Source organism: Schistocerca americana, chromosome 10 (assembly GCF_021461395.2).
Source record: "Schistocerca americana isolate TAMUIC-IGC-003095 chromosome 10, iqSchAmer2.1, whole genome shotgun sequence".
Classification (NCBI taxonomy): Eukaryota; Metazoa; Arthropoda; class Insecta; order Orthoptera; family Acrididae; genus Schistocerca; species Schistocerca americana.
The window spans coordinates 182333085-182405173 of record NC_060128.1 but is presented as its reverse complement, the minus strand read 5'-3'; the positions used below and the strand labels follow the sequence as shown (position 1 = coordinate 182405173).

The window sequence follows — 72089 nt, the reverse complement described above, 5'->3', positions numbered from 1 at the left end:
TCGCCGGATAACGCGTATATATCTGCTCCTATAAGAAATTTTTCTGGCGCAGCTTGTAATGTTGTTGCATTAATTTGTTATGAAAGCGGTGCTGATAGACAATAAAAGCGGTTTAAAAGCTGTGAGCTGTCTGGGGAAGTTAACCTTGCATTACTGCGCAACTGTTTCACCAGGTATCCAGTCTAGCTTACCAAATTCCCAACCAGACTAACATTAATTATAGCCTTTTAATAGTCATCTTACGACAACCGGTGATTATATAATAAAAAGAAATAAATCAGTTTATATTTGGACATTTATTTTAACATTGATCATTGTTCCATTAAAATTTCAGCATATTAAACTTGATCCATAACTAAACTGGTTTCGTTGAATGGTTTTGCACGCTGACACTTATTGATGACCCAGAACAGAAATCTGTAGCAGTTTTCGGAAGGGCTCCACTTCTCACTTTGAACGATTCTCTTCAGTCGTCGTTGGCCGCGTTCTTTCAGGATCTTCCGGTCGCAGCGATCTTGAAGATTTGGATTTCTGATATTCACGGCACGCTCGTGAAATGGTTGTACGGGAAAATCCCCACTTCATCGCTACCTGGGACTGCAACACCACGTTCAAACTCACTCAAAATCTTGATAATCTGCCGTTGTAGCAGCAGTAACCGATCCAACAACTGCGCCAGACACTTGTCGACTGCAGCGTTGTTCAAAAAATGGTTCAAATGGCTCTGAGCACTATGGGACTTAACATCTGAGGTCATCACTCGCATAGAACTTAGAACTACTTAAACCTAACTAACCAAAGTACATCACACACATCCATGCCCGAGGCAGGCTTCGAACCTGCGACCGTAGCGGTCGCGCGGTTCCAGACTGAAGCGCCTAGAACCGCTCGGCCACATCGGCCGGCTGCAGCGTTGTATTCTGCATGTTTACATATCTATTTGGATACGCATGCCTAGTAGTTTCTTTGGCGCTTCAGTGTAAGAGGGAGTGCAGTGACTGAGATGGCTATACAGGAAACACATAGCATGGAAGTCTCTATACATTTCGACACGTAGCCGATATTTCGCAAGCTAGGTAGGGAAAAAAGTTCAAAACAATCAATCTTGTGGCATATGTGACTCAGCAAACGAATGACCTCCTTGCCATTAGGGGCGCTAGTGCATATGTCAGATGGTAGCAGCTTTCACAGCAGTGGGTGTCGTGATTACAGTAAATAGCGAGGTACTGCCGGCAGCTGTTTTGCTAATGAGACAACACAAGGGCGGAGAAAAGCTTCGGCCAAAAACAGCGCCAATTAGAGGAGAGTGGGAGGTGGTTGGAGGTTAGGTTTTGACTACTAGCTGCAGTGAGCCAGACACAAGCCTCATCTCGCCTAATTAAAACAGGCTCCTGGGCACAATCTGCCGAACCCGTGTTTTACAGACCTGGCGACTACTTTGTTTACAAACATGCACAACATCTAAGCACACCGGACACAGGATTCAAAGCCACGTGTTCACTTCAGGCCACATCTAGAATGCAGCCCGGGGGGGGGGGGGGGGGTGGGGGGGGGGAATTAAAATAGAAGAAAAGGTCTTCATGTATCTTACGACAGTGGTGCATCAAAGCTCGTAAATATTTGGAAAACGTCATCCGCCGGCACGAGCTGCTGGTAAAATTATATCATACAAAAAATAGCACCAATTGGTGTTTTCTGTGACTTGTCACAATAATTCTCTAGATAACCTGAGGTTCCGTTTGATTATAGCACCTATGCCTGCGTTTATTCAGAATTCTCCATTCTGCTTATTGCTGAGGTGCTGTTCCTGTACAGTTGCTGTTCCAATTGAGGGGGATTACAGTGGAATGAGGTGTGAGTAGGAGTTTGGACTGAGGAAGGAGGTATGCTAGGATAGCCCGTGCAGTTGTGCAAAACTACTGCGCCAGGAGGGCGTAGTGGTTGTGTGTCTACCTAGTGAGCCGGAGAGCCGGGTTCGAATCCTGTCCTCGGTACAGATTTTCATTCTTCGCTTCAGTCTGCATATACAGGGTGATTTTTTTTTCCTGTCTAAAAACCCTAGGAACTGATCGATGAGAGGATATGGAACAAAAAGTTCTACTGAACTTGTAAGGTGGCTATAATTTCGCACCTTACAAGCACTCATCTACATGCTTTTCTATGATTTACATCTGGAATTAGGTGTCATTTGACAGGTTGTCCATCGTATATATGAATATTTAAAGAAGACTGACATGGCCATGTACACCTTGTAAATAGTTGTTAATGCGTATTGCATGAAAGGTGAATCATTGTCTTTATTATCAAAACGGCGTAATGAATGATTGCCTATACTAGCAGAGGTTGGAACGCCAGTGGAAATGAAACGGCAGGCGTAACTCAGGCCCTGGGTGGAAAAGCACGCACAAGTGTGTCGGTCCAGCTTAACACAGGAAGTAGCCCAAGACGTACGGTCGGTTGTAGCGAAGCCGGAAGGATAACCGGATAATACTTCGGCAACGCTGAAAATCTTAAACGCGACAGAGAGGAACGAGAAAGCGTTACCTCGGAAATCGCGCAGTCTGGGTTATTTCCGAGGATTTTTAGATATTTACTCTGAGAAGCCTACCATTGTATGAATTCCTGATTAACGGCGATCGGTATTTCCTCGCAAAGTTTCCGTGCTGGACAACCAAAAGACTAAAATATGGTTATAATTACATCTAGACGTTTCGCTGCCTACAGGAGTCATAAATATCAACGGGGACAGTTGAAAAATGTGTGCCTCAACCGTAACTCGAAACCAGGACCTCCTGCTTGCATGGCAGACGCTCTATCCGACTGAGCCGCCGAGGACGCAGAAGATATTGCGACTGCAGGGACTTACCTCTAGCACGCTTCCCGTGAGACACACTCTTTCCAACTTACTGCCCGCACACTACATTTGTAGTGCCTCTGCCCACCATACTCATTACTAGGGGCATTCAATCTACCGATTCCCGTAAGAGTCCGGGCTATTTGAGCGCATCATGTAAGTTTTATTTCCACTGAGGTTGCACACCACTGTAGATCAGTGTTTGCTACGTCGATTATGTCAGTCATCTCGTGTTATTTATATTAGATCACGTAGCCATAAAAAGGGGCAGATTTGGGCAATTGATCAGTAATATTAGTTACGAAATTCATTTGTATGTCTTTATGTCCATTGGACATTGATATATAAACACTTGTAATATATGAAGGCGTTTTAATCTACAATAAATGTATAAGCAGAGGCCGGAAGGTGCGGCCGTGCAGTTCTAGGCGTTTCAGTCTGGAACCGCGTGACCGCTACAGTCGCAGGTTCGAATCCTGCTTCGGGCATGGATGTGTGTGATGTCTTTAGATTAGTTAGGTTTAAGTAGTTCTAAGTTTTAGGGGACTCATGACCTCAGAAGTTAAGTCCCACAGTGCTCAGAGCCATTTGAACCATTTGTATAAGCAGAAACATTTATCATTTTGTAGTTACTGGTTCTCTTAATCATTCATATGTTTATGTTGTAATTTATCTTAAAAAGCATGGAGGAGGAAATATCAACATTAAGAGATCCTGAGATGTGCTTCAGGGGGTAGACACAGGGCCAAATCTTCATTCACGTGCTTCATTTTTGTACGCACGTGGAGTAGCATCTTAGAAACTTATGTCTGAAAATGCATAGTTTCCATACTAGAGACCATTTACCTAATCATACTTTGTTTGAGACTACAGTCTAATACACGCTGTACCATGCAGCCACAATTACAGTATGCATGGTTTCCTCCTATAGGGTTGCACTGATCCTCATACTTCATGCCCTCTCCTGCCATTGTCATTGGTAATATTGTGTCCGATTCACTTCTCTTGCTGACTCACGTTCTGGTGGATGTGATACAGCGTTGTACACACTGATTCCGTATCCGTATCGAAAGCTTGCCGACATGGTGTTTGCTTACGTTAAGGCACATGGCAACGGGCGGCAGGCTGCAAGGTTCTATCAGGACACCTATCCAGACCGACAGCAACCACAGCATTCAATGTTTGTAATGGTGTTTCGCCGTTTCTCCCAGAAAAGGTCGCTGGAAGCAGGAAATAAAGGACGTACCCGAAATGTTCAGGCTTGGAGCAAAATGTGATCAGCACTGTGGAAGGCGATCGCCATGTCAGTACAGCGTAAACCAGACAATCGTGTGGAACATTCTTCATGACAATTGTTACTAACCTCATCGCTTACAGTGTGTGCAGCGACAGTTTTTCCATGTCGATAGCAGCTTTGTCACTGGTTTCTTCACCATGTATCTACAATTCCGGTGTTTGTGTCTATTCACAGATATGAGGCCACCTTTACATGGACTGGTATTTTCAGATTTCGTAACAGTTGTAAGATGGCAAGAACTATGTCCCTTACATGAATTCATTAAACATCACCTAACTCACGTTGAGCGAACAGTGGGGCTGAACAAAAATGACTGACAAGGCACAATGCATCTTGTAGAGGTTATAGTATGGATGTATTGGAATAATGAATGTTGGGTGATGGTTTTAAAGTAATTCACACGACATGAAAACTTTGTGGAAACGCGTCGATTTACTGGAGGCTAGTTTATCCCAGGGAAGTATTCGAATTGACCGTGGCCAGTTGGGGAGTGGTGAAGGGAAGCGACAACAGCCAGCTTAGGGTGGCTCAAGCTCTGAGAAAGCAGTAATGGGGCGTGACCTCCAGCTGCCTTAAGATGAGTGACAGTGAGTGGGTGGTTGACTCCATGTTAGTGTACCGGTAAGCAGACTGAGAACTTGTACGCCTGTTGATAAATGTCCATCATCCCGTTTTCAGTGAAACATGCGAGAAAGCCACGCAAAGCTATGGTGGAGCGGTCAACAGAGGCCAAAATATGCCTGATCGTGACTATAGCAACTTCACGATGAATAGCCAGTCCGCAGAGTTTGAAGCAAATCAGGTGAAGAGCGACAGAATGAAATATGCTGGCCTCCGATGGGAACGTAGGACCAAGGAATTTTAAGTACTCTCCTGGGAGTCAGAATTCCAGAAACTTGGTGTTTGTGCAGATGCTAACCTTGATGGGTGGCCTGGGAGGAGCTAAATAGCAGAAGTTGAGAGCAAGGGAAATTTTGTGGGAATTTGTTCACTTCCCAGAGCAGGTATTGGTCGGCGCTGGGAAGTGTCGCATAATTAACGCGAGTTGCACTGCAATTGGCATAAGTGAGTTTGCTGGAGGGGAAACCGAGGTGAAGAGAAGATTGGGAGAAGTCTCCGTAGTGGTCTTCTGTTCCCAGCTTGCCTAGAGTGCAGACGTGGCATTCTTTACTCAGCTTGCCTGAGAGAGAGTGAGCATCTCTGCAGTTTAGGACTTAGCAAACGGAAGTGTTGAGTTTGGAGATAGAAAGTTATCGCTCATCTAGGTACTGAGCAAGATAGCTAGGAGTGAATAGACGTGCGCAGCCTTGCAGCACCACGAGGTCGACCGACGTCCGCACAACGACGACGCACCGCCACGCTGAATTCGGTGACATTGCGCCCACTCCGGCCACTGATTAATTTGTTGGATCACGTTGGCAAAGTTTCCACGAGGGTTTCATGTGCCGTGTATTGTAGAATTCTTCTCGCACTTCGCATTATGCCTGGGTCATTCGATAGGAATTACTTTTGATTTATCGCGCTTTACTCTACACAAACGCAATTTATTACCACTGCCTGTTAGGAGAGTCATGTAATGTGATGATTGAAGGTCGTGAGTTAAAATAAATCTGTGCTAATCGACTGCATCTGTTTTCAATCAAGTAGTTGAAATCCCAAGTCACTTTCTTAATTAAATTTTATGATCAACATTTGCATCTGGTGTTCAATAGCTGAATATAACATCAATGTGCACCCCTTTTTAATTAAAAGGGATCAATTCTGAATCAATTAATGTCAACAATGCCGCTGCAGTTCAATTAGGAGTCACAGGGCCTTATTACTTTCTGTGCGTTATCCGACATTGTGGCACTTTTTCACTCTGTTAGTCAATTACCTGGGGTGAACACACACCAAAACCAGGTAAGTGACAGGTGAGGTGTTACACAGTAATCTGTGGGATAGTATCGAGAATCCCCAGGGTCACTGATGCATTAGGAATGTGTGGACCGGGATAATTGGCGACCGTATTTTGGAACCAGTCTTCCTTCCATGTCGCCTAACAGGGCGGAACTATCGGCGTTTCTTGAGGGTGACTTTGCCTCTCCTGCAGGAAGAAGTGCCACTGATGATTCGATGATTATGTGGCTGCTGCACTATGGTGTTCCAGTCTACTTCGCCGATACCATCCGGACGCATCTCAATCGTGCCTTCCCCGGTCGATGGATTGGACGAGGGGGTCCAGTTGTATGGCCTGCTCGTTCACCGGGTCTCAACCCATGTGATTTCTGGTTATGGGGCCATCTCAGAAGTATCGTGTATGCAGACAACATTCGAGATGTGGAAACACTGGAGCAGTGTATTCGTGTTGCCTTTGACACTGTTCGGATGCACCCTGGTAAACATGAATGTGTGCGTTGAGGAACATGGAAACCATTCTCAACACCCACTGTAACTGTGCCTGCATGGTAGAGTGAGTATTAGACAACAGTCTCTGTAACAATATAAGATGGAATAAATTGTCTCTACTACGGAAACGATGCATTTTCGGACATAAGTTCATTAGGGTTTTTTAGTCCCGTATCTTCTCATCGATCAGTTCCCAGAATTTGTACAAGGTGGAAAAAATCACACTGTATACAAACAGAAGTTTTATGGAATTAACAGTACAGCCAACCAATGGATAACGTCATATCGGACAAAAAAAAAACAGCAAGCTAATAATTAAGCCGATGTAAGCAAGCGAGATTCCTGTAAATGTGGGTTTCCATTAGAACTTAGGGTCATTATTCTTTCTCATACACTACTGGCCATTAAAATTGCTACACCAAGAAGAAATGCAGATGATAAACGGGTATCCATTGGACAAATATATTATACTAGAACTGACATGTCATCACCTTTTCACGCAATTTGGGTGCATAGATACTGAGAATCAGTACCCAGAATAACCACCTCTGGCCATAATAACGTCCTTGATACGCCTGAGCATTGAGTCAAACAGTGCTTGGATGGCGAGTACAGGTACAGCTGGCCATACAGCTTGAACACAGTGCCACAGTTCATCAACAGTAGTGACTGTCGTATTGTGACAAGCCAGTTGCTCGGCCACCATTGACCAGACGTTTTCAATTGGTGAGAGATCTGGATAAGGTGCTGAACAGGGCAGCAGTTGAACATTTTCTGTACCCAGAAAGGCCCGTAGAGGTCCTGCAACATGCGGTCGTGCATTATCCTGCTGAAATGTAGATAGTGTCGGAAGTTCCATGCGGCTTTTCGCGGATGATGCTGTAGTATACAGAGAAGTTGCAGCATTAGAAAATTGTAGCGAAATGCAGGAAGATCTGCAGCGGATAGGTACTTGGTGCAGGGAGTGGCAACTGACCCTTAACATAGACAAATGTAATGTATTGCGAATACATAGAAAGAAGGATCCTTTACTGTATGATTATATGATAGCGGAACAAACACTGGTAGCAGTTACTTCTGTAAAATATCTGGGAGTATGCGTGCGGAACGATTTGAAGTGGAATGATCATATAAAATTAATTGTTGGTAAGGCGGGTACCAGGTTGAGATTCATTGGGAGAGTGCTTAGAAAATGTAGTCCATCAACAAAGGAGGTGGCTTACAAAACACTCGTTCCACCTATACTTGAGTATTGCTCATCAGTGTGGGATCCGTACCAGGTCGGGTTGACGGAGGAGACAGAGAAGATCCAAAGAGCGGTGCGTTTCGTCACAGGGTTATTTGGTAAGCGTGATAGCTTCACAAAGATGTTTAGCAAACTCAAGTGGCAGACTCTGCAAGAGAGGCGCTCTGCATCGCGGTGTAGCTTGCTGTCCAGGTTTCGAGAGGGTGCGTTTCTGGATGAGGTATCGAATATATTGCTTCCCCCTACTTATACCTCCCGAGGAGATCACGAATGTAAAATTAGAGAGATTAGAGCGCGCACGGAGGCTTTCAGACAGTCGTTCTTCCCGCGAACCATACGCGACTGGAACAGGAAAGGGAGGTAATGACAGTGGCACGTAAAGTGCCGTCCGCCACACACCGTTGGGTGGCTTGCGGAGTATCAATGTAGATGTCGATGTCGGGTTTCGCAGGGATCGAATGAAGGGTAGAGTCACGGGTCGTAACACATCTGAAATGTAACGTCCACTGTTCAAAGTGTCATCAATGCGAACAAGAGGTGACAGAGACGTGTAACCAATGCCACCTCATACAATCACGCCGGGTGATACACCAGTATGGCGATGACGAATACACACTTCCAATGTGTGTTCACCGAGATGTCCTCACACGGATGCGACCATCATGATGCAGTAAACAGAACCTGGATTCATCCGAAAAAATGACGTTTTCCCAATCGTGCAACCAGGTTCGTCGTCGAGTACACCATCGCAGGCGCTCCTGTTTGTGATGCAGCGTCAAGGGTAACCGCATCCACGGTCTCCGAGCTGATAGTCCATGCTGCTGCAAACGTCGTTCAACTGTTCGTGCAGATGGTTGTTGTCTTGCAAACGTCCCCATCTGTTGACTCAGTGCTCGAGACGTGGCTTCACGATCCGTTACAGCGATACTGATAAGATGCCTGTCATCTCGACTGCTAGTGATACGAGGCCGTTGGGATCCAGCACGGCGTTCCTTATTACCCTCCTGAACCCACCGATTCCATATTTTGCTAACAGTCATTGGATCTCGACCAACGCGAGCAGCAATGTCGCGCCGGCCGCGGTGGTCTCGCGGTTCTAGGCGCGCAGTCCGGAACCGTGCGACTGCTACGGTCGCAGGTTCGAATCCTGCCTCGGGCATGGATGTGTGTGATGTCCTTAGGTTAGTTAGGTTTAAGTAGTTCTAAGTTCTAGGGGACTGATGACCACAGCAGATGAGTCCCATAGTGCTCAGAGCCATTTGAACCATTTTTGAATTTGAGCACTGTCGCGATACGATAAACCGCAATCGCGGTAGGCTACAATCTGACCTTTATCAAACTCTGAGACGTCATGGTACGCATTTCTCCTCCTTACACGAGGCATCAGAACAACGTTTCACCAGGCAACGCCGGTCATCTGCTGTTTGTGTGTGAGAAATCGGTTGGAAACTTTTCTAGTGTCAGCAACTTGTAAGTGTCGCCACCGGCGCCAACCTTATGTGAATGCTCTGAAAAGCTAATCATTTGCATATCACAGCATCTTCTTCCTGTCGGCTAAATTTCGAAATTTTAATGGCCAGTAGTATATATGTTAACGTAGTATCGTCTAATATTCAACAATCAGAATTAGTTCGTTTTATGGATGACGCTAGTATCGTTAACCAATCTAGACATTATTTCTGCCAGATAAAAACTGGATGGCGAAGCAGGATTCGAACCTGGAACCCTTGCCTGTTAAAGGCAAGTGCTCTGCTGGCTGAGCTATCCAAACACAACTTCAGTTCTGCCCGTACCTCATTCCCTACCTTCCACGAAACACACCAGTGTCGAGTAGAAATTCAATCTAGAATGCGAACATAAACGCAGAACAGAATAAGTGGTAAATAATTTTCTTAAAAGTGTTACTGAGTGGTTTCCTGCAAATGATCTCACGTCTGTTTCAAGAAGTTACAACGCATTCAGTTCTGCATATTTAGTGATGCTACATCAATGGTAAGGGTAACACACTCTTAGAAACTTAAAAATTTTTAGTTGTTCGTATTGATGAGGAAATATTTAGGAACTCCTAAAACGAGTTAGTTCAGCCACATTGCACTTAGACTCACTGCAAATTTCGGGGACAATCAAATCATATTTTCATTCAATAATGTCGAATGAAATAATGTTGTGGGTAACTCATCTTTGAGAAAGAAAGCCATCATTACTTAAAAACATGCTGTAACAATAAAATGTAGTGCTCAACCGCAGTCAACTCGTAGACAGCTGTTTAACATGATAGGAACTCCGACCACTGTTTCATAATTTTTTTCCCTCATGATGTTTGTGATGTAAATGATCCGCTGCAGCTCAAAAGGAGCAATGATACATGCAACTAAGAGTACACCACCAGAAGAAAAAAAATTACGTTCATTGCTCTAAACGGACGCACACTGCTGCCAGCAGGATTTATGACCTACCTAAGGGTGTAAAATGTCTGACAGAGAGCGAAGTTAAATCTGAAAACCAACCGAAAAAGTTTGGTTCAAATGGCTCTGACCACTGTGGGACTTGACGTCTGAGGTGGTCAGTCCCCTAGAACTTAACTACATAAACCTAACAAACCTAAGGACATCATACACATCCATGCCCGAGGCAGGATTCGAATCTGCGACCGTAGCGGTCTCGCGGTTCCAGACTGTAGCGACTAGAACCGCTCGGCCACCCCGGCCGGCCCGAAAAAGTTTCTCCTTGGCAACTCCTCCTATTCAGTAGAAGAATTTCTATGTGTAAAAAGTGCTTAGTAGGAATTAATAACTCACATTTATTCAAACAGGTAACTTTGTAGACTTTATATGGACATACTCACATATGACTAACGTGAGTGTAGAATGACTCAGCCGCGCGGGAGTAGCCGAGCGGTCAGTCATGGACTGTGCGGCTGGTCCCGGCGGAAGTTCGAGTCCTCCCTCGGGCATGGGTGTGTGTCTTTGTCCTTAGGATCATTTAGGTTAAGTAGTGTGTAAGCTTAGGGACTGATGACCTCGGCAGTTAACTCCCATAAGATCTGACATTTTTTTTTTACTATGACTCATTCTATATTATTACACTTAATCGTAAAAATGATCTGTGGAACATGAAATTAACACCCAACTTTTGTCCATAGACCGCCACCAAGTGTCAAAATATTTACAACAGAATACAAGGCGAGATAAATCAAATGGCCCTGAGCACTATGGGACTTAACTTCTGAGGTCATCAGTCCCCTAGAGCTTCGAACTACTTAAACCTACCTAACGTAAGGACATCACACACATCCATGCCCGAGGCAGAATTCGAACCTGCGACCGTAGCGGTCATGCGGTTCCAGAGTGAAGCGCCCAGAACCGCACGGCCACACCGGCCGGCTTATATATATATACGTCATAGATTTTATGTCGGCTCGTAAGCTGTTGTAAATATTTCGATACCTGATGATAGCCTGTGGACCAGAACTGGTTGTGTAACAAAGATTTTTTTTTATCTACAGCTCCTGGCGGTAAATCTTGACGATTTTCGGAAGTGTCTTTTGAGCCGTGTGTGGCTCGTGTTCGTGCCATCTCTTATTTAACACCCTGTCTTTACCCTACTGCCACCTCGTTATGTTAATTCTCAATTACTGGCCTTGCCTGTCCGTGAGCGGCAGCAGCAGCGCTTATCGATATAGGCCCTGCCGTATTATCTCTGCTGGACTGCTATTTCTTGCTGGTCATCGTGTGTCGTCCGAGTTGGAACGCGCCAGCAGTGGAGGTCGGACCTGGCAGTCGGACAGTTGGGACGCGGAAGAAGTTGGGTCGGGTTGGAGCGGCAGTGAGGTTCGGATAGCCATGACTCGCCCGACCGCTGCCGGCACACATGGCTTCAGTGGGGACGGTCCCGGTTGATTGTCGGTTGGTCGTCTTACTGCACGGCGTGAATTTGCTCGGCGATCGCTTATGGGTCGGCGGTGTGTGTCTCAACCCGTGGTTCGTCCTTGTGATTGCACAGTCACTGCTTTTAGCATTGGTCGCGTTCTTCGCGCAACTGTTTGCGAAATTGTGTGTAGCCTGTGATGCCGACTGCCCAGTTATTTTAGTGCTGTCTCCGTGCTGATGTGTAGCAGTTGGTCGGTTGGCGCAGTTGCGTCGTAGTACCAGTGGAACAGAAGAGAATCGAAGCATTTGAGATGTGGTGCTATAGACGAACGTTGAAAATTAGGTGGACTGATAAGGTCAGGAATGAGGAGGTTCTACGCAGAATCGGAGAGGAAAGGAATATGTGGAAAACACTGATAAGGAGAAGGGACAGGATGATAGGACATTTGCTAAGACATGAGGAAATGACTTCCATGGTACTAGAGGGAGCTGTAGAGGGCAAAAACTGTAGAGGAAGACAGAGATTGGAATACGTCAAGCAAATAATAGAGGACGTAGGTTGCAAGTGCTACTCTGAGATGAAGAGGTTAGTACAGGAAAGGAATTCGTGGCGGGCCGCATCAAACCAGTCAGTAGACTGATGACCAAAAAAAAACCAGTGGGGACTGCAGCGCAAGGGAGGCGCGGATAACCATCACTCGCCGATGACTGCCGACACACATGATTTTAGTGGGGACGACCTTGCTTGATCGTCAGTCGTTCGTCATGTCGGACGACATATATTTGGCCGGTGATCGCATATGAGTTGGCTGTGTGTGCCAACTGGTGATTCGCCCTTGTTTTGCTCAGTCACTGCCGTTAGCATTGTCTAGTTTCTTCGTGCAAGTGTTCGTGAAATAGTGTGTAGTTTACGTGGTTTTATTGACAAGTTACTTAAAAGTTGTCGGCGTACTGGCTCTGAATTGGTCGGTTGGCGTGGAGTAGCGAGGAAGGACAGGATACCCACCACTCGCCCCACCATTGCCGACACACACGTTTGAGTGGCAACGACCTCGCTTGGCCGTTTGGTCGGTCGTCTGATTAGACGACGTGTATTTGGGTCGTCCACCTCTTACGAGTTGTCCGTGATCCGTTCTCGTTGTTCTTCCAGTCTCCGCTGTTAGCATCGTTTGGGTTTTGGTGCAAGTGTGGAGTGGAACTAATCTTGATCATTGGTCTGTTGACTGTCTGTTGGGTTCCCAGTGGATTGAAAATGGTTGGGCCGACTGCCTGTCTCACCTAAGCGAGCGTTAGTGTTTGAATCCCAGGCCGACCCTCGATCATCTGAGCACCCTTGGGTGTAGCGCCCAATTTTTTAAATTTGTTCTTGTAGTTTGTACTTGTATGACTTCTAGCCGATTTTTGTTTTAAATTAGAGTTGTTTAACTCTTAACGCCTTCACCCTAATTCATAGAACTGTGTCACGTACGGCCTTTGGCATTTGAAAAATTTTAATGTTGTTGAATAATAAGTTTTGGGCCTTTAGCCGATTTTGAGACAGTTGTTTGCTCTTAAGGCTTTCAGCCTAAATTAAAGAACTGTTTCACGTAAGCCATTTGGTATTAAAAAAATAATAATCTTATGGAATTTTTAAGTGTTAGGCCTTCAGCCGATTTGAATTTAACTTGTTTACTTCTACATCTACAATTATACTACGCAAGCTACCAAACGGTGTGTGGCGGAGGGCACTTTACATGCCACTGTCATTACCTCCCTTTCCTGTTCCAGTCGCGTATGGTTCGCGGGACGAACGACTGCCGGAAAGCCTCCGAGCGCACTCGAATCTCTCTAATTTTACATTCGTGATCTCCTCGGGAGGTTTAAATAGGGGGAAGCAATATATTCGATACCTCATCCAGAAACGCACCGTCTCGAAACCTGGACAGCAAGCTACACCGCGATGCAGAGCGCCTCTCTTGCAGAGTCTGCCTCTTGAGTTTGCTAAACATCTCCGTAACGCTATCACGCTTACCAAATAACCCTGTGACGAAACGCGCCGCTCTTCTTTGGATCTTCTCTATCTCCCCCGTCAACCCGACCTGGTACGGATCCCACACTGTTGAGCAATACTCAAGTATAGGTCGAACGAGTGTTTTGTAAGCCACCTCCTTTGTTGATGGACTACATTTTCTAAGGACTCTCCCAATGAATCTCAACCTGGTACCCGCCTTACCAACAATTAATTTTATATGATCATTCCACTTCAAATCGTTCCGCACGCAGACTCCCAGATATTTTACAGAAGTAACTGCTACCAGCGTTTGTCCCGCCATCGATTAATCATACCATAAAGGATCCTTCTTTCTATGTATTCGCAATACATTACATTTGTCTATGTTAAGGGTCAGTTGCCACTCCCTGCACCAAGTGCCTATCCGCTGCAGATCTTCCTGCATTTCGCTACAATTTTCTAATGCTGCAACTTCTCTGTATACTACAGCATCATCCGAGAAAAGCCGCATGGAACTTCCGACACTATCTACTAGGTCATTTATATATATATATATTGTGAAAAGCAATGGTCCCATTACACTCCCCTGTGGCACGCCAGAGGTTACTTTAACGTCTGTAGACGTCTCTCCATTGATAACAACATGCTGTGTTCTGTTTGCTAAAAACTCTTCAATCCAGCCACACAGCTGGTATGATATTCCGTAGGCTCTTGCTTTATCAGGCGACAGTGCGGAACTGTACCGAACGCCTTCCGGAAGTGAAGGAAAATGGCATCTAGCTGGGAGCCTGTATCTAATATTTTCTGGGTCTCGTGAACAAATAAAGCGATTTGGTTCTCACACGATCGCTGTTTCCGGAATCCATGTTGATTCCTACAGAGTAGATTCTGGGTTTCTAGAAATGACATGATACGCGAGCAAAAACCATGTTCTAATATTCTACAACAGATCAATGTCAGAGATACAGGCCTATAGTTTTGCGTATCTGCTCGACGACCCTTCTTGAAAACTGAAACTACCTGTGCCCTTTTCCAATCATTTGGAACGTTCGGTTCCTCTAGAGACTTGCGGTACACGGCTGTTAGAAGGGGGCAAGTTCTTTCAGCCTAACTAAAGAACTGTTTTAAGATAAGACTTCCCTTTTAAATTCTGATTATGCTTGTGTTTTAAGTTATTGGCTTTCAGCCGTTTTTAAATTAAAGTGGTTTTCAGCCGGTAATTAGGTCCCAGAGATTAAAGGTGTGTGTTTCAAAAAAAATTGTTGGGCTCTTGTAATGTTTGATCAAATAATAAAGTTGTATGTTCGATCGTAACTGACAGCCCCTTATTTTGGCCCCTTTCCGCAATTTAAGTTACCTGTCCTGACCTGCGAATAAGCGTGGCGTCTCGTCTTTGTCTTAATGTTGTGGGGGTGTCCTAACACAATCGTCAAACATGTAGATGTTACCAGTTTCTGTGGTCTTTGTTCTGGCGTAACCAGAAGCGCCGGAACGAAGACGAAGAACGCAAGAGAAGAGAAGGCGGTGAAACGACGTCGGCCAAGGGTGCGCTGATTAGGATCGCGCTACAACTGGGGCGACAACAGATTAGATTAGATTAGATTAGATTAAATTAGATTAGATTAATTATTCATTCCATAGACCCACGAAAGAGGGGATCCTCCTGGGTGTGGAACATGTCAGATAAACACATTACAAAAATGTAATTAGAAAAACTTGAGTTTCGTTAATTTTAATGGTTCCTCAATCAATAAACACTAAAATTATGTACATGAATTAAAATTAAACTTCTAATATTTACACGTTTAATACTTACATCTGCTTTCATTAAATCCATCATTCAGACATTTGCTAGTTTCTTGGCTACTACCACAAAGTATTGTCAAAAATTAAAGTAAATTATTCATTTCAGTGGTCCTCAGTTAAGAACAGTCAGATTATGTACAAGATTAAAAATTAAACTTCCACTATTTACAGACTTAAGACTTAAATCTGCTTTCCATACATGCATCAGTCTCACAGTAGGTAGTTACTTGGCTGTTGCAACCAAGTATTGCCAAAAATTAAAGTGTAATAAATTTTCACTAAAATGGTCTACTGCACTTGTTGAAAAACTGGTGGATGGAGTAGAAGGAGATGGCCGCCAAAAATTCTTTTAAATTATGTTTAAATTGTGCCTTGTCTGAAACTAAACGCTTAATGGTTGCTCGTAACTTACTGAAAATATGCGTTGCTGAATACTGGACTCCTTTCTGGGCAAGAGTAAGTGATTTTAAATCTTTATGTATATTGTTCTTATTCCTAGTGTTGATGCTGTGTGCTAAGCACTTAGTTGGAAAAAGAGATGTATTATTTACAACAAACTTCATTAAGGAATAAATATACTGAGAAGCTGTGGTTAGTATGCCCAATTCTTTGAATAGGTTTCGACATGACGTTCTTGGATTTACACTACACATTACTCTTATTATACGCTTCTGTACTCTAAAAATTTTTTCTCTGTTTGTGGAGTTACGCCAAAATATGACACCATATGACATAATGGAGAGAAAATAAGCAAAATATGCCAGTTTTTTTTATTTATATCTCCTATGTCTGACATCATTCGCATTGCAAACACAGACGTGTTTAGGCGCTTTAGCAGTTCGTTAGTATGTTGCTCCCAACTGTATTTATTATCAAGTTGTAATCACAAGAGTTTTACACTCTCAAAAAAAATGGCTCTGAGCACTATGGGACTCAACTGCTGAGGTCATTAGTCCCCTAGAACTTAGAACTAGTTAAACCTAACTAACCTAAGGACATCACAAACATCCATGCCCGAGGCAGGATTCGAACCTGCGACCGTAGCGGTCTTGCGGTTCCAGACTGCAGCGCCTTTAACCGCACGGCCACTTCGGCCGGCTTTACACTCTCAACTTCTCCTATTTCCATGTCGTCATATTTTATACACACATGAGAAGGAAATCTGTTGGAAGTTCTGAACTGCTTATAATGGGTCTTTTCAAAGTTAAATGACAGTGAATTGGCTATGAACCACTTATTAATGTCAGTAAAAATCTGATTAGCTGTCCTTTCTAAATTTATATTTTATTTACCATTTATGTGCATGAAATGAACATAAGCGCAGCTCCTACCAAGCTTGGCTGGACGTTAGTGGGCAGTATTAGCACTGCCTGGCACAAAGTGCTACGAGAAGAGTTAGTAGTTACGTGCGTCAAACTTGCAGGAACACTGCATATAGCCAAGGACTCCGATTTATGTCGTATGTCGCCCATCGTTTGCGACACCTTTGTAAATATAAGTCAAGTATTGTCAATTTGCTGTATTGAAATAAAACTACTAATGTTATTTGCTTGAATTTGAGCCGTGGTAAAATTGCTGTTTTGAAGAGCGCGCCGCAGCGCGTGGTGTGAATCAGTCGCCCTCCGTTTCTGGCGGTGGTGGCGCTGTGGCAACCGCAGCTTTGGTGTCGCCCTCTGGTGGGAAAGGTTGCCTGTTCACGTGCATTTAACGGGCGAGTCTGGTCAGTTGGTCAGCCGGAGTGCTAGTATGTGTTAGGCCGCCAGTCTGCTCGAGTTTGCTCAGGCAATGGTCATTGGCGGTTGGATCGATCGGGTGGTCGGTGGCGCACTGAGACACAAGACGACTGGTCCGTCTTGAGCGTCGGCGCATGTGAGGTCGCCACGTGAGTCCTGTGGGCCGCGCCGTATAGCGACGGGTAGTGGCTTCGCGGCCGACACCAGAGCAACAGGAGTCAACCCACGGCGTCGGTCTGGCCGGGGCGAGCTGCGACGCCGTGAGACGGGAGATCGGCGCACCTTCCTGCGTCCGTTGAAGCGGCTGACAGCGGACGGTTCGGGAGAGCGATTTGGGGGTGCTGCGTCGGGTCTACTGCCGAAATCGCAGTTTATTAGAAGTTGCGTGATTCGTGATATGATGTTTCATTTACTTGTTAAATTCTACTTGTTTTTCTTGGTCAGTCTCACGTCCCCAGCTTGTTCGTCTGTCTCTCGTCCGCATTTGTTAGACAGTTAGTGTCTGTCGGTCGGTCTGCCGTACGCTAATAGCTGCCTCTGTTATGTTTGTCGGATTCGGTGTTAACGAATTTATTGCTGAATGTGTAACAGCCGAATTCCTGAAATATGTTTTTATCTTGCCTATCGTCTTGAGAGGCAGTATATGTGTAATGTAGAGCATGTTTGTATGTTTTATGTAAGACTGCATTTCATTGGTTTTTATTTAAATGGTCATTTTAGTATATAAAGTTGCCACCCTTCCATCGTAAGAGTTAGTTGTTTTTAAAAAATCAAGTTGCACCTTCGGTGGCAAGTTAATTTTTGTAATGTTAGTGTTTTGTACCATTTCCATTCCTCCTACGGGGTGCAAAGTTTATGTGCTTGTGTGAGTTATTAAATTTTTAGTTTAAAGTAATCTGGTGTGTTGCAGATTTGCACCAGTGTAGTCTTTCAGAGGTTGTTGTGAGCGGTCGTGACTACGGCCGTGTCAAAAGGGAGCGCCAAGGTTCTCAGCCTGAAGGCTCATACTGTCAATATTTGTTCTTTCTGCCTCTGAATAAATTGTAACTTCATATTTAGAGGGTGCCTTCTGATTATAATTTTTAATCTGTTTAGAAAAAGGCTTTTAGGTATAAAATACTCATTTGTTGAAAGAAATTTGTTTTCATCAGTTACCCACTGGCAACTACTTCCACGCTCACGTAGTGTGATTAAATGTGTTAATGTTCTTGATGAATCGCTAGTAAATAAAGTAAATTCTTAAGAAAAGGTTTTGAAAGTAAATTCACGGTTCAGAATGGTTGTATAGCATTCCGACAATGCAACATCCTTTAGGCATCCTACACGAGGCGAGTGGGCAGGACCCAACACTCTTCAGCGGCTGAATTTATCTGTGGACACGTCAGATAAATAACGTCGGCATTCAACTTTTAAGCAGCACTCTCCCTCGATTCAGGCACGTAGACTTACATAGTAGAATCGCAATGGCTTTTAAAAGAAATGCTTTTATCGGTTAGAAAACGTCCTGAACGAAAATAATTACTTCTATGTGGTCACCAGAATCGTAGTACATAGGTATAAGTTCGTACTGAGTCATATACCAGTTATCTGTATCAAATACTACAGTAAAAGAATTTCGCCTGCCCCCAATTTCAGTATATTTACTATTCATAGACAGTTTAGTATCTACAAACAGTAAACACACACTACTAGCAAGTCTACCAGAACGCACAGTGAAAAAGATATGGCCCATTTCCTCCTGCATCCTCCCTTAATCTGAGCTTTTGCTCCGTCTCTAATGACAAGATGTCGACGGAAGATAAACCCTAATTTTCCTTCCATTCCTTCAATGACGATTCATTTGTCACCCAGTTACAATAACCGAGCGAGGTGGCGCAGTGGCTAGCACACTGGACTCGCATTCGGGAGGACGACGGTTCAGTCCCGCGTCCGGCCATCCTGATTTAGGTTTTCCGTGATTTCCCTAAATCGCTCCAGGCAAATGCCGGGATGGTTCCTTTCAAAGGGCACGGCCGACTTCCTTCAGCGTCCTTCCCTAATCCGATGAGACCGATGACCTCGCTGTCTGGTCCCCACCCCCAAAACACCAACCAACCACCAACCCAGTTACAATGATTTTGTAGTACCAGCTGGTCCTGTCATTTCGAAAGGAACTTACTCCAAAATATTAAATTCTCAGGAACAAAGCAGAACATCGGTGAGTACATCGAATGTACAAGGATAGGCTTTTCATAGTTCAAAGAACGTTAAAAAACGGATATTTGTCATTACTGTACTTGCTAGATTTTGCAGTCTCTTTGTGAAAAATAAGTCAAAGATCTTGGAATAAGGTCCTTTCCTTGAGTGTATAATTCACAGCCATGGACAAGTTACGTTTTTAGTAATGTTTTAAGCTGTTTCTTTTCTCATGAATCTTCACAGCATTTTAACTCTAAGTACATATAAAATGGTTCCATTGATCTGCAGCAGTAACAGCAGCAGTATGACATAAAGGCCATATCATCATAGAAATACCAATATTCACGCAGAATATAATCAGGTAAACCCTGAAGTTCTTGCATTTTGTTCTTGTTAATAGCTACTGATCCAATTTAAGCCTTTTCAAAATTAAAAAGAACAGATAGACCAGAAATAAAAGATCAAATTATGCTTCTGTGAACTTACTATGTATTCAGAAACCACAACGCCTGGCTGTAACTTACTATGCTCAAAAAGCATAAAGAAACGTGGTTGAAACGTAACTTACTGGTATTTTGGAATATATCTGCATTTTGATCTCTGGACAACAGCCCTTCCCTGTAGTATGTTGGCTACTGCTCAGAGAAGTTACAAATATCTTCAGTTTCTAGAAGCTTTATGGTGATCCTACGATATTTGGAAGTACCTGAAATGATTGCACAGTATTCTTTCACCATATACACTCAATGATAGCTTCTGGTTACCAGTTTCGTCACGGAACATTTCTGTCGCATTATACAAATACCCACGAATAGGAAAAAACTGTTCCACTTTATAAAATAGTTTGGTGTTTACCAAAGATGCATGTATTAGAATCTTAAGATAATTTTTATTTTGCCCAGAGTTAGAAAACAATTGTAGTTGTTTGGCATTTCCTGGTATATGTTCTTTTATGCAGTCGAATCGGAAGTCGTGTAGTTTTCATTTGCTCCTATCTTCACAACGCCTTCATGGTAAACATGCATTACAGACTCATTACAGTTCATGTTATGCACACAATTTAGCAGCATCGTTCAACATACGACTTCATCTATGAGAAACATTACATAACACATTGTGCACGAAGTATTCAACAGATAGCACGGGAAGATTACCGCCACGTATAGGGGATTATTCGAAGAGTTAAGCCCTGTCAAAAACGACGTAGCTGTAACGAGGTGGAAAAAACGCATGAACGATGCCTGGTATAAAGCCCATTTCATGCAGACAGATGTACCTATGTGTATAGAATCTGATACTGTTCTTAACTCACTTTTGTTAAAATTTGGAGTAACGTCCTTTCAAAAATGACTATCATCTGTGTGCTTACTTCCATTGCCGAGCAGCCTTCAGTCAAAGGAGACAGGACTGGTGTCAGAAGGGGCGCAAAACAGGAGAGATTGTAATGCCTTTTTTTTCTTCTCTCTGTCTGCAGCTGCCCAGTTTTGCAGATTGTCGCTCAGGCAGCCCAACGATTTATAGCCTGGCGTCAGAACAGAAGGCGATCACAGCAACAGGAGCAGCAGTGTGTGTGGAGCAGCAGTGCGGCCGTGCGTCACAGCGATTGGCGACCCTGTCAGGACATAACTCAAAACTCCAGCCCCTTCTCCACTCGCACTGTTTCTCTCTCTCCAGTGTGTCTGGGGAACTGACCGTACAGCAGCCTCAGTTATGAAAATTAGTTCTTCACACTTTAAATCTTTTGAATGTGTGCAATAATGTAGTCGCTGGTCTGGAGCCTAGTTCGGTGGATTCCGTCACACTAGTCTTCACTGTCCATACATCATCACCTCATACTCACTGCAATGTACATCCATTTGAATCTGCTTCTGCACTCTTTCTATTATCACCCACACTTCCCCTCATTAGCAGAAAAATTATTTATTATGTGACTGTTATTTTATTTAAAGATAATGACTCATGACATTTTTCTTCAATTTCAAATTATTTTTATACATCGGTGTATAGTGTTATTACATTTACAAATGGTTGCCACATTAGATCATAGTCCTACATTTTTAATTTATGTATGGTCTTCATGTAATCATTTTAATTTAATGCTTTTCGACATTACTCAATTTCAGCAGTTTAAAATACATACAGATACGTATTTTCCTTTAATACTGATGACCTCTCATACAACTTTTCTTACTGTATGCTATAATATTATGATCTACGGCTATTACTATAGATCGATATGTACATTAATAGACACTGCTTATTTATAGCATGCGACTTCATGTATGGAGCGATATCTACTTCATTTATCAATGTTTGTATCTCTTGCAATGGAAACCGCCCAAGATTAATGTCGTCAATCTCCATAGTAACTAACTGCTTCGTACATATATGGAAGGTCGTCTGCCGAACATAAACTATCGATATTCACATACATCACTTTGGAAATCGCCCTGGCGCTACATATTTGGTATGGCTTCAATCATGTCCGTAGAAACCAAAAACATCGTAATTATTTTCCAGTATGCAGCTAGAGGACAACCTATACAAAACGAATGCGATATTTATTTCCTTCTTTAAAACTCTCGGTATATTCGACAATAGCTGAGGAATCAAGTCGTTTCTTCTTTACTGTAAAATTATTCTACGTAATTTTGACGTTTTATTTACTACCTTATACCTGATCAACTAACGCTGATTTATGCTGTCAGCTGTAGGTGGCGCCTTCAGTGTTTGAGGAATAGTTGTACTGCTCGCTCCAGTAGTTGACTATAGTTATTTCGCGGTTCCTGCTCCATGCACAGCCATTATCCAGCAATATGGGTAGATTTACGTATTGTAACTCCATAGCTAATTTTAATTTCTTTTACTGTAGCCATCTAATTTATATTTTGTATTACGTTACAACTGTAGGTCTCTTATCATCCCTGATATTCCAAAATTGTTGACTATTTTCTAATGCCTCAGTTTGTGTCCTACCACTCTTTCTGCGTAGCTGAGTGGTCAGTATACATGGTTGCCATACGAAGGACCCAGATTCAATTCCCATTACTGCCAAGCATTTTTCCTTGGTAGGAGGACTGTTACAGTATGTATTCAGTCTCAAGAGACCAACTGAGAGATTAATGGATCGTATAGCAGCGTCTCCATGGTGTGGAAAGTCTGCAAAACGGCCGGGAGAGCGGTGTGGCCATCGCATGGCCTTCCATACTACACTACTGGCCATTAAAATTGCTACACCAAGAAGAAATGCAGATGATAAACGGATATTCATTTGACAAATATATTATACAACAACTGACATGCGATTACATTTTCACGCAATTTGGATGCATAGATCCTCAGAAATCAGTGCCCAGAACAACCACATCTGGCCGTAATAACGGCATTGATACGCCTGGACATTGAGTCAAACAGAGCTCGGATGGCGTGTACAGGTACAGCTGCCCATGCAGCTTCAACATGATGCCACAGTTCATCCAGAGTAGTGACTGGTGTATTGTGACGAGCCAGTTGCTCGGCCACCATTGACGAGACGTTTACAGTTGGTGAGAGATGTGGACAATGTGCTGGCCAGGGCAGTAGTCAAACATTTTCTGTATCCAGAAAGGCCCGTACATGCGGTAGTGCTTTATCCTGCTGAACTGTAGGGTTTCGCAGGGATCGAATGAAGGGTAGAGCCATGGGTCGTAACACATCTGAAATGTAACGTCCACTGTTCAAAGTACTGTCAATGCGAACAAGAGGTGACAGAGACGTGTAACCAATGGCACCCCATACCATCACGCCGGGTGATACGCCAGTATGGCGATGACGAATACACGCTTCCAATCTGCGTTCACCGCGATGTCGCCAAACACGGATGCGACCATTATGATGCTGTAAACAGAACCTGGATTCATCCGAAAAATGACGTTTTGCAATCGTGCACCCAGGTTCGTCGTTGAGTACAGCATCGCAGGCGCTCCTGCCTGTGATGCAGCGTCAAGGGTTACCGCAGCCACGGTCTCCGAGCTGATCGTCCGTGCTGCTGCAAACGTCTTCGAACTGTTCGTGCAGATGTTTGTTGTCTTGCAAAGGTCCCCATCTGTTGACTCAGTGCTCGAGACGTGGCTGCACGATCCCTTACAGCCATGCGGTTAAGATGCCTGTCTTCTCGACTGCAAGTGATACGAGGCCGTTGGGATCCAGTACGGCGTTCCGTATTACGCTCCGGAACCCACCGATTCCATATTCTGCTAGCACTCATTGGATCTCGACCAACGCGAGCAGCAGTGTCGCGATACGATAAACCGCAATCGCGATAGGCTACAATCCGACCTTTATCAAAGTCGGAAACGTGATGGTACGCATTTCTCTTCCTTACACGAGGCATCACAACAACGTTTCACTAGGCAACGCCGGACAACTGCTGTTTGTGTATGAGAAATCGGTTGGAAACTTTCCTCATTTCAGCACGTTGTAGGTGTCGCCACCGGCGCCAACCTTGTGTGAATGCTCTGAAAAGCCAATCATTTGCATATCACAGCATCTTCTTCCTGTCGGTTAAATTTCGCGTCTGTAGCACGTCATATTCGTGGTGTAGCAATTTTAATAACCAGTAGTGTATATCCAAGCAAATTGGTACACGTACTGGATCCGGTCATCAACGAACGCCTTCAGCTGGATATCACATATTCAAAGACACACGGGGATTGTTCATCTCGCCGAAGCCACGCCATCACCGACGCTACTGCAGTGTTAAACTAAATTAGCTGGTACCTTCCGGGTGTGAACAATTTTTTCCTCTGCGACTAATAACAGTGCACTGTGCGGTAGCTTCTTGGAAACAGGACTGTACTGTTACCCTATCCAGGTGTTCAGTTCGCTTTGCCCCTTAATACCCTCTAAGACAAAACAAAAAAAGACTACGTGCCACGAAGGAGTTACGGAAACTGGTCACACATCGATATTCGTACACGTACCGACGGAAAATTAAAAATTGCAAACTTTGGCGGCCGATGGATGAATGTGTGACGCTGCAGTGCAATTTCGCCGCTAAGCTGGCAAGGATAGTAAACAGGAGATATGCCGATGACAGGGTATAAAACATATGTGAATTTCATTCCGTGTACTCAGCTGGACAGTAACTAGACCTCGCAGACAGGCGTGTGAGCGACATACGCAGATGTCAGCAGTTGAGTGAGATTAAACTGGAGTAACAACGTACAGCTCTTTACCGTTTTTAACTGACGGAAAGACATCGAGTATAACAGAAATCATTTCTGTCGTTCACCAAGGCAGTGTTATAGGCCGTCAACTGTTCCTTTATCTACATAAACGATTTAGGAGACAATCAGAGCAGCTGTCTTGTTTGCAGATGATGCTATCGTTTATCGTCTACTGAAGTCATCAGAACATCGAAACAAATTGCAAAAAGATTTATGAAAGACATCTGTATGGCGCCCTAAAAACTCGTAGCCTCGAAAAACTCGTTTACGGCAGAGGACTGCAGCACCATTCCCCCTCTCAATTATCGAACAAACGCAAGGATGGCTGACATAGTGTTTAGTGTATCTGGTATTGTAAAACAGTTAAGATCCTTACACGCCAGGAAGGCATCTGGCCCAGACGGTATCCCCGTAAGATTTTATGTTGACTATGCCACAAATATAGAACCATTCGTATCCGTCATCTATCAGAGATCATTGGAACGGCGGAAAGCTCCACGGGACTGGAAGAAGGCCCAGGTCATAGTAATCTATAAAAAAAAAGGGGGTAGAAAATCGGATGCACATAATTACCGGCCAATTTCACTGACATAGATTTGTTGTAGAATCGTGGAACGTATTTTGTGCTCAGTCATAATGATCTTTCTAGACTCTGAGTAGCTCATCTGCAGGAAAAAGCGGTCATGCGAGACACAGCTGGCCCTCTTCGTGCATGATATACAACAGGCTCTAGATACCGGCTCCCAGGTTGATGCCGTATTTCTCGACTTTCGAAAGGCGTTCGACTCAGTTCCGCACTGTCGCTTGCAACATAAAGTGCGCGCTTACGGTCTATCCGATGACATATGCGGTTGGATAGAAAGTTTTCTAACAGACAGGGAGCAGTATGTCGTCCTGAACGGGTTGACCTCAACAGAAACAAGCGTAACTTGAGGTGTGCCCCAGGGCAGCGTAATAGGTCCTCTGCTTTTTACGATTTACATAAACTATCTGGTTGATGGTATTGACAGCCGCATTAGACTGTTTGCCGATGATGCTGTAGTCTACAGGAAAGTAGTATCACACGAAAGTTGTGAACAAATCAATTAAGATTTGCAGAAAATAAATGCGTGGTGTAATGACTGGCAGTTATCTCTCAATATTAGTAAGTGTAACCTACTGCATATAACAAGGCGAGAATCCCCACTAATGCACGAGTACAAAATAAATGCACAGTCTTTGGAAGAGGTAGCGTCCGTCAAGTATCTGTGTGTGACTGTTCGAAATGATCTCAAATGGAATGATCAGATTACACAAGTAACGGATTGCGGTTTATTGGTAGAATCCTGAAACGATGTAGTCCTTCAACAAAGGAAATAGCATACAATACGTTAGTTCATCCAGTCTTGGAGTATTGTTCGTCTGTATGGGACCCTTACCAGTTGGGTCCGATTCAGGAGATTGAGAAGGTCCAAAGAAGAGCGCCAAGATTCGTGACTGGTACATTCAGCGATCGCTACAGCGTTACAAATCTCATACAAAGTTGGAAGTGGGACACTCTTGCAGATAGACGGCGCGCTAAACGGAAGGGGCTGCTCACTAAAATCCGAAATCCGATCTTCACCGAGGATGTAGATCATATATTATTACCACCAAGTTTCAAATCGCGTAATGATCACCATTCAAAGATAAGGGCAATTAGAGCTCGTACTGAGGCGTTCAGACAGTCGTTTTTCCCTCGCGCGATACGTGAGTGGAACAGAGAAGGGGGAGGGGGCGAAATATATATATATATATATATATATATATACGAATTGTGCCCTCCGCCACACACCGCTTGGTGGCTAGCGGAGTATATATGCAGATGTACATAATTGGCAATTGACCCTAAATAATGAAAAGTGTGATGTTATCCACATGATTGCTAAAAGGAATTAGTTAAATTTCGGGTGCACCATAAACCAGTCAAATCTAATGGCAGTAAATTCAACTAAATACTTCGGAATTACAATTACGAACAACTTAAACTGGAAAGAACACAAAGAAAACGTTGTGGGTAAGGCAAGCCAAAGATTGCGTTTTATTGGGAGAACACTTAGGAAATGCAACAGATCTGTTAAAGGGACTGCCTACACTATGCTTGTCCGTCCTCTTTTGGAGTACTGCTGCGCGGTGTGGGATCCTTACCAGATGGGATTAACGGAGCACATCGAGAAAATTCAAAGAAGAGCAGCACGTTTTGTATTGCCTAGAAATGAGGAGAGAGTGTCACTGACACGATACAGGATTTGGGGAGGACATTGTTAACACACAGGAGTTTTTCGTTGCGGCGGAATCTTCTCACGAAATTTCAATCACAAACTTCCTCCCCCGAGTGCAAAAATATTTTGTTGACGCCGACCTACATAGGGAGAAACGATCGTCATAATAAATTAAGGAAAATCAGAGCTTGCACGGAAATATATGTGTGTTCGTTTTTCCCGCGCGCTACGTAGTTTATGATCAAATACACTCCTGGAAATGGAAAAAAGAACACATTGACACCGGTGTGTCAGACCCACCATACTTGCTCCGGACACTGCGAGAGGGCTGTACAAGCAATGATCACACGCACGGCACAGCGGACACATCAGGAACCGCGGTGTTGGCCGTCGAATGGCGCTAGCTGCGCAGCATTTGTGCACCGCCGCTGTCAGTGTCAGCCAGTTTGCCGTGGCATACGGAGCTCCATCGCAGTCTTTAACACTGGTAGCATTCCGCGACAGCGTGGACGTGAACCGTATGTGCAGTTGACGGACTTTGAGCGAGGGCGTATAATGGGCATGCGGGAGGCCGGGTGGACGTACCGCCGAATTGCTCAACACGTGGGGCGTGAGGTCTCCACAGTACATCAATGTTGTCGCCAGTGGTCGGCGGAAGGTGCATGTGCCCGTCGACCTGGGACCGGACCGCAGCGACGCACGGATGCATGCCAAGACCGTAGGATCCTACGCAGTGCCGTAGGGGACCGCGCCGCCACTTCCCAGCAAATTAGGGACACTGTTGCTCCTGGGGTATCGGCGAGGACCATTCGCAACCGTCTCCATGAAGCTGGGCTACGGTCCCGCACACCGTTAGGCCGTCTTCCGCTCACGCCCCAACATCGTGCAGCCCGCCTCCAGTGGTGTCGCGACAGGCGTGAATGGAGGGACGAATGGAGACGTGTCGTCTTCAGCGATGAGAGTCGCTTCTGCCTTGGGGCCAATGATGGTCGTATGCGTGTTTGGTGCCGTGCAGGTGAGCGCCACAATCAGGACTGCATACGACCGAGGCACACAGGGCCAACACCCGGCATCATGGTGTGGGGAGCGATCTCCTACACTGGCCGTACACCACTGGTGATCGTCGAGGGGACACTGAATAGTGCACGGTACATCCAAACCGTCATCGAACCCATCGTTCTACCATTCCTAGACCGGCAAGGGAACCTGCTGTTCCAACAGGACAATGCACGTCCGCATGTATCCCGTGCCACCCAACGTGCTCTAGAAGGTGTAAGTCAACTACCCTGGCCAGCAAGATCTCCGGATCTGTCCCCCATTGAGCATGTTTGGGACTGGATGAAGCGTCGTCTCACGCGGTCTGCACGTCCAGCACGAACGCTGGTCCAACTGAGGCGCCAGGTGGAAATGGCATGGCAAGCCGTTCCACAGGACTACATCCAGCATCTCTACGATCGTCTCCATGGGAGAATAGCAGCCTGCATTGCTGCGAAAGGTGGATATACACTGTACTAGCGCCGACATTGTGCATGCTCTGTTGCCTGTGTCTATGTGCCTGTGGTTCTGTCAGTGTGATCATGCGATGTATCTGACCCCAGGAATGTGTCAATAAAGTTTCCCCTTCCTGGGACAATGAATTCACGGTGTTCTTATTTCAATTTCCAGGAGTGTATGACGTTTGTTTGAGTACTAAAGCGTTTTAGTGTTAACATTTGTGCATCACGGTCTGAAAGGCCTTTCACCCTTTTACTGACAGAATGCCCATCTAGTAATGAAGAATGAATAAAAATATTGTCTATGGCTGTGCTACTATTCCCCCGCACCCTAGTTGGAAAAAACACAATCTGCATCAGATCATATGAATTTAGGACATCTATCAACCTCTTTTTTCTTGCACAATCATATACAAAATTAATATTTCAGTAACCACATATAACTAGTTTCTGGTACTTCCTACAAAGTGAATCACGAACCCTCTCTAGCTTGAGCAGAAATGCTGTGAAGCCGGAGTTAGGGGACCTATAAACAATAACAATTAGTAGTTTACTTTCACTAAACTCAGCTGCACCTGCACAACATCCCAATACCTGTTCAGTGCAGTGCCATGATACGTCTATGGACTCAAATGGAATACTGCTTTTTACGTACATGGCCACTCCCCCACTTCACAAGGAACCCCTTGAAAAAGAGCCAGCTAATCGGTGTCCTGGTAGAGGAAGCCTCTGAACTGTCAAATTATTTAAGTGGTTCTCCAATATACCAATAATTTCAGAGTCAACATCTATAAGCAGTTAGCTAACTTTATTTCTAATACCTCTTATATTTTGATGAAATATGCTAATTCCTTCTCTGCTTGGAAACATGACGTCCTCTGGAGGTGATTCCCTAGTTAGAGGGACTTCCTTTAAGCAGGTATACCTATCAGCTGACTTCACTCTAAAAAAAGCTGCAGTTCTAACACCAACTACTACAGGAATTTTTACATGAGTAACCCCCCCCCCCCTCCCTTCACTACACTGTCACCTATAAGCTTAGCCAGCCTCCCCTTTCATACCTATTAAGGTGCAGGCCATGCCTAGTGCTTCCCGATCTACCGACAGACCAAACTGGCACCACTGAAATGACCCCTGCCCTCTGCCATCAGCGCCCTCCCCAGCCCCGTGTTAACGCGCCTAAGAGCCACATTAAGGTGAGGCCGATCACGACGCTGAAACAGTTGCACAAAATGCACATTAGTGCCACCAGTTTGAGTAGCTATCTCTACCGGGTCACCGCCTACATCATATTCTCCGTCCCTATCGAGGCTGTTCACTGCCCCACCCACTATCACTATCTGATCCTCCAAAATTCCTATATAACTCCTCTATGCTCTCAGTCACTTGAGCCAACCCTGCACTAGGCTTTACAATGCTGGTGACCTGGTACTCACTCCCCAATACTTCCTGCGACTGCTCGTGAGAAGTACCTAGCAGCAGAACCTTCTTCTTTCTGTTAGACCATACAGTGCTATACTCCACATATCCTCAGAAATTTCTTCCTCAAATTAAGGTCCATATTTGATACTAGTAAACTCTTCCTGGCCAGGAATGCCCTTTTTGACATTGCTACATCCGTCATTGGTTATTTTGCTGTCTAGGTAGCAGAATTCCTTAACTTCATCTACTTTGTGACCATCAATTCTGATGTTCAGTTTCTCGTTGTTCTCATTTCTGGTACTTCTCATTACTTCCATCTTTCTTCGATTTACTCACAATCCATATACCGTACTCATTAGATTGTTCATTCCATTCAGCATGTCATGTAATTCTTCTTCACTTTCACCCAGGATAGCAATGTCATCAGCGAATTGTATCGTTGGTATCCTTTCGCCTTCAATTCCACTCCTGAACCTTTCTTTTATTTCCATCGTTGCTTCTTCAACGAACAGATTGAACAGTAGGGCGAAAAACTACATCCCTGTCCTACACCCTTTTTAATCCGAGCACTTCGTTCTTGGTCGTCCACTCTTATTATTCCCTCTTGTATATATTGTGTATTAACCGTCTCTCCATATACGTTACCCCTATTTTTCTCAGAATTTCGAACATCTTGCATCATTTTACATTGACGAACGAATTTTCGAGGCCAACAAATCCTATGAACGTGTCTTGATTTTTCTTTATTCTTGCTTCCATTGTCAGTGCAACTAAGAATTGCCTGTCTGATGCTTTTACGTTTCCTAAAGCCAAACTGATCGTCATCTAGCACATCCTCAGTTTTGTTTCCATTCTTCTGTGTATTATTCGTGTCAGCAACTTGCTGTTAAGCTGATTGTGCGGTAATTCTCGCACTTGTCAGCTCTTGCAGTCTTCAGAATTGCGTGGATGATATTTTTCCGAAAGTCAGATGGTACGTCACCATACTCATATATTCTACACACCAACGTGAATAGTCGTTTTGTTGCCACTTTCCCAAATGATTTTAGACATTCTGATGGAATGTTATTGATCCCTTCTGCCTTATTTGATCATAAGTCCTCCAAAGCTCTTTTAAATTCTGATTCTAACATTGGATACCCTATGTCTTCTAAATCGACTCCTGGTTCTTCTTCTATCACATCAGACAAACCATCCCCTTCTTAGAGACTTTCAATGTATTCTTCCCACCTATCTCCTCTGCATTTAACAGTGAAATTCCCGTTGAACTCTTAATGTTACAACCCCTGCATTTAATGTCACCAAAGGTTGTTTTGACCTTCCTGTATGCTGAGTCTCTCCTTCCGACAATCATTTCATTTTCAATGTCTTCACATTTCTCTGCAGCCAATTCTGTCTTAGCTTCCCTGCACTTCCTACTTATTTGATTACTCAGCGACTTGTATTTCTGTATTCCTGAGTTTCCCGGAACATTTCTGTACTTCCTCCTTTCATCGATCAAATGAAGTATTGCTTCTGTTACCCATGGTTTCGTCGCAGCTACCTTCTTTGTACCTATGTTTTTCTTTCCAACTTCCGTGATTGCCCTTTTTAGAGGTGTCCATTCCTCTTCAACTATACTGCCTACTGAGCCGTGCAGAACCTCCAACGTATCTCGCGATTCTTTAGTACTTCCGTATCCCACGTCTTTGCGTATTGATTCTTCGTGAACAATGTCTTAAACCTACTCTTCATTACTGCATGTCTGTACATGTACACTGCTTGTCTGTACAGTAGGTAGTGTCGGAAGTTCCATGCGGCTTTTCGCGGATGATGCTGTAGTATACAGAGAAGTTGCAGCATTAGAAAATTGCAGCAAAATGCAGGAAGATCTGCAGCGGATAGGTACTTGGTGCAGGGAGTGGCAACTGACCCTTAACATAGACAAATGTAATGTATTGCGAATACATAGAAAGAAGGATGCTTTATTGTATGATTATATGATAGCGGAACAAACACTGGTAGCAGTTACTTGTGTAAAAAATCTGGGAGTATACGTACGGAACGATTTGAAGTGGAATGATAATATAAAATTAATTGTTGGTAAGGCGGGTGCCAGGTTGAGATTCATTGGGAGAGTCCTTAGAAAATGTAGTCCATCAACAAAAGAGGTGGCTTAAAAAAACACTCGTTCGACCTATTCTTGAGTATTGCTCATCAGTGTGGGATCCGTACCAGGTCGGGTTGACGGGGAGATAGACAAGATCCAAAGAAGAACGGCGCATTTCGTCACAGGGTTATTTGGTAAGCGTGATAGCTTCACGAAGATGTTTAGCAAAGTGGCAGACTCTGCAAGAGAGGCGCTCTGCATCGCGGTGTAGCTTGCTGTTCAGGTTTCGAGAGGGTGCGTTTCTGGATGAGGTATCGAATATATTGCTTCCCCCTACTTATACCTCCCGAGGAGATCACGAATGTAAAATTAGAGAGATTCGAGCGCGCACGGCGGCTTTCCGGCAGTCGTTCTTCCCGCGAACCATACGCGGCTGCAACAGGAAAGGGAGGTAATGACAGTGGCACGTAAAGTGGCCTCCGCCACACACCGTTGGTGGCTTGCGGGGTATAAATGTAGATGTACGCGTACATTTACACTGCTTGTCTGTACACGTATACGTGCACTGCTTGTCCCGTACATGAACTTTACTTTCTGCCCCATTCGGATAATACCTTGGTGGTGAGTCCTTTCTTTGCTGTCTTAGAGTGTACACCAAGATACTTTCATTTCTGAGGGTGTGCTTCCAAGAAGGAAGACGCACCATGTCTCGTTAGCACCTCCTCCGCCGAACCGACTACCCATTCCAATATATCATTCCAAAACCGCCAAGCTCGTTTACCCAGCGAATCTACGCGGAACTTCCTCTCCTTGGCCGCGACCTGCGGAAGCGAACACAGACAGGAAAGGCGGGCCCTGCGGATAGAACCGTTTATCTGTGGTATCCGCAACAGCACTCGCAACCAGCCTTATGTAACGCTTTCGAGCTGTATAAAATATACCGAGATTGGTCCCATTATCACGGGCAGACAATCGCCGTAGACCGCTGCTTCTTCTCCAGTGGCCGTCATGTCGCCGCTGGTAGTCTGCGTCGCCGCCCTCACTGCTGCCTGCTTAGTAGCTCAGACCGACGCCGGGGGCACGGTTGACTGCTACGATTCACGTGGGTAAGTCACGACAGTGGATACGGATCTGTTTCACATTTTATTAATCATCTCATCTGCGCTCAAGGATAGCGATACTCACGTATACAGATGGCGGTGGTGGCGCGTACACAAAGTGTAAAAGGGCAGAGCATTGGCGGAGCTGTCATTCGTAGTCTGGTGATTCACGTGAAAAGGTTTGCGACGTGACTATCGCCGAACGACGAGAATTAATAGGCTTTGAACGCGGAATGGTAGTTGGAGCTACACTCGTGGAACATTCCACTTTCGAAATCGTCAGAGAATTCAATATTCCCAGATCCACAGTGTCAAGAATCTGCAGAAAATGTCAAATTACAGGCATCCTCTCTCGCCACGGACAACACAGTGGCCTTCACGTAACGACCGAGAGCAGCGGCGTTTGCGCACAGTTGTCAGTGCTAACAGACAAGCAACACTGCGTGAAATAACCGCACAAAGCCGGCCGTGGTGGCCGAACGGTTCTAGGCGCTGCAGTCCGGAACCGCGCGACGGCTACGGACGCAGGTTCGAATCCTGCCTCGGGCATGGATGTGTGGGGTGTCCTTAGGTTGTAAGAACGTAGGCTTCCGTGGCCGGCGTCATAGTGATTAAAACTCTTCTGGGTGTTACGCCGCGACATTGCTATAAACTAACAACAATAATACACTAAAACCGACGTTTCGGCCGAATTGCAAAGGCCTTGCTCGTGCCCTGAGGAACGCCTTTTGAAATTCGGCCGAAACGTCGGTTTTAGTTTAATAACAAACTTCCTGGCAGATTAAAACTGTGTGCCGGGCCGAGACTCAAACTCGGGACCTTTGCCTTTCGCGGGCAAGTGCTCTACCAACAGAGCTACCCTAGCACTACTCACACCGCCTCCTCATAGCTTTACTTCTGCCAGTATCTCGTCTCCCACCTTCCATACTTTACAGGAGCTCTCCTGAGAAGTTTCATATCAGCACACACTCCGCTGCAGAGTGAAAATCTCATTCTGGAAACATCCCCCAGGCTGTGGCTAAGCCATGTCTCCGCAATATCCTTTCTTCAATGAGTGCTAGTTCTGCAAGGTTCGCAGGAGAGCTTCTGTAAAGTTTGGAAGGTAGGAGACGAGGTACTGGCAACTGTGAGGACGGGGCCTGAGTCGTGCTTGGGTAGTTTAGATTGTAGAGCACTTTCTCGCGAAAGCCAAAGGTCTCGTGTTCGAATCTCAGTCCAGCACACAGTTTTAATCTGCCAGGTAGTTTCATTTATGGGACATAATTGAGAGGTCAGTTCGTGCACAACATCCTGCCCTGTCAACACGTTCCTAGTTGTGGATGGCTAAACATGCAGCATAGCTCAGTATTTTTTGCAGGGAAGTTCCAACGACTTGCTGAGTCCATGCCACGCCGATCTGTTGCACTATGCCGGGAAAAACGATGTCCGAGAGGATATTAGGAAGTATCCCGTAACTTTTGTCGCCTCACTGTATGGTCGACTATATCAGAGTCCCTAGAAAGATCTACATCCATATTACGCAAGCCACCTGACGGTGTTTGGCGGAGGGTACCTTGAGTACCTCTATCGGTTCTCCCTTCTATTCCAGTCTCGTATTGTTCGTGGAAAGGAGGATTGTCGGTATGCCTCTGTGTGGGCTCTAATCTGATTTTATCCTTGTGGTGTCACCGCCAGACACCACACTTGCTAGGTGGTAGCTTAAATCGGCCGCGGTGCATTTAGTACATGTTGGACCCGCGTGTCGCCACTGTGTCATCACAGACCGAGCGCCACCACAAGGCAGGTCTCGAGATACGGACGAGCACTCGCCCCAGTTGTACGGACGACATTGCTAGCGACTACACGGACGAAGCATCGCTCATTAGCCGAGCAGATAGTTAGCATGCATTGCTCATTAGCCGAGCAGACAGTTAGAATAGCCTTCAGCTAAGTCCATGGCTACGACCTAGCAAGGCGCCATTTGTAACATTGCATGTACCTCAAGATAGTCTCACTTGTATCACCAAGAACGTTGTAAACCAATGAAGATATAAAAGTTAAGTGTTCTAGTAGCTACATACTTTTCTTTATAACATTAATAAGTACCCTGTTTCAGACCTCTATCAAGCCTACTTAAGATAACGCGTGCCTTTCGGCTACTTCAGTGTGGCGTAGCTGTCTTGTTACGCCACAACAATCCTCATGGTCTCTTCGCGAGATATACGTAGGAGGCAGCAATATACTGCTTGACTCCTCGGTGAAGGTACGTTCTCGAAACTTCAACAAAAGCCCGTACCGAGCTACTGAGCGTCTCTCCTGCAGAGTCTTCCACTGGAGTTTATCTATCATCTCCGTAACGCTTTCGCGGTTACTAAATATTCCTGTAACGAAGCGCGCTGCTCTCCGTTGTATCTTCTCTATCTCTTCTATCAACCCTGTCTGGTACGGATCCCACATTGCTGAGCAGTATTCAAGCAGTGGGCGAACAAACGTACTGTAACCTACTTCCTTTGTTTTCGGATTGCATTTCCTTAGTATTCTTCCAATGAATCTGTCTGGTATCTGCTTTACCGACGATCAATTTTATATGATCATTCCATTTTAAATCACTCCTAATGCGTACTCCCAGATAATTTATGGAATTAACTGCTTCCAGTTGCTGACCTGCTATATTGTAGCTAAATGATAAGGGATCTTTCTTTCTATGTATTCGCAGCACATTACACTTGTCTACATTGAGATTCAATTGCCATTCCCTGCACCATGCATCAATTCTCTGCAGATGCTCCTGCATTTCAGTACAATTTTCCATTGTTACAACCTCTCTATATACCACAGCATCAACCGCAAAAAGCCTCAGTGAACTTCCGATGTCATCCACAAGGTCATTTATGTATTTTGTGAATAGCAACCGTCCTACGACACTCCCCTGCGGCACACCTGAAATCATTCTTACTTCGGAAGACTTCTCTCCATTGAGAATGACATACTGCGTTCTGTTATCTAGGAACTCTTCAATCCAATCACACAATTGGTCTGATAGTCCATATGCTCTTACTTTGTTCATCAAACGACTGTGGGAAACTGTATCGAACGCCTTGCGGAAGTCAAGAAACACGATATCTACCTGTGAACCCGTGTCTATGGCCCTCTGAGTCTCGTGTACGAATGGTGCAAGCTGGGTTTCACACGATCGTCTTTTCGAAATCCATGCTGATTGCTTCAGAGTAGATTTCTAGTTTCCAGAAAAGTCATTATACTCGAACATAATACGTGTTCCAAAATTCTACAACTGATCGACGTTAGAGATATAGGTCTATAGTTCTGCACATCTGTTCGACGGCCCATCTTGAAAACGGGGATGACCTGTGCCCTTTTCCAATCCTTTGGAACGCTACGCTCTTCTAGAGACCTACGGTACACTGCTGCAAGAAGGGGGGCAAGTTCCTTCGCGTACTCTGTGTAAAATTGAACTGGTATCCCATCAGGTCCAGAGGCCTTTCCTCTTTTGAGCGATTTTAATTGTTTCTCTATCCCTCTGTCATCTATTTCGATATCTACCATTTTGTCATCTGTGCGACAATCTAGAGAAGAAGCTACAGTGCAATCTTCCTCTGTGAAACAACTTTTGAAAAAGACATTTAGTATTTCGGCCTTTAGTCTGTCATCCTCTGTTTCAGTACCATTTTGGTCACAGAGTGTCTGGACATTTTGTTTTGACACCCCTACCGCTTTGACATAAGACCAAAATTTCTTAGGATTTTCTGCCAAGTCAGTACATAGAACTTTACTTTCGAATTCATTGAACGCCTCTCACATAGCCCTCCTCACACTACATTTCGCTTCGCGTAATTTTTGCTGCAAGGCTTTGGCTATATCTGTTTGCTATGAAGTTCCCTTTGTTTCCGGAGCAGTTTTCTAACTCGGTTCTTGTACCACGGTGGCTCTTTTCCATCTCTTACAATCTTGCTTGGCACATACTCATCTAACGCATATTTGTAAGATGGCTTTGAACTTTGTCCACTGATCCTCAACACTATCTGTGCTTGAGACAAAACTTTTGTGTTGAGCCGTCAGGTACTCTCAAATCTGCTTTTTGTCACTTTTGATAAACAGAAAACTCTTTCTACCTTTTTTTAATATTTCCATTTACGGCTTAAATCATCGATGCAGTAACCGCTTTATGATCGCTGATTCCCTGTTCTGCACTAACTGTTTCAAATAGTTCGGGTCTGTTTGTCACCGGAAGGTCTAATATGTTATCGCCACGAGTCGGTTCTCTGTTTAACTGCTCACGATAGTCTTCAGTCTTAAAAAAATTTCACTGGATTCTTTGTCCCTGCCACCCGTTATGAACGTCCGCATCTCGTGGTCGTGAGGTAGCGTTCTCGCTTCCCGCGCCCGGGTTCCCGGGTTCGATTCCCGGCGGGGTCAGGGATTTTCACTGCCTCGTGATGACTGGTTGTTGTGTGATGTCCTTAGGTTAGTTAGGTTTAAGTAGTTCTACGTTCTAGGGAACTGATGACCACAGATGTTAAGTCCCAAAGTGCTCAGAGCCATATGAACCATTTGAACCCGTTATGAACGTTTGAGTCTCCCAGTCTATATCCGGCAAATTAAAATCTCCACCCAGAACCATAACATGGTGGGGAAATCTACTCGAAATATTTTCCAAATTATCCTTCAGGTGCTCAGCCACAACAGCTGCTGAGCCACGGGGCCTCTAGAGACATCCAATTACCATGTCTGAGCCTGCTTTAACCGTGACCTTCACCCAAATTATTTCACATTTCGGATGTCCATCAATTTCCTTAGATACTATTGCACTTCTTATCGCTATAAACACGCCTCCCCATTCACTGTCCAGCCTGTCTCTGCAGTATGCATTCCAATCTGAGTTTAGGATTTCATTACTGTTTACGTCTGGTTTCAGCCAACATCTAAGTTAGATGTAATCGCATGATGAGGCTAAAACCTCCAGTGTTTGCCGCCAGCATACATTTCGCGGAAAGACCACAAAGATAAGGGAGATTAGGGCTCGTACAGAGGCATATAGGCAGTCATTCTCCCCTCGTTCTGTTTGGGACTGGAACATGGAGAGAAGATGCTATCTGTGGTACGAGGTACCCTCCGCCACGCACCGTGTGGTGGATTGCGGAGCATGTATGGAGATGTGGATGTAGACCCTTACGTTAAGTTGTACATGGAGTACAGCAGCAGCATCGAGGCGTGGCTCTGACTGTGTTGTCTACTTGTCCACCACAGGCAGCTGAGGCAGCCGCCGCCAACGGACGACCTGCTCAAGTGTAAGCCGTGGTGTCCCCGTGGTTGTCCACGAGGAGGGTGCGTTCGCCACAACACGTGCAAGTGCCGCCGGGGTTACAAGTGAGTACCATTCGGACACTACTGTCACTACATACTACACGAGTTAAAATGTTTTCCGTGTCAATAATTACCTACTTATTTAGCCACTAGCTGTACCCAGCCACGCTTTGGTGTGACTCGGTCTGCACAAATGGAAAAGAAACAAAAGAGGAACCACACGTTTCAGTAATCATAGCATGTAAGCTTTCACGGCCGGCGTCTTCATTCATTAAAACTTCCGGGCTGAATTGCCGTGGTCCATATATAAAACTACTTCTTCTTCCTGACGTTTCGTTGCCGGCTGCGGGCAACATCTTCTGAGGTGAGTCGGCGACTGGCTGCTAGGCGCTGGAGGTCCCGCTTATACAGAGCGTTTGGATGGCGCCACCACTGGTCACGTGCTTTCGACTTTAAAGCTATCTCTGGCTAGTGCCATCTCTCTCGATTACAGGTAATCGATTGTCACTTCGTTGGTACAGAGTCTAACGCCATATCGTGTCTAGTTTTAATCCCCCTTCTTTTCTATTAAAATTATTTCCGTGCTTGTAGGTCTCTATAGCTTCTCTATACATGCGAGTGTAATAATGTGAGGTCCTAGCTATCACGTTTGTCTCACTAAATTTTATTTCGTGATCACCGTATTTGAGAACGTGTTCCGCTACAGCTGATTTCTCAATCTGTCCCCATCTACAACAAATAAATGCAACTGGGGCAGGTCAATCAAACTACATCTAGCATGAACACAATCAGTAGAAAAGAAGAAGGATTAAAACTAGACAAGATATGGCGTTCGACTTTGTACCAACGAAGTGACAATCGATTACCTGTAATCGAGAGAGATGGCACTAGCCAGAGATAGTTTTAAAGTCGAAAGCACGTGACGAGTGGTGGCGCCATCTAAGCGCTCTGTATAAGCGGGACCTCCAGCGCCTAGCAGCCAGTCGCCGACTCACCTCAGAAGATGTTGCCCGCAGTAGGCAACGACACGTCAGGAAGGAGAAGGAGAAGTAGTTTTATGTATGGACCACGGCAATTCAGCCCGGAAGTTTTAATTAATGACACGTTTCAGTATTTATGGGAATCGGATATACGTCCTAGTCTCCTTTTTTCCCCCGTCTCTGTCCCGCTCCTACCCCCCTCTCTCTACCCATCAACTCCTTCGCCTCTCTCCGGTCAGCTTCTCCACCACTCTCTCTCTCTTCATCTCCCTTCTCTCCGAAATAGAGTCCTTCCCTCTACCACTTCTACTTACGGTCCGTTCACGTACGCCTCCACGGTGTACGCCTCGGCCGCAGTTTCGCCTGGACCTTTTGCACGGCACTAAGGATTACGTTAACCCCGCCGCTCTCCGCTATCACTTCATCTACATCTACATGATTACTCTACAATTCGCATGTAAGTGCTTGGCAGAGGGTTCATCGAACCACAATCATACTATCTCTCTACCATTCCACTCCCGAACAGCGCGCGGGAAAAACGAACACCTAAACCTTTCTGTTGGAGCTCTGATTTCTGTTATTTTATTTTGATGATAATTCCTACCCATGTAGGTTGGGCTCAACGAAATATTTTCGCATTCGGAAGAGAAAGTTGGTGACTGAAATTTCGTAAATAGATCTCGCCGCAACGAAAAACTTCATTGCTTTAATGACTTCCATCCCAACTCGCGTATCATATCTGCCACACTCTCTCCCCTATTACGTGATAATACAAAACGGGCTGCCCTTTTTTGCATCCTTTCGATGTCCTCCGTCAATCCCACCTGGTAAGGATCCCACACCGCGCAGCAATATTCTAACAGAGGCCGAACGAGTGTAGTGTAAGCTGTCACCAAGGGTACGTGGGTGGGCCTTTAGCTCGAAAGCCCTTATCGCTGATGTTTCGTTGAATGGTTCACGCGCGGACACTTTTTGATGGCCCAGCATTGATATCTGCAACAATTTGCGGAAGGGTTGCCCTTCTGTCACGTTAAACGATTCTCCTCAGTCGTCGTTGGTCCCGTTCTCGCAGGATTTTTCCCGGCCACGGAGATTTTGGAGATTTTATGTTTTACCGGACTCCTGATATTCACGGTGTAGTCATGAAATGGGAAAAACCCAACTTTATCGCTGCCTGGAAGATACTGTGTCCTATCGCTCGTGCACCGTCTATAACACCACGTTCAAACTCACTTAAATCTTGATAACTTGCCATTGTAGCAGCAGTAACCGATCTACCTACTGCGCCAGACACTTGTTTATATAGGAGTTTCCGACCACAGCGCAGCATTCTGCCTGCTTACGTATCTCTGTATTTGAATACGCGTGCCTATACAAGTTTCTTTGTCGCTTTAGTGTAATAGTGTATTTCATTTCATACAGACAACGGCGTACAATTTCTTGTGGAACTGGCTGTAGTCCACATATTCCATCACAGTTTGCAGCAGAGAACCAGAAATCTGAAAAATGGTAGTTGGTTCCTAACTGCATAACTACGTCCAGTTCTTTGTCTTTTTTTTTTTTCCTCATTCATGGAAACCTATGCATAAGATTGCTATATGCTGAGAAAGTGTGTCCGTCTCTTCAGTACGTGAACCCACTGTTTCCTTTTGCAGGGACAAGAGGACGCCCTCTCAGGTGAGGGCCAAGGCCCCCATCCGCTGCAGGCCGGTGTGCACCAACGGCTGCATCAACGCCGACTGCGTGGCCCCGGACATGTGTCGCTGCTGGCCGGGGTACGGCATGATGATGGGCATCAGAAACATGTGCTTCTGGGGTATGATGGGCGGCGGGGACTAAACGGGGAATGTGAACCAATTCACCACTGGCTTCTCGCCTTACAGCACCTGACGATAAAGACGGTGAAAACAACAGAGTACAAGGGTCTGACATGTGTGCTTATGTGCTTCATTTCAGAACTATAGCTCAAATCACCGTTAAACACAAACGCTTTACAGCGTGACAAAACAAAACCTCTGAAATTCAGTGTAATTGAGTAATTAAAGTTTACTGACTACTCACATTGTTTTTGTTTATTCACTAGCCCTTTACCCACAGCTTCACCAACCCGCACGTCTCCCCCCTCCCCTCTGAGCCCTACGTCTCCCACCATCTCCTCATCCCCCTCACACTGCAGATCTCCTCTCTGTCCACCTCTGCAGCACCCTCATCCCAGCTGGAACTACCTGGTTCTTATCCACACGGCACTTCTTCCCCGGCAATAAGGGTTGTTTGTGCCAAGTTTGGTCGAAACCGATCGAGAGGTTTAGGACCTGTGGAACATGCAAGACGGTCTGGCCCCGACTTAACCGTTGGTTTCAACTTGGACTGTTACTCTGCGTCTGGTTTCCCGCGGATATTGCGGTTATGCCGTGGTTCTTCATCTTTCTACGTGTGGCAGCAGCGGTGTGTATCGGTATTCGCACCTTGTACTATCTTTGGCCTGGTGCTTATAGTTTCCGGCTAGCAGGTGTGCGGCAGTCGGTCGGTTGGTGTGGATCAGCCAGGAAATGTCCGCGCGGCGCAGTGGGCGGGGCCCGCTGGCGGTCTCTACGCAGTGTCTGTGTGTGTGGGAGCTGTTCAGATGGCGACAACATTCGTGGCTCACCGACCCAGGACACCAAAGTTGAGTGGTGATTTAATTACCGAAGCCAGTCTGTTCACATTGTGCCGTTGGTTTTCATGATTGGCTGTTGGCGGTATTCCTGTGAGCAACAGCGAGTGTTCGAGATGGAGAAAGTTTGGCCACCATCCGCTGGAGTTTAACTGTATTCTGGTTATTTGAAGTCCAAGTGCACCAGCGGTATTTTCTGCCTTGTGGCCGTTAGCGTTCAGGTTACCTGCCCTCGCCGCTGACGTAAAATTCAGGCAGTGTCCTTTCCTCACCGTGTTGTCGCTGCCCAACACGTGTGTGTAGCTTTGACAGCTTATGCATACTTGGTTGTGGGCGGCTACGCCTTTCACGCTTCGGCTTTGGAGTTCCTTGTGTACTGGTTGGGTGGAAAGCAAGTACTCTTGTCGCTGGGTCCGTTGAGTGTCTCTTGGTTGGGTTGCAGGCGGATTGGATATAGTTGGGCCGACTATCTGTCTCCCCTAAGCGAACGCTAGTATTTCAAGTGCAGACCGACCCCGGAAACTTTGAGTGCGGCTGGCTGCACTCCCTTTTCTTATTGTTGTTTGATTGTGTATTTTAATGGCTCATAGCCGATGGTTTGAATTTGTATGCTTTTAGTTGGGTTTTAAATAATGGGCCTTGAGCCGCTTTAAAATTGGAAGTTCCTTACTTGTCAAGTCTTGCATTGTTTGGGCTTTCAGCCTGTGGAAAATATTGCTTAAAGATAAATCTTTGGGCCTTCTGCCTACTAAAAATTATTTTAGTTCTGTTAGGTCATAGGCCTTCAGCCGTTTTTAAATTTAAGTTGTTGTCTTTCAAGTATCAGACTGTGTGGGGCCCTCAGCCTAATTGAAGATAAGGCCTTCTGCCGTGTGTGTGTGTGTGTGTGTGTGTGTGTGTGTGTGTGTGTGTGTGTCATCCTCATTATCATTTTATCATCATCGGTGCGTAAGTGGCCGAAGTGGTGTCAAATAGAAATAAATGCATCAAGCATCCTAACATACCGACCGGGTTTTGTTGGCCAATAAAGCCGTACGCACCTCATCTCATTTCATTTTTCTGACGTGTAAGCGCAGTCGTGGTTGAGAGCTAAAATACAATGCTTCTACAGTCCTCAACGTGTTCAATCTACACGTTTCCATACCAATATTAGAAACGCGAATGAACTCCGTCTGTTACGTTTTTGCGACTAACCCGCTGAAACGATTTCGTTGAAATTTGGTATGAGATAGCTTGTGCCCTGACGAAGAACGTACGCTACTTCACAAAGTGTGTAATGCATTTATTGACTGAAGGCAAACACGCGACCTAGGGAAAAATATTTAGTCTTTGATAAAACTATTTACTATTTCATTTTTGAAATTTATCATACTTGCGAAAATCATTTTATTGATTAATGTGTGAAACGTTAATGATTCAGCATAATCAGAACAATGCTTAAACAGTAATACCGTTCTTAATCCATAGTTTCATTCCAATACCAATATTATTAAATGCGAAAATAACAGACAGTTATGCTTTCCTGAATCTACCGCTGAACAACTCCGATGAAATGTGATATGGATCATAGACTACTTCAGGAAGCTGTAGAATCTTTTTTACTATTAACATTTTTAAATATGATATAGTTGAGTGATATGCAGGCGACACTTGCACGATGGTCGGCGATTCGTAGTGTTTATGTTTGATTCCGTGACAGTGCGAATCAAATGCTATTGTCCGCGCGGTTTATGATTTACTTGTTACTCCACCTGGCACAGTTGGAGAATGTCTGTGGAGATACGATAACAAAATCGGGCGTTAAGCCCGAGAACCATATTTAAAACTGTTACTAAAAGACTCACAAATGTAAGTCTCATATAGTGCATAGTTCTAAGAGAGCTCAAGCTGCGGAAGTTACTCGAATCCAGCAAAAATGCAGTCTCATGACCTCCGGAACTTGGATGCAGTACGTCAGGCCGCGTTAAGAACTACAGAGGCATTATAACAGTCAGAACCCCGGCGCATGTTAGACGCTGAGCCTCACGCGTCTCTTACACGTTCCAAGTTCTTTGAACACTCCCAACGACGGCATCATTTAAAGGCTGTACAACGAACAGAGAGTCTTGGCTTCACATATGGAAAGTGGGAGGCTTTTGGTGAAGCCGCATGTGGTTAATATCTATTAACTGACTATGTTACTCATCGATTAGTCATCTTAGGGAGAACAGATGAGAAATACAGGCATTGTAATGCGTTGAAATGGAAGTAAGACACAGTTGCTGTTTGTACCCCTGGTGGCTACAATCTCACTTCCAGTACCAGGTGAGCCAGAAGAACTTAAGCAAAGTCTACTTCTGTACGAATGTATGAACTGAGGTGTTTTTTTAATATAATTAGAAAATACAACTTATGCTTTCAGATGACTTCATCTGGTGAGGATACACAAGTCAAAATGTCAGTTTTTTTGTCTAGTTGTACAGCTCAAGGCCAAATATTCCACAGAAATGACTTCATCATTCCACCAGCTAATCATCAGCAGCGAAGCAGACTTGCAGATGTAACAACACCCCAAGCTTGGAGAAAGAAACGGTTTTTAATATTCAGAGAATTTCGCAATTATGCACCTGTATAGCAGCACTACAAAGGTTTATTCATACACATTTATACCACTATATACCCAGATATTTATAATTTAGTTGGCATACTTCCTGGCCATCACTCATGGTGAAAAAACTACTGATATCGGGGTGCAGCCACGGGTAACAGCTAATTTTCAGTAGTAAAAGTTTATATGCCAAGTAGCTCTGCAGATGATGAAGAAATTGATGAAATGTATGATGAGATAAAAGAAATTATTCAGGGAGTGAAGGGAGACGAAAATTTAATAGTCATGGGTGACTGGAATTCGGTAGTAGGAAAAGCGAGAGAAGGAAACGTAGTAGGTGAATATGGATTGGGGGAGAGAAATGAAAGAGGAAGCCGCCTGGTAGAATTTTGCACAGAGCATAGCTCAATCATAGCTAACACTTGGTTCAAGAACCATGAAAGAAGGTTGTATACATGGAAGAACCCTGGAGATACTAAAAGGTTTCAGATAGATTATATAAGGGTAAGACAGAGATTTAGGAATCAGGTTTTAAATTGTAAGACATTTCCAGGGGCAGATATGGACTCTGACCACAATCTATTGGTTATGAACTGTAGACTAAAACTGAAGAAACTGCAAAAAGGTGGGAATATAAGGAGATGGTGTAACGGTCCCCGCCCTCGGCGTTAACTCTTTAAAGCCTGTACTATGGTAAGTTGACGGGCTTCACCTTTTACGAAAGGATTTTAGTACATATGTTGACTGCGTGTACCTGAATGGAAGCAAAATCGGACTTATACCCAGTCAGTAACAACAACGATACGTGAAGCAAGTATAAAGTGCAACTACACGTTAGGACGGGCAAGGAATATGCACAGCAGATGCTACCAATTGTTAATAATACGGTCGCCAGCCTAATTAGGCATTAAGTGAGTTTTTTCCTTGTACAAGTGGGTGTACGTACAAGCATAACAACACGTAGTAATACTGCATTATAAGGTAAATTTTCGAACCAGAAAAATCTACTGAACTAATATTTTCCCTTTCTGTACTAATTTGGACAAGCTGTAAATACACAACATTACACTACAATGATTACTACAAACTGCATTTTGTCTATTGATCCGACTGAAATCGGGCATAGATTACCCTAGAAATAGCACTTTTGAAACACACATACAATGTCAATCTGAATAAGAGAAAAACACCAATAAATTTAGGTTTTATATTGACTTTAACTTTGCGGGTCAAATCAGTTCAGTACACTCCAGAATTTAAATGAATAGAAAAGAGTGGAAGGGGGGGGGGGACCCTGAAACTGTTATGATCACTGTGTTGAAACTATTGACTATTGGAAAAATTAAGCACTCAAGATTTACAAAATATGAGTTACTACTCTTTTTGTCTTATTACTTCCTCATTTAACTACCATTATTTTTGTCTCAAATTAATTAAGTTTCATTACTAAACCAATTCCAAAATTATCCTCCAACTTTGTTAGACCTTAGTTCTTCGCTTATATTTTCATTAACAATATAGCTCCTTAAACATCTTTCTAGCATAGATAGTTCTGCAGGTAATTCCTTTTAACATAAACTTTAAATCTTCATTTCGGGACACTCGGATTGCACCACATGTGGAAAGGACCCTGTCCAGGTTAGTGACTAGGATAATTAATTGATAGGACAATTCTGGTAAAAGTTATGCTGTTATTTAACAGTCAGGAACAAAATTAACACTGGTCCACACGAATACAATTCTAAAGATTCAACCTGTTCGAGTCGATGCGGCGGTTGGCGGGCAGCAAGATGGCGAGGCGCACAGCACACATACAATCACAGCTATGGCTCTTGCTGTATCGGCACTATGCTTCTTAGCGTTGCAATCCTTTTCAATTCAGTGCCTATAGAATATAGCCATGCTGAATAGTCGTCGGAAACGGCACATCCGAGGCTCAATGAACCCACTTTTTCCAGGATAGCCTCCTCGATCCGGAACGTGTTCCTCAGACCGATGCCCAACTCCGACTGTCTTGCTGAGCCCGTTATGCCGTGCCGGGCCCGTGTGCATTTTCCCGCGCTCGCCTGCCATCCACCCTTTACCGCTCCCCTACAGATAGGGTATTCACCAAAGGTTTTACATTCCACATATCCTAATACATTGCCTACGCATGGACCAGGCTCACAATTATAATTTCAAACATATTACAATAGATTCAATAAGGGTTACACTTCAATTCTGTTATAGCATTGCTTGAAAGTTGACATAAATATTGACATTCACATCGAAAGTTGCTCACAGTTTCTTTAACATAATGACACGAAAAGAAAAAGAAATAAAATCAAAACATTGCTTACATTAATTCATCGAAAATCAGAAGAAAAATTATTATATATACAGTTGTTGTTACAATGGGACCTGGATAAACAGAAAGAACCAAAGGTTGTACAGAGTTTCAGGGAGAGCATAAGAGAACAATTGACAGGAATGGGGGAAAAAATACAGTAGAACAAGAATGGGTAGCTTTGAGGAATGAAATAGTGAAGGCAGCAGAGGATCAAGTAGGTAAAAAGACGTGGGCTAGTAGAAATCCTTGGGTAACACAAGAGATACTGAATTTAATTGATGAAAGGAGAAAATACAAAAATGCAGTAAATGAAGCGGGCAAAAAGGAATACAAAGTCTCAAAAATGAGACCGACAGGAAGTGCAAAATGGCTAAGCAGGGATGGCTAGAGGACAAATGTAAGGATGTATGAGCTTATCTCACTAGTGGTAAGATAGATACTGCCTACAGGAAATTTTAGAGACACCTTTGGAGAAAAGAGTACCACTTGTATGAATATCAAGAGCTCAGATGGAAACCCAGCTCTAAGCAAAGAAGGGAAAGCAGAAAGGTGGAAGGAGTATATAGAGGGTCTATACAGGGGCGATGTTCTTGAGGACAATATTATTGAAATGGAAGAGGATGTAGATGAAGATGCAATGAGAGATACGATACTGCGTGAAGAGTTTGACAGAGCACTGAAAGACCTGAGTCGAAACAAGGCCCCGGGAGTAGACAACATTCCATTAGAACTACTGACAGCCTTGGGAGAGCCAGGCCTAACAAAACTCTACCACCTGCTGAGCAAGATGTATGAGACAGACGAAATTCCCTCAGACTTCAAGAAGAATATAGTAATTCCAATCACAAAGAAAGCAGGTGTTGACAGATGTGAAAATTACCGAACTTTCAGTTTAATAAGTCACAGCTTCAAAATACTAACGCGAATTCTTTACAGACGAGTGGAAAACTGACCTCGGGGAAGATCAGTTTGGATTCAGTAGAAATGTTGGAACACGTGAGGCAATATTGACCCTACCACTTATCTTAGAAGAAAGATTAAGGAAAGGCAAACCTACGTTTCTAGCATTTGTAGACTTAGAGAAAGCTTTTGAAAATGTTGACTGGAATACTCTTTCAAATTTTGAAGGTGGCAGGGATAAAATACAGGGAGCGAAAGGCTATTTACAATTTGTACAGAAACCAGATGGCAGTTATAAGGGTCGAGGGGCATGAAAGGGAAGCAGTAGTTGGGAAGGGAGTGAGACAGGGTTGTAGCCTCTCCCTGATGCTATTCAATCTGTATATTGAGCAAGCAGTAAAGGAAACAAAAGAAAAATTCGGAGTAGGTATTAAAATCCACGGAGAAGAAATAAAAACTTTGAGGTTCGCCGATGACATTTTAATTGTGTCAGAGACAGCAAAGGACTTGGAAAAGTAGTTGAACGGAATGGACAGTGTCTTTAAAGGAGGATATAAGATGAACATCAACAAAAGCAAAACGAGGATAATGGAATGTAGTCTAATTAAGTCGGGTGATGGTGAGGGAATTAGATTAGGAAATGAGACACTTAAAGTAGTAAAGGAGTTTTGCTATTTGGGGAGCAAAATAACTGATGATGGTCGAAGTAGAGAGGATATAAAATGTAGACTGGCAATGGCAAGGAAAGCGTTTCTGAAGAAGAGAAATTTGTTAACATCGAGTATAGATTTAAGTGTCAGGAAGTCGTTTCTGAAAGTATTTGTATCGAGTGTAGCCATGTATGGAAGTGAAACATGGACGATAAATAGTTTGGACAAGAAGAGAATAGAAGCTTTCAAAATGTGGTGCCACAGAAGAATACTGAAGAGTAGATGGGTGGATCACATAACTAATGAGGAGGTATTGAATAGGATTGGGGAGAAGAGGAGTTTGTAGCACAACTTGACTAAAAGAAGGGATCCGTTGGTAGGACATGTTCTGAGGCATAAAGGGATCACCAATTTGGTACTGGAGGGCAGCGTGGAGGGTAAAAATCGTAGAGGGAGACCAAGAGATGAATACACTAAGCAGATTCAGAAGGATGTAGGCTGCAGTAGGTACTGGGTGATGAAGCTTGCATAGGATAGAGTAGCATAGAGAGCTGCATCGAACCAGTCTCAGCACTGAAGACCACAACAACAATATATATATAATCTCTGAGAACGGGGCTCACAACCCGAACCACACGCCACTGTTAAGCACTAATGAAGGACTGGGTCCCTTACTTCGATTGCACATAATTCATTAAGGTCAATCCAACACGTTTATTTCAAATAACAGAAATAAGTTACATTTGAATCTGTCTGGCATTGAACAGGAATTTCAAAAAAAATTTCAATATCAGCTGATTTAGTGCTCGAAGCGCGAGTTAAGCCAATAACCAGATAAACTAAACAATTCTCCGTAATTCAAAAGAAATAGAAAAACAAAATTGAATCAATACACCCCACTGACGAATATCCAAAAAAATCTTACAATACTACTCAAAAGAGTATACTGAAGTGGGGAGCAGTCATTCACCCGACAGAACACTTCAAAATGAGTCAATAACACAGCTTCGTGCCCCAGAAAACTGCAGGACATTAAATACACTTCATTTGACGAGTAACAAATACTCATTAACATTACGCCACTCCTGTTTGAACTGCAGTGTCCCAAAGAAACAGGCGCTCATTCTGAAAGAACAATTTTTTTATATATGTTTAAATTACAGCATTAAGGAATTCCAAAAGATGTCCAATCGAACCCCACCCCCCTTTTCATTTGAGGCACAAATCCTTCCCCTTTCTAGGCGGAGGCTGAGCCAGAAACACAGAATGCCACAAAAACACAGTTTTGCTGTGAAACCTTACAGGACACCTGGAAGCAGTAACGAACAAGGGAACAGCACCCACAAATAACACAGGCTAAAAGTCTGGCTGGGAACACATCCTACGAGAAATTGTTCACACTATGCTCACCACAAACTGTAGGCATTCCGGCCGAACATCCGCTTGCGGTGGCTGCCAGAAGGACGAAGCAACCGACAGGCCCGCGCCGTGCTTCTCACACAGGCACCTCAGTTTGTACAAACATCTAGGCCAACACCAACTCCGGACTCCCCTCTCACTGCGAGGCTTGGCACAGTTTAAACGAAATGCCTTCCGGGCAACCAGTAACCGCCGCAGGAGTTTCGCGATTAGCAAACAGGCCCAGCGTAACAGACATCACACATGCGCTTACGCCTGAGCCACAACTCCGCCGGTCTCACCGGCCGCCCCAAACCGACCGCCTCTCGCCGTCCCGCGAGCCCCAGCCGAAAACGCAAAGATGCTCATGCCCGGGGACGCGCCAAAGATAACAAGCCGATCGCTGATGATCGACCAGCGATCTGCCTCATATATGTATCTACAACCCCATATCAGTAGTTTTGTTACCATCAGTGATGGCCATAAAGTATGCCAACTGAATTTATAAATGTGTGTATATAGTGGTATCAATATGTGTGTATGTATGAATAAACATTTGTAGTGCTGCTATAGAGGTACAAAACGAAGAAATTCTCTGAATATTCAAAACAGTTATATATACTAGCTTTATGCCCGAAGCTTTTCGCACGCATTTCAGTGGTATCAGAAGTGAAACTCACCCTGTGCTTTCATCTGAGTCCTGAGGAAACTTTTCAGCTGTGTCCAGCCAATTGTATACCTCCTTGGATGCATCCCGATGCAACCCGCACAACACACTGGCCCACAGGACAACGAACACTTTGTGCGTTACCACAGCCTTTTCCACACCCTATTTCTATCCAGATATGTGTATATATCTCCATATACACACCGAAGAGCCAAAGAAACTAGTACACCCCCCCCCCCCCCTCCCAGCACACACAAGAGCCGCAACACGACATGGCATTGACTCGACTAACGTCCGAAGTAGTGTTGGAGGGAACAGACACCATGAACCCTGCAGGGCGGTCCATAAATCCGTAAGAGTATGAGGAGGTGGAGATCCCTTCTGAACAGCAAATGGCTCTGAGCGGTAAGGGACTTAACATCTGAGGTCATCAGTCCCTAGAACTTAGAACTACTTAAACCTAACTAACCTAACGACATCACGCACATCCACGCCCGGGGCAGGATTCGAACCTGCGACCGTAGCGGTCGCACGTTTCCAGACTGTAGCGCCTAGAACCGCTCGGCCACCAAGGCCGGCTCTTCTGAACAGCACATTGCAAGGCATCCCAGTTATGCTCGATGATGTGTATGTCTTGGGAGTTTCGCGGCCAGGGGTATTGTTTAAACTCAGAGCTATGCTCCTGGAGGCACTCTGTACCAATTCTGGACCTATCGGGTGTCGCACTGTCCTGCTGGAATTGCTCCAGTCCATCGGAATATACAATGGACAAGAACGAATGCAGGTGATCAGACAGCATGCTTACGTACGTGTCACCTGTAAGAGTCGTATCTAGACAAATCAGGGGTCTCATGGCACTCCAACTGCACGCTTCCCACACAATTACAGAGCCACCACTAACGTGAACAGTTCCCTGTTGACATACAGGGTCCATGGATCCATAAGGTTGTCTCCATGCCCATAACCTCCATCCGCACGATATAATTTGAAAAGACACACGTCCGACCAGGCAACATGTTTCCAGTCATCAACAGCCCAATGTCGATGTTGACGGGCGCAGGCGAGACGTAAAGCTTTGCGTCGTGCGGTCATCGAGGGTACACGTGTGAGCCTCCGATTCCGAAAGCCCATGCCGATCATGTTTCGTTGAATGGTTCGCAGACTACAATTGTTGATGGATCAGCATTGACATCTGCAGCAATTTGCGGAACGGTTGCATTTCTGTCACGTGGAACGATTCTCTTCAGTCGTCGTTGGTCCCGTTCTTTCAGGATCCTTTTCTAGCTGCGGCGATATCAGAGATTCGATGTTATACCGAATCCTGATATTCACGGTACACTCGTGACACGGTCGTACCGAAAATCCCCACTTCATCGCCAACTTGGACATGCTATGTCCCAATGCTCGTGCGTAGACTGTACCACCATGTTCAAACTCATTGAAATCGCGGTAACCTGCCAGTAGTAACCTATCTACCATTTACGCCAGACACTTGTTCTCTTATATAAGCGTTGCTGACAGCAGCGCCGTGTTCTGCCTGTTTAAATATCTTTTTATTTGAATACGCATGCTTATACCAATTTCTTTCGCTCTTTAGTGTATATATTATTGGTTTTCCCTGTTGACGACCATATGGAATAATGTATGTCTTCTATTTCTGTTTTCTTTCTTTCCAGTAGTTTCTCATTCCTTAGCTACATTGACTATTGTGTCTCACGTCCCTTCTAACAGCCATGTACCACAAGTCTCTAGAGGAACGGAAGATTCCAAATGTCAGGAAAAGAGCACAGGTAGTCCCAGTCTTCAAGAAGTGTCGTCAAGCAGATGCGCAAAACTATAGACCTATATCTCTGACGTCGATCTGTTGTAGAATTTTAGAACATGTTTTTTGCTCGCGTATCATGTCGCTTTTGGAAACCCAGAATCTACTCTGTAGGAATCAACATGGATTCCGGAAACAGCAATCGTGTGAGACCCAACACGCTTTATTTGTTCATGAGACCCAGAAAATATTAGATACAGGCTCCCAGGTAGATGCCATTTTCCTTGACTTCCGGAAGGCGTTTGATACAGTTCCGCACTGTCGCCTGATAAACAAAGTAAGAGCCTACGGAATGTCAGACCAGCTGTCTGGCTGGATTGAAGAGTTTTTAGCAAACAGAACACAGCATGTTGTTATCAATGGAGAGACGTTTACAGACGTTAAAGTAACCTCTGGCGTGCCACAGGGGAGTGTAATGGGACCATTGCTTTTCACAATATATATATAAATGACCTAGTAGATAGTGTCGGAAGTTCCATGCGGCTTTTCGCGGATGGTGCTGTAGTATACAGAGAAGTTGCAGCATTAGAAAATTGTAGCCAAATGCAGGAAGATCTGCAGCGGATAGGCACTTGGTGCAGGGAGTGGCAACCGACCCTTAACATGGACAAATGTAATGTATTGCGAATACATAGAAAGAAGGATCCTTTATTGTATGATTAATCGATAGCGGAACAAACGCTGGTAGCAGTTACTTCTGTAAAATATCTGGGAGTATGCGTGCGGAACGATTTGAAGTGGAATGATCATATAAAATTAATTGTTGGTAAGGCGGGTACCAGGTTGAGATTCATTGGGAGAGTCCTTAGAAAATGTAGTCCATCAACAAAGGAGGTGGCTTACAAAACACTCGTTCGACCTGTACTTGAGTATTGCTCATCTGTGTAGGATCCGTACCAGATCGGGTTGACGGAAGAGATAGAGAAGATCCAAAGAAGAGCTGCGCGTTTCGTCACAAGGTTATTTGGTAAAGCGTGATAGCGTTACGGAGATGTTTAGCAAACTCAAGTGGCAGACTCTGCAAGAGAGGCGCTCTGCATCGCGGTGTAGCTTGCTGTCCAAGTTTCGAGAGGGTGCGTTTCTGGATGAGGTACTGAATATATTGCTTCCCCCTACTTATACCACCCGAGGAGATCACGAATGTAAAATTAGAGAGATTAGAGCGCGCACGGAGGCTTTCAGACAGTCGTTCTTCCCGCGAACCGTACGCAACTGGAACAGAAAAGGGAGGTAATGACAGTGGCACGTAAAGTGCCCTCCGCCATACACCGTTGGTGGCTTGCGGGGTATAAATGTAGACGTAGATGTAGAAGTACACGTAGACTGCTTGTCCCGTACACGTGCGCTGCTTGTCCCGTACATGAACGTTACTTTCTGCCCCATTCGGATAATTCCTTGGTGGTGAGTCCTTTCATTTCTGTCTTACAAGGGGAGGCCGCCAATTGTGAAATTCAGATTCGATTCATACTGCGCATAATAAAGGCTCATGGCCAGAGGTGTAATGTGGCAAAGCACCAAGATGCACTTCTCAGCCGTTGTCGAGAAAATCGACAGTTAAAAGAAACCGTTGCGGTGAAACACTCTCTACGATTAATAATTTTCTACAGCGTCGTGGCGCTGCATGCTTATGCATGTTGGTGAAGATGGATCGCTCTCCAATTGTACCGCCTCCATTTTTCCGTTTTTTTAACAGGGTGTACCAAAGCTCTCCCGTCCGCACTGATTTTCGGCGATGTTATAAGTTGCGCTAGGGACCGCATCTACCTTCTTTCGAAGTTAGCAGGCAACTACGCTGTTATGCGGTGGCTCGTTTCGGCCCATTCAACATCTGTCCTTCAAGTGTAACGAGCGAGTAACGGAGTTTATATTTCATACCTGCCACAGCAAATTTGTGTTCGTGGGGTCTCTATTCTAATTCGAACGTTTGACTTACGCTATACGTATTCGTTTCGGAATATCGTTTCTAAGTCTTCCGTTAACTATACGTGGTTAACATTATGAAGACAATTAATAACATTTGTGATATACAACTTTGTTTGCGGAAAACATAATGATGTTCGAAGTCGCCAGTTTTTCCACGACAAACGACTTTCAACAACTTATTATATGCATAATTGTTGCAACTGATTGCCGAGAATTATATATATATATATATATATATATATATATATATATATATATATACACATTTGAATTACAAAAAACAAATACTAAAAAAAAAATAAAAGGTCGCATGGCGCGAGATTCGATCCGGCGACCTTCGGACTACGAACCCGAGCACTTACCGCTGCGCCACGCCGCTGTAGAAAATTATTAATGGTAGAGAGTATTTCACCGCAACGGTTTCTTTCAACTGTCGATTTTCTCGACAACGGCTGAGAAGTGCATCTTGGTGCTTTGTCACATTACACCTCTGGCCATGAGCTTTCATTATGCGGAGTATGAATCGAATCTGAATTTCACAATTGGCGGCCCCTTGTTAGAGTGTACATCGAGATACTTTCATTTCTGAGGGTGTGCTTCCAAGAAGGAAGACGCACCATGTCTCGTTAGCACTTCCTCCGCCGAATCGACTACCCATTCCTACATATCATTCCAAAACCGCCAAGCTTGATTACCTAGCGAATCTAAGCGGAACTTTCTCTCCTCGACGCGACCAGCGGAAGCGAACACAGACAGGAAAGGCGGGCCCTGCAGATAGAACCGTTTATCTGCGGTATCCGCAACAGCACTCGCAACCAGCTTTCGAGCTCTATAAATTATACCGAGATTGGTCCCATTGTCACGGGCAGACAATCGCCGTAGACCGCTGCTTCTTCTCCAGTCGCCGTCATGTCACCGCTGGTAGTCTACGTCGTCGCCATCACTGCTGCCTGCTTAGTAGCTCAGCCCGCCGCCGGGGGCACGGTTGACTGCAACGATTCACACGGGTAAGTCACGACAGTGGATACGGATCTGTTTCACATTTTATTCTCTAGATTGTCGCACAGATGACAAAATGGTAGATATCGAAATAGATGACAGAGGGATAGAAAAACTATTAAAACCGCTCAAAAGAGGAAAGGCCGCTGGACCTGATGGGATTCCAGTTCGATTTTACACAGAGTACATGAAGTAACTTGCCACCCTTCTTGCAGCGGTGTACCGTAGGTCTCTAGAAGAGCGTAGTGTTCCAAAGGATTGGAAAAGAGCACAGGTCATCCCCATTTTTAAGAAGGGACGTCAAACAGATGTGCAGAACTGTAGACCTATATCTCTAACGTCGATCAGTTGTAGAATTTTGGAACACGTATTATGTTCGAGTAAAATGACTTTTCTGGAGACTAGAAATCTACTCTGAAGCAATCAGCATGGATTTCGAAAAGACGATCGTGTGAAACCTAGCTTGCACCATTCGTACACGAGACTCAGAGGGCCATAGACACGGGTTCCCAGGTAGATGCCGTGTTTCTTGACTTCCGCAAAGCGTTCGATACAGTTCCCCACAGTCGCTTAACGAACAAAGTAAGAGCATACGGGCTATCAGACCAATTGTGTGATTGGATTGAAGAGTTCCTAGATAACAGAACGCAGCATGTCATTCTCAATGGAGAGAAGTCTTCCGAAGTAAGAGTGATTTCAGGTGTGCCGCAAGGTAGTGTCGTAAGACCGTTTCTGTTCATAATATACATAAATGACCTTGTGGATAACATCGGAAGTGCACTGAGGCTTTTCGCGGATGATACTGTAATACATCGAAAGTTTGTAACAGGGGAAAATTGTACTGAAATGCAGGAAGATCTGCAACGAATTGACGCATGGTGCAGGGAATGGCAATTGAATCTCAATGCACACAAGTGTAATGTGTTGCTAGTACATAGAAAGTAAGATCCTTTATCATTTAGCTACAATATAGCAGGTCAGCAACTGGAAGCAGTTAATTCCATAAATTATCTGGTAGTAGGCATTAGGAGTGATTTAAAATGGAACGATCATATAAAGGTGATCGTCGGTAAAGTAGATGCCAGACTGAGATTCATTGGAAGAATCCTAAGAAAATGCAATCCGAAAACAAAGGAAGTAGGTTACAGTACACTTGTTCGCCCACTGCTTGAATATTGCTCAGCAGTGTGGGATCCATACCAGATAGGGTTGATAGAAGAGATAGAGAAGATCCAACGGAGAGCAGCGCGCTTCGTTACAGAATCATTTAGTAATCGCGAAAGCGTTGCGGAGATGATAGATAAACTCCAGTGGAAGACTCTGGAGGAGAGACGCTCAGTAGCTCAGTACGGGCTTTTGTTCAAGTTTCGAGAACATACGTTCACCGAGGAGTCAAGCAGTATACTGCTCGCTCCTGCGTATATTTCGCGAAGAGACCATGAGGATAAAATCAGAGAGATTAGAGCCCACACAGAGGCATACCGACAATCTTTCTTTCCGGGAACAATACGAGAGTGGCATAGAAGGGGGAACCGATAGAGGTACTCAAGGTATCCTCCGCCACACACCGTCAGGTGGGTTGCGGAGTATGGATGTAGGTTTAGATGTTATTAATCATCTCATCTGCGCTGAGGTGACTAGTCATGGGATAGCTACCCTGTATATGCAAATATAGAGATGGCGGTGGTGGTGACGCGTACACAAGGTGTAAAAGGGCGGAGCATTGGCGGGGCCGTCACTTGGACCGAGCTGATTCGTGTGAAAAGGTTTCCGACGTGACTATCGCCGAACGACGAGAATTAATAGGCTTTGAACTACTCGAAATGGTAGTTCAAGCTACCTGCATGGATCATTCCACTTTCGAAATCGTCAGAGAATTCAAGAGTTTGCCGAAAATGTCAAATTACAGGCATCATCTCTCGCCACAGACAGCACAGTGGCCTTCACTTAACGACCGACAACACTGACGTTTGCTATAGGTGTCAGTGCTAACAGACGAGCAGCAGCACGCGAAATAACCGCACAAATGAAGATGAGGTTAACGACGAACGTATCCGCTAGGACACTGCTGCGGGATTTGGCGTTAGTGGGCGGTGGCAGCAGGCGACCAGCGCGCATGCTTTTGCTAACAGCTCCAACATCTTCTTCAGCGCCTCTGCTGGGCTCGTGATCACATCGCTTGGACCCTGGACGACTGGAAAGCCGTAGTCAGTTGTCCCGATTTCAATTGTTAAGAGACAGGGTTCGAGTGTGTGGCAGACCAACAAAGCCGTTGGACTAGGTTGTCAACAAGACACTGTGTAACCTGGTGATAGCTCATAATGGTACGCGCTGTGTATCCATGGACTGAACTGGGTCTTCTGGTCCAACTGAAACGGCCATTGACTGCAAACGTTATGCTTGGCTATTTGGAGACCATTTGTAGCCATTCGTGGACTTCATGTTCTCGAGACAATTCGACATGTCATACGGCCTAAATTGTTGGTGAATGGTTTGAAGAATATACAGGACAATTCGAGCAATTATCTGACCACTCAGATCGATCGACATGAATCCAATCGAACATTTATGGGGCATGGCTGTGGTGACAGGGCTTGGGTAGCTCAGATTGTGGAGCACTTGCCCGCGAAAGGCAAAGATCCCGAGTTCGAGTCTCGATCCGGCTCACAGCTTCACTCTGCTGGGAAATTTCATATCAGCGCACACTCCGCTCCAGAGCGAAAATCTCATTCTGGAAACATCCCCCAGGCCGTGGCTAAGGCATGTCTCCGCAGTATCCATTCTGTCAGGAGAGCTAGCTCTGCAAGGTTCGCAGGAGAGCTTCTGTAGAGTTTGGAAGGTAGGAGACGAGGTACTGGCAGAAGTAAAACAGTGAGGATGGGCCCTGAGTCGTGCTTGTGTAGCTCAGATTGTAGAGCACTTGCTCGCGAAGGGCAAAGGTCCCGTGTTCGAGTCTCGGTCCAGCACACAGTTTTAATCTGTCAGGAAGTTTCATTTGTGGGACCTAATCGAGAGGTCAGTTCGTGCCCTGTCAATACGTTCCTAGTTGTGGATGGATAAATATGCAGCATAGCTCAGTATTTTTGCAGGGAACTTCCAACGACTTGCTCAGTCCATGGCTGCTGCACTATGCCGGGAAAAACGATTTCCGAGAGGATATTAGGAAGTATCCCGTAACTTTTGTCACCTCAGTCTATGGTCGACAGTATCAGAGTCCCTAGAAAGGTCTAAGTTAGATGTTCTCGCATGATGAGGCTAAAATCTCCAGTATTTGCCGTCAACTTACATTGCGCGGAAAGACCACAAAGATAACAGAGATTAGGGCTCGTACAGAGGCATACAGACAGTCATTCTTCCCTCGTTCTGTTTGGGAGTGGAACAGGGAGAGAAGATGCTAGTTGTGGTACGAGGTACCCTCTGCCACTCACCGTATGGTGGATTGCGGAGTATGTATGGAGATGTAGATGTAGACCCTTACGTTAAGTTGTACATGGAGTACAGCAGCAGCATCGAGGCGTGACTCTGACTGTGTTGTCTACTTGTCCACCACAGGCAGCTGAGGCAGCCGCCGCCAACGAAAGACCTGCTCAAGTGGAAGCCCTGGTGCCCCTCTGGTTGTCCACAAGGAGGGTGCGTTCGCTACAACACGTGCAACTGCGGCCGCGGTTACAAGTGAGTACCATTCGGACACTACTGCTACTACATACTACACGAGTTAAAATGTTTTCCGTGTCAATAATTACCTACTTATTTAGCCACTTGCTGTACCCAGCCACGCTTTGGTGTGACTCGGTCTGCAGAAATGGAAAAGAAACAAAAGAGGAAGCACACGTTTCAGTAATCATAGCATGTAAGCTTTCACGGCCGGCGTTATGTTATTCTAAAAGTAAAACTAAAGAAAAAAGTTCATATAAACATAGGTCCGCAAATGTTTAGTTACGTAGTTAAGGCTAATAAAAGACTTTGCCTGGAATTTAGCAACTTCGCGAATATGAAGTCATCACAAAACTGTAGCAGGTTAAAGTAAAGCACGATTCCCATTTATTTTGTTGTCGTTGTTGTTGTGGTTATTTGTCTACGTTAAACAGCATTGAAAATATCCTCGTCATCGTCTTCATGTATCGAGTGCTCGTACTGATTATGAACGCTAGGTAGAGAACCTGTCTCCCGGAAGATTCGAAATACTCCACTAATGGTTCGTCCATTCGAAACCATCCGAGTTCGATAAAGTACGCGATATTGGTTAACTACAGCCCTAGCACTACCATCACATTTACCGTAAATACACACCCTATCGGCGTATTCCCCTATTTCCTAAATAATCTGCAAACCACGAGAGTTACTACGTGGTATCACTTAAATGCACTGTTGCTATTCTGTTCTTTCACTGAATACAGAAAACTAACTCGTTTCAAGGTTAGGAAACAACATAAACAACTCACTAGCGGTTGCCTACAATGACATAGACGTTTCTATATTGTTAATGGAAAGTAAACAAACTTACTCGTATAATAATGTTTGCTTCTCTGGATGTTCTGCAAACTATTGCAGATACACTTCTGCTACATATTTTATTAGATTCACCAGACCAATAGCAACAAAATAAACGGAAATCGTGCTTTACTTTAACCACGTATAGCTTTGCGATGGCTTCCTATTAGCGAACTTGCTAAATTTCAGGCAAAATCTTTTGTTAGCCGTAATTCCGTAAATATTGCATATTTGCATATCTTCATGAACCACCCTGTATATATAGTCTAAATATGTCTAAACGTTTGTTACAATAACGTGTAAAAATTTGAGGGAAATCGGATAGGTACATTTTGAGGTTTTTGGTAACAATGTTTTGCCTCTATATACCACATGCATACAGATAGATATTATCTTCACGTTTATTAAAGAATTAGGAACCTAAAAACACGTCCGTACAAGAATTCAACTTCGCATCAATTTTCAAAGCAATCGGCGAAGATCTTTCGGAAATTAACGATTTTGAACAAACCGACATTCACATTTTTTGACATTCATACCAGACGCCGTTCCAGTAGATATATAAAAACACTAGAGTATTCGAATGCAATGCTGTGTGAGAATTTCAAAGCAATCCATAAAGAACTTTTGGAGATTAGAGACTTTGAAGAAACAAACATCTATGACTGTACTTTTATAAAAACTTTTACATGTACAAAAACTTACACATGTACAAAACATATACATATATATAAAAATTGTAAATGTTTCTAATCCCAAATCTCTGAAAGATTCCGAATGAATGCTTTGAAATTTTGACACAGCGTTGCATTGGAATACGCATCTGTTTTTGTTGTTGTTGTGGTCTTCAGTCCAGAAACTGGTTTGATGCAGCTCTCCATGCTACCTGTTTTAGTATATCTATTTTTAATATAAGTAATACATAATTTTTTTATAAATTTAATGATAGTGTATTTTTGTTACAAACAAAACTAGAAACACACTTGTATTAAGATGCAAAGTACTGTGAAAATTTCAAAGCAGTTGGTCAAAAATGTTCGGAGATGCACGATTTTGAACAAACGAACATTTACACTTTAGTTTATACAAATAACGTAATACCACTGGGAAAAATCACTTAGTTCCGTGGAATGTTAAAACACGTGAGTAAGTACTGACTACACACGTTACACAGAAGATAGGTTAAGAGGAGGAAAACCTATGTTCATAGCATTTTTAGATTTGGGAAAAGCTTTTGACAGTGTTGAAACACTCAACAGGCGGTAAAAAATCTAAATGAAAATTTGGAGAAAAAATTAATGTTCAGGGAGATGAAATAAAAATTTTGAGGTTTGCAAATTGCAATAATTTCTCTCACGCTAGAAAGGACTTAGAAGATCAGTTGAATGGAATGGATAGTACAGTAATGATAGTCTTGTGAAAGAAGAATGTGAACATTAACGAAAGCAAAACGAGGGTACTGAAATGTACTCTAATTAAATCGGGTGATGCTGTGGGAATTACATTAGGAAATGGGACACTGATATTAGTAGATTAAGTTTTGCCATTTCGGCAGTTAAATAGCTGATAATGACCGAAGAGAGAGGATATCGATTGTAGATAGAGAATGGCAAGGAAAGTGTTTCTGCAGGAGGAGAAATTTGTTAACATCGAATATAAATTGAAGTGTTAGGATGTCGTTGCTGAAGGTATTTGTCTGGAGTGTAGCCATTTACTGAAGTGAAACATCAAGGATAAACAGTTTAGCCAAAAAAGAGAATAGAAGGGGGGGGGGGGGGGTGGCGGGGACAAGAAACTTGTGGCACTACCTGATCAAAAGAAGGGATCGGTTAGTACAACACATTCAGAGGAATCAAGGGATCACCAGTTCAGTATTTGAGGGAACGATGGGAGGTAAACATAGCAGATGGAGACCAAGAGATGAATACAATAAGCAAATCCATTGGGGATGTAGGTTGCAGGAGTTATTCGGAAATGAAGAGACTTGCCCAGTACAGAGTAGCATGAAGAGCTGTATCAAACCAGTCTTCAGACTGAAGACCAAAACAACAAAAATATGCCCATACGATTCTTTTACACGCGGACGTGCTTGAAAACTACTCCAAAGTGAAATCAAGTGTACCATCAACGCCGTCAACAACATCCATAATGCCAGGGTCTGAAGTTATTTTCGTAAAACTGTCCGGCATACCCTGGAATGAGATGCATTATCTATTTTATGTCCTGTAATTTTTGGCAGTGATAATGATTTAACTGTATATGAAGATAGGAACTGTTTTCTAAAGAACACACCTAGTTGGCGCGAGTAATGAGTGGATGGGCAAATATCTGTTAGGAACACTACGAATGTAAATTGTGGACAGTTGAGAATGTGGGTCTCACGGGAAGCGTGCAAAGGATAAGTCCCTGCAGTCGCGTTATTCATCTGTGTCCTCGGTGGCTCAGATGGATAGAGCGTCTGCCATGTAAGCATGAGATCCCGGGTTCGAGTCCCGGTCGGAACACACATTTTCAGCTGTCCCCATGGAGGTATATCAACAACACCTGTCGCCAGCTGAAGGTTTCAATTAATTATCATTATATTCATTTAACATTTGAACATAAAGTTATCAAGAATACTGTTATGCCTGGCGAAGATTATGGGAGGCTTGCAGACTTTCGCTGGATATTTACTTCAACGAAATTCTAGTCGAAGTTCTTGTTCCTAAATACTGAATAAGGTTTCCCCTTGGTTGCTTTTATTTAACGAAGTTCCAGCGAATTACCTTCGTTGTTGAGTATGTCATGCTTTCTGTTGACTATGTTCTTTCTGTAACGGCAATGTACTCCAAATTTTTCTATGGATTTGAAGAGGATGTTTTTCATTCTGGCTTGTTGGATGACAGTGATGTGTTTAATGACACAGGCCTATTCTGTGGCTTACACTTGTTAATACAACTTCATGATTAATGTTATATAGTACATCCACTAGGAATTATTATATGCTTAAACTACAACATTGTTATATTAACCTCAAAATGACTGCTTTCAGTATTTTCCTGCCACACACACAAACACCAAGGACGTTCCTCTGGATACCATCTCTATGACAACAGCATAACATATAAGAAAATGCACTCCTCGCAGTTGCCACTTAATTACATATGTTTCAGCTCCAGTACGAAAACAAGCAGAATATGTGACATTTTTACATGGATTTGGTTAAATACTGCAAATCATTGCCACATGGATACAGCAACTGGTAGTTGGTTCAGACCTCTCTAGACAACAGTACGTTATGGAATAGAGTTGATTCTATTGTGCAAGACGTATAGTCAGTTGCACAAGAACGTGTAGCCATAATTTCAAATGTAACGTCCGCAGAGACATGTCTGCTAGTGGTCAAGAATCTGTACTCGATGCGCTTTTGCACAGCGTATAGATAAACAGTGGTGTGAGAGATGCATGCTTCGTTTTTACTGTTGCAGTTATGGCTACTCGCACTTGCTTACAGCCAATTGAAATGCCGAAAACATGTGCAATATTTATCAAAAATGCCTTATGAGGTCCGTTAAGAAGCTATTTGGTCCGAACGAGGCAAACTATGTGCTTCAAGAGGATAATGATCCTAAACATAGCAGCCATCTCTGTACATCGTGGAAACAAGACATGGGGTGTCCACGACGGATTGGCCTTCAATGTCTCCCGATGCAAATCCATCGAAAATGTTTGGTCGTATATTAAAAAGCAGCGTAAGAGAGAGCCAATATTTACTTTGAGGCAGCAGTCATATGAAGTCAGGGCGATATGGAGATCGGAATCGAGAGAATACGCAGGCAATTTCGTGAAAAGCATGTCAAAACGATGCAAAGCTGTAATACGTAACGGCGGCGATTCGATTAACTATTAGAGATTTTACAATTGGTAATAGCATGTATTTTCATGTAAGCATATATTTATAAACTGAAGAGCCAAAGAAACGGGTACATCTCCCTAATAACGTGAAGAGCCCCCGGAAGCACACAGAAGAACCGCAGCACGAAGGGGCATGAACTCGACGAATTTGTCTGAAGTAGTGCTGGCGGAATTGACGCTTTGTATCCTGCAAGGCTCTCCATAAATCCGTAAGAGTACGAGGGGATGGAGATCTCTTCTGAACAGCACGTGGCAAGGCATTCCAGATATGATCAATAATGTTCATGTCTGGGGAGGTTTGTGGCCAGCAGAAGTGTTTAACCTCAGAAGAGTGTGTCTGGAGCCATTCCGTAGCAATTCTGGACGTGTGGGGTGTCCCATTGTCCTGGTAAAATTGCCTAAGTCCGTCGAATGCAGAATGGACACGAATGGATGCAGGTGATCAGACAGGACACTTACGTACGTGTCACCTGCCAGAGTCGTATGTAGACGTATCAGGGGCCCCATATCAGTCCAACTGCACACGCCTCACACCATTACAGAGCCTCCACCAGCTTGAAAAGTTCCCTGCTGACATACAGGGTCATTGGGTTCATAAGGTTGTCACCATACCCCTGCACAAGACTCGTACAACGAGGCAACATGTTTCCAATCAACGGCCCGATGTCGGCGTTGAAAGGTCCAGGCGAGGCGTAAAGCTTTGTGTCGTGGAGTCGTCAAGGGTACACGAGTGGGCCTTCGGCTCCGAAAGCCCATATCGATGATGTTTCGCTGAATGATTCACACGCTGGCACTTGTTGATAGCCCAGCATTGATATTGGCAGCAACTTGCGGAAGGGTTGCCCTTCACTCGTCGTTGGTCCCGTTCTCCGCAGGATGTTTCCCGGCCACAGGAATGTCGGAGATTTGATGTTTTACGGGATTCCTGATATTCACGGTATACTCGTGAAATGGGAAAATCCCCAGTTTATCGCTGCCTCGAAGATGCTGTGTCCCATCGCTCGTGCCCCGACTATAGCACCACGCACAAACTCACTTAAATCTTGATAACCTGTAGCAGCAGTAACCGATCTAACAACTGCGCTAGACACTTGTTTATATAGGAGTTGCCGACCACAGCACAGCATTCTGCCTGTTTACATATCTCTGTATTTGAATACGCATGCCTATACAAGTTTCGTTGGCCTTAAGTGTAATATTGTATTTTTTTTTCATACAGATAACGGCGTACACTTTCTTGTGGAACTGACTGTAGTCCACATATTCCATCATAGTCTGCAGCAGAGAGCTACAAATCTGAAAAATGGTCGTTGGTTCCCAATTGCATAACTACGTCCAGTTTTTACTTTTATTCTCATTCATGGAAACCTGTGCTGAAGACTGCGATATTCTGAGAACGTGTGTCCGTCTCTTTAGTACGTGTACCCACTGTTTCCTTTTTGCAGGGACGAGAGGACGGACTTTGAGGTGAGGTCCAAGGCCCCCATCCGCTGCAAGCCGGTGTGCACCAACGGCTGCATCAACGCCGACTGCGTGGCTCCGGACATGTGTCGCTGCTGGCCGGGGTACGGCATGATGACGGGCATCAGCAACAAGTGCTTCTGGGGTGTGATGGGCGGCGGGGACTGAACGGGGAATGTGAACCAATTCACCACTGGCCTCTCCCCTTACAGCACCTGACGATAAAGACGGTGCAAACAACAGAGTACAAGGGTCTGACATGTGTGCTTATGTGCTTCATTTCAGAACTATAGCTCAAATCACCGTTAAACACAAAGGCTTTACAACGTGACAAAACAAAACCTCTGAAATTCAGTGTAATTGAGTAATTAAAGATTACTGACTATTTACATTGTTTTTGTTTATTCACTAGCCGTTTACCCACAGTTTCACCAGCGCATGTTTATGTCACATATATTGCACACATCTCCTCCTATCCTTTCTCTCTGTCCATCTCCTCCTCCCTCTCACCCTGTCCATCTCCTCTCTCACCATCTCCTCACCCCCCTCACACTGTAGATTTCCTCTCTGTCCACCTCTGTAGCACCCTCATCCCAGCTGGAACTACCTGGTTCTTATCCACACGGCACTTCTTCCCCGGCAATAAGTGTTGTTTGTGCCAAGTTTGGTCGAAACCGATGGAGAGGTTTAGGACCTGTGGAACATGTATGACGGTGAGCAGAGGTGGCCTCGGCTTATGCCCTGGTTTAAACCTTGACTGTTACTCTGCGTTTGGTTTCCCGCGGTTATGCCGTGGTTCTTCGTCTTTCTACGTGTGGCAGCAGCGGTGTGTATCGGTATTCGCATCTTGTACTATCTTTGGCCTGGTGCTTATAGTTTCCGGCTAGCAGGTGTGCGGCAGTCGGTCGGTTGGTGTGGATCAGCCAGGAAATGTCCGCGCGGCGCAGTGGGCGGGGCCCGCTGGCGGTCTCTACGCAGTGTCTGTGTGTGTGGGAGCTGTTCAGATGGCTACAACATTCGTGGCTCACCGACCCAGGACACCAAAGTTGAGTGGTGATTTAATTACCGAAGCCAGTCTGTTCACATTGTGCCGTTGGTTTTCATGATTGGCTGTTGGCGGTATTCCTGTGAGCAACAGCGAGTGTTCGAGATGGCGAAAGTTTGGCCACCATCCGGTGGGGTTTATCTGTACTTTGGTTATTTGAAGTCCAAGTGCACCAGCGGAATTTTCTGCCTTGTGGCCGTTAGCGTTCAGGTTACCTGCCCTGGGGGCTGACGTAAAATTCAGGCAGTGTCCTTTCCTCACCGTGTTGTCGCTGTCCAACACGTGTGTGTAGTTTTGACAACTTATGCATACTTGGTTGTGGGCGGCTACGCCTTTTACGTTTTGGCTTTGGAGTTCCTTGTGCACTGGTCGGGTGCAAAGCAAGTCGTCTTGTCGGTGGGTCCGTTGAGTCTCTTGGTTGGGTTGCAGGCGGATTGGATATACACTCCTGGAAATGGAAAAAAGAACACATTGACACCGGTGTGTCAGACCCACCATACTTGCTCCGGACACTGCGAGAGGGCTGTACAAGCAATGATCACACGCACGGCACAGCGGACACACCAGGAACCGCGGTGTTGGCCGTCGAATGGCGCTAGCCGCGCAGCATTTGTGCACCGCCGCCGTCAGTGTCAGCCAGTTTGCCGTGGCATACGGAGCTCCATCGCAGTCTTTAACACTGGTAGCATGCCGCGACAGCGTGGACGTGAACCGTATGTGCAGTTGACGGACTTTGAGCGAGGGCGTATAGTGGGCATGCGGGAGGCCGGGTGGACGTACCGCCGAATTGCTCAACACGTGGGGCTTGAGGTCTCCACAGTACATCGATGTTGTCGCCAGTGGTCGGCGGAAGGTGCACGTGCCCATCGACCTGGGACCGGACCGCAGCGACGCACGGATGCACGCCAAGACCGTAGGATCCTACGCAGTGCCGTAGGGGACCGCACCGCCACTTCCCAGCAAATTAGGGACACTGTTGCTTCTGGGGTATCGGCGAGGACCATTCGCAACCGTCTCCATGAAGCTGGGCTACGGTCCCGCACACCGTTAGGCCGTCTTCCGCTCACGCCCCAACATCGTGCAGCCCGCCTCCAGTGGTGCCGCGACAGGCGTGAATGGAGGGACGAATGGAGACGTGTCGTCTTCAGCGATGAGAGTCGCTTCTGCCTTGGTGCCAATGATGGTCGTATGCGTGTTTGGCGCCGTGTAGGTGAGCGCCACAATCAGGACTGCATACGACCGAGGCACACAGGGCCAACACCCGGCATCATGGTGTGGGGAGCGATCTCCTACACTGGCCGTACACCACTGGTGATCGTCGAGGGGACACTGAATAGTGCACGGTACATCCAAACCGTCATCGAACCCATCGTTCTACCATTCCTAGACCGGCAAGGGAACTTGCTGTTCCAAAAGGACAATGCACGTCCGCATGTATATCGTGCCACCCAACGTGCTCTAGAAGGTGTACGTCGACTACCCTGGCCAGCAAGATCTCCGGATCTGTCCCCCATTGAGCATGTTTGGGACTGGATGAAGCGTCGTCTCACGCGGTCTGCACGTCCAGCACGAACGCTGGTCCAACTGAGGCGCCAGGTGGAAATGGCATGGCAAGCCGTTCCACAGGACTACATCCAGCATCTCTACGATCGTCTCCATGGGAGAATAGCAGCCTGCATTGCTGCGAAAGGTGGATATACACTGTACTAGTGCCGACATTGTGCATGCTCTGTTGCCTGTGTCTATGTGCCTGTGGTTCTGTCAGTGTGATCATGTGATGTATCTGAACCCAGGAATGTGTCAATAAAGTTTCCCCTTCCTGGGACAATGAATTCACGGTGTTCTTATTTCAATTTCCAGGAGTGTAGTTGGGCCGACTACCTTTCTCCCCTAAGCGAACGTTGATACTTAAAGTGCAGACCGACCCCCAGAAACGTCTGAGCGTCGCTGGCTGTACTGCATTTTCTTATCGGTGTTTGATTGTGTATTTTAATGGCTCATAGCCGATGGTTTGAATTTGTATGCTTTTAGTTGGGTTTTAAATAATGGGCCTTGAGCCGCTTTAAAATTGGAAGTTCCTTACTTGTCAAGTCTTGCATTGTTTGGGCTTCCTGTATAAATTATTGTTTGAAGATAAATCTTTGGGCCTTCTGCCTACTAAAAATTATATTAGTTGTTTTGTCATTGGCCTTCGTCCGTTTTTAAATTAAAGTTCTTGTCTTTCAAGTATCAGACTGTGTGGGACCTACAGCATAATTGAAGATAATGCTTTCTGCCGCGTGTGTGTGTGTGTGTGTGTGTGTGTGTGTGTGTGTGTTTAATTATTTTTACCTGCAGTCTTAAATCATGGGCCTTCAGCCGTCTTTAAATTAAACTTGTTCGCCTTCCAAGTGTTAGATTTGTTGGGCCTTCAGCCAAGTTACAGAACTTACTTACGTGAGGCTTTCTGCCTTCTAAATATTCTGAGTCTGAATTTTAAGTTAATGGCTTTCAGCCGTTTTTAAATTTTAGTGGTTGTGTCCTGAAGGCATAAAGTAGTGTGGCCTATTCAGCCCATAACTAAGTTCAAAAATTTTTGCTGTATTCTTTGGACAACTAAATAAAGTTATGTGTTTGAGTGTAACTGACAGCCCCCTTTTGGACCCTTTCCACAATTCCAACTACCTGTTCTGTCCTGCGGAGTTAAGCAGGGCGCCTCAGAAGGCTACGATTGTTTATTTTGTGTATGAGGTACCACTGGTTTGTGGCCGTCTGACTTCAGAATGTGCTAGGAAATTTGGTGAACATGTGGGATTGGGGTTGTGTTTGTGTGTTTTCAGTGTGTAAGCATGTGATTTCTGGTGTCTAGGAAGGCTACTCACTCGGATCGCAAGACAATCAAACCAGTAGTAATAATGAGTTTTATTACAAAAGGAAATTTACAATACTTTGAAAATTATGCAGATGTGTCGCAAACAAAGGGCGACGTACAAAATAATCAATCTTCAGTATAAACAATCCCAAATCTGTGCCACATAGATTGTATAAGCGAAGTGATCCGGCATTGACGCTGCTACGCGAATCACAAGTCCTGAAGCTGCTATTGAACTGGGCCGTCACCACTCGGTCGTGGCACACATTTCCTCACTTAGGGGCTGCTGCTGTCGTGTTGTCGTCCTGGAGAGGGGTCTGCCAGCCTGCTATTGGCTGACCTCTTCTCACAGCCTTCTCTTCTTTGTCGGTCCCGACTGCCGTGCCGGCGCTTGACTTTGCGCTGTAAAATGTGTAGTGTTTTGTTTGTGTGTCATTGGTCCATAAAGTGATGTAGAACGGTTAATTTTGGGCGTTTCTGAGAAGCTTCTGGTGATTCGTGTCCTAAATTCTGAATGAGAATGTGGGGTGAAGTTTGTGTTGTTTCGTCCAATTTTCTGGATTTGTCATGCGTAAGTATGTAAATGGTGGGTTGACCTAGAATGTCTCTTATGTGTGCCTGCGATGACACAGAAAACTTTGTTCTGGAGACGTTGCAGTCGGGTTAGTGCTGTGTCTGACACCGTCGAGCATACCTCCGAGCCATACAAGATGACCAGAAGTATGAGCTGGCGCCAGAGGACAAGTTTACACTGTACGGTTAATCCGTCACCTTTCAGCAGGGGATATAACCTGTGGAGGAGTGAGCAGCAGTGGTGAGATGCCTGTTCTACATTAGGTGTCGATATATTTCAAGACAGAATTAAATTACTGAGTTTCTCCAGGTCAGTTCTCTGCAGTTAATGGCGAGTTAACGATCAGGGAGCTAGATTTTGGACGTGAAGTAGAAATAGATTGCCTGGCAGTTCGTGGAGTTGATTTTTATCTTCCACCGATTACACCACTGTGTAATCCTGTCGAGGTGTTTTTATAGGTGGCGGCCCATATTGAGGAGGCTGCAACTGGTTCAAATGGCTCTGAGCACTATGGGACTTAACATCTGAGGTCATCAGTCCCCTAGAACTTAGAACTAATGAAATCTAACTAACCTAAGGACATCACACACTTCCATGCCCGAGGCAGGATTCGAACCTGCGACTGTAGCGGTCGCGCGCTTCCAGACCGAAGCGCCTAGAACCGCTCGGCCACACCGGCCGGCTGAAACTACTTCTGTATATGGCGGCATCATCGGCAGAGAAAGCAGTCTCTTCGCCGATCTGCCTAGGAATGTCATTCATGTATATGGTATAAAGGATAGGACCTAAAACCGAGCCTTGCGGGACTCCTGCCTCAATCTGCCGTCCATGATTGAACTTTTCTCTGTTCTGTACGAGCAACTGTCGTCCTGTAAGGAAGGAGTCAATGATCGAGACAATGCGTACTGGGCACCCTATCTGACCTAGCTTATAAATTAGGTCATCGTGCCAGACACAGTCAAATGATTTCTCTGACATGTGCACATGCCATACTTACATACATCCATACTAATACTAATGTACTAGTATACAATATTATAAACGCGAAAGTAGCTCTGTTACGCTTTCACGACTAAACCGCTGAACCCATATTGATAAAACTTGGTATGGATATATATTAACTCTGAGGAAGAACTTGGGCTACTTTAGAAACTCTGTAGTACAATATTTTTTGTTGATTTGTAGAATATAATACGAAATATGGAACAAGTTACTCTTTGATAAAGTTATTTACTCTTTGACTTTTGTACTTCATATATTTATGAAAATAAAAATAACGTAACGAATACAATGCATACACAATGCTCTACGTATTTAATTCATACTTCCATAATAATATCAGCCACAAGCATGTTGTATTTTAGCCGCTCAGCATCACAAATACCTTATAACTTCTGACACGCATGCAATTTTGCGTCGACACTTGTTGGTCGTGTGGGTAGGCCTGCTGACTTTCGATCACGTGGTCCCTAGTTCCATTCCTGACTAGACCGGATTTTTTTCTGCTCATCTCTCTCTCTCTCTCTCTCTCTCTCTCTCTCTCTCTCTCTCTCTCTCTCTCTCTTTGTGCGTGTGCGTGTAATCCTCATTATCATTTTATCATCATCGACGCGTAAGTGGCCGAAGTGGTGTGAAATAGAAATAAATGCACCAAGCTTCCTAACATACCGACCGGGTTCTGTTGGTAAATAAAGCCGTACGCACATCTCATTTCATTTTTCTGACGTGTAAGCGCAGCCGCGGTTGACAGCTAAAATACAATGCTTCTACAGTCCTCAACGTGTTCAATCTACACGTTTCATACTTTCATACTAATATTATAAACGCGAATTAACTCCGTCTGTTACGTTTTTGTGCCGGCCGGAGTGGCCGAGCGGTTCTTGGCGCTACAGTCTGGAACCGCGCGACCGCTGCGGTCGCAGGTTCGAATTCTGCCTCGGGCATGGATGTGTGTGATGTCCCTAGGTTAGTTAGGTTTAAGTAGTTCTACGTCCTAGGGGACTGATGACCTCAGAAGTTAAGTTCCATAGTGCTGAACCATTTTAATGTTTTTGCGACTAACCCGCTGAAACGATTTCGTTGAAATTTGGTATGAGATAGCTTGTGCCCTGACGAGGAACGTACGGTACTTCACAAAGTGTGTAATGCATTTATTAATTGAAGGCTATTACGCGACCTAGGGAAAAATATTTAGTCTTTCATAAAACTATTTACTGTATCACTTTTGAAATTTATTACACTTGCGAAAATCCTTCTATTGATTATGTGTGAAACGTAATATGATTCAGTGTAATCAGAACAATGCTTACAAAATAATACCGTGCTTAATCCATACTTTCACACTAATACCAATATTATTAAATCGAAAATAACTCTATTATGTTTTCCTGAATCTACCGCTGAAAAAATGGTTCAAATGGCTCTGAGCACTATGGGACTTAACATCTGAGGTCATCAGTCCCCTAGAACTTAGAACTACTTAAACCTAAATAACCTAAGGACATCACACACATCCATGCCCGAGGCAGGATTCGAACCTGCGTCCGTAGCAGCAGGCGGTTCCGGACTGAAGCGCCTAGAACCGCTCGGTCACGACAGCCGGCCTACCGCTGAACAATTCCGATCAAATGTGGTATGGATCGTAGACTACTA

At 44.6% G+C, this 72089-nt stretch overlaps 1 protein-coding gene across 3 annotated transcripts; it reads left to right on the top strand.

The window, feature by feature from the left end:
* The first annotated feature begins 32750 nt into the window (after positions 1 to 32750).
* Positions 32751 to 65356, top strand: LOC124552552 (von Willebrand factor D and EGF domain-containing protein-like). 3 transcript variants are annotated; one of them, XM_047126872.1, is made up of 3 exons: positions 32751 to 32918; positions 58674 to 58793; positions 64952 to 65356. In XM_047126872.1, exons 1-3 carry the CDS (start codon positions 32821 to 32823, stop codon positions 65133 to 65135), a joined length of 402 nt encoding a protein of 133 aa, XP_046982828.1. In that variant the 5' UTR covers positions 32751 to 32820; the 3' UTR covers positions 65136 to 65356. The 3 variants fall into 3 exon arrangements, with proteins under 3 accessions (XP_046982828.1, XP_046982826.1, XP_046982827.1); XM_047126870.1 differs by lacking the exons at positions 58674 to 58793; positions 64952 to 65356 and adding exons at positions 38157 to 38276; positions 40849 to 41253 and having other exon boundaries at positions 32757 to 32918; XM_047126871.1 differs by lacking the exon at positions 32751 to 32918 and adding an exon at positions 54981 to 55129.
* The last annotated feature ends 6733 nt before the right edge of the window (positions 65357 to 72089 follow it).

Coding starts and splice junctions, on each gene's coding strand:
- LOC124552552 (XM_047126872.1), top strand. CDS start 32,821: ATGTCGCCGCTGGTAGTCTGCGTCGCCGCCCTCACTGCTGCCTGCTTA. Junction 32,919..58,673: donor GACTGCTACGATTCACGTGG/GTAAGTCACGAC, acceptor TGTCCACCACAG/GCAGCTGAGGCAGCCGCCGC. Junction 58,794..64,951: donor AACTGCGGCCGCGGTTACAA/GTGAGTACCATT, acceptor TCCTTTTTGCAG/GGACGAGAGGACGGACTTTG.